Source organism: Biomphalaria glabrata, chromosome 5 (genome assembly GCF_947242115.1).
Source record: "Biomphalaria glabrata chromosome 5, xgBioGlab47.1, whole genome shotgun sequence".
Taxonomy (NCBI): Eukaryota; Metazoa; Mollusca; class Gastropoda; family Planorbidae; genus Biomphalaria; species Biomphalaria glabrata.
Genome location: NC_074715.1, coordinates 46,863,281 through 46,935,369, shown reverse-complemented (window position 1 = coordinate 46,935,369; position 72,089 = coordinate 46,863,281). Strand labels below are relative to the sequence as shown.

At 37.4% G+C, this 72,089-nt stretch overlaps 2 protein-coding genes across 3 annotated transcripts; one reads left to right on the top strand and one right to left on the bottom strand.

Annotated features, from left to right (window-relative positions):
* The first annotated feature begins 34,697 nt into the window (after positions 1–34,697).
* LOC129926420 (chromosome transmission fidelity protein 8 homolog) lies at positions 34,698–35,197 on the top strand. The gene has a single exon (XM_056030255.1). The coding sequence runs from the start codon at positions 34,729–34,731 to the stop codon at positions 35,035–35,037; it is 309 nt and encodes a 102-aa protein (XP_055886230.1). The 5' UTR covers positions 34,698–34,728; the 3' UTR covers positions 35,038–35,197.
* A 7,231-nt stretch (positions 35,198–42,428) lies between these two features.
* Positions 42,429–65,931, bottom strand: LOC106057480 (uncharacterized). Of its 2 annotated transcripts, none has more exons than XM_056031149.1 (9): positions 65,700–65,931; positions 59,516–59,639; positions 57,540–57,770; positions 55,978–56,091; positions 49,890–50,014; positions 48,582–48,670; positions 45,291–45,496; positions 43,642–43,797; positions 42,429–42,690 (listed from the first exon to the last, which is right to left on the bottom strand). In XM_056031149.1, exons 2-9 carry the CDS (start codon positions 59,603–59,605, stop codon positions 42,577–42,579), a joined length of 1,125 nt encoding a protein of 374 aa, XP_055887124.1. In that variant the 5' UTR covers positions 59,606–59,639; positions 65,700–65,931; the 3' UTR covers positions 42,429–42,576. The 2 variants fall into 2 exon arrangements, with proteins under 2 accessions (XP_055887124.1, XP_055887125.1); XM_056031150.1 differs by having other exon boundaries at positions 65,713–65,931.
* Between the last annotated feature and the right edge of the window lie 6,158 nt (positions 65,932–72,089).

The following is a 72,089-nucleotide window of genomic DNA, read 5'->3' as shown; positions in this document are numbered from 1 at the left end:
GTCTGTGTGTGTGTCTTCCTTTTTAATTGCATACTTGCTTTTGTAAATAGATCTAGAAAACGAAGTATGGAAAGGGAATTGTGGGTAATGATTTGCGTAGCTGGCTAGTCGTGGGATTTAGACAATGTTTACTAAACTTATATCAACTCATTCTGTCTGTCTGTCTAGTAAAATGTATGTGCACGTTATTTCTCCTCCACCCAATCTCGGATCAAGTTGATCTTCCGCACAATTATTTCTTTTACCTGACAACACAAGAATCAATTCAAAGAATTAACCAAATAGTTAATGAACTATTGTTAATTAATTATTTTGTTTGGTATCTTGAACAAGGGAAAGAAGTAGTACTGGACAGATGTGGTGGTATAAGGTGAATTAGTCTTGAAGAGTTCTACATCGGGAGATGAGCGATATGTTTTCAAGACTAGAGGAGGACGAGAACATTGGGCTCGTACGTAACTGCCCTGAAGAAATTGGCAAACAGATGCAATTTTGATAAACTAGAAGAGAGTCTGATTAGAGACCGAATTATCTTAGGGGTTAGAACTTCCACAAGGTTGTCATTGCCGGAAGTGGTAATGGATATAAGCACTCCACTACCTATAAAATGCTTCCTAATGGCTTGCGTCTCAAATAACCTCTGACAACCAGTCCAACCCCTGGCCCTCACGTGTGGCTCAGATATTGAGTCCGGCGGAACTGTTGTCACTAACAGGAGAAAGGGGCAAAGGCGAGTAACTGGCGCCTTAACCAGTAAGATTCGGGCAGGGAGAAGGAAAACTCTGAATTCAAACCTCTGTTGCATTGCAGCTATACCCAATCATGGGAAAGGCTTCGGGAGTCAACCCTGGGGAAAAATCAGGAGCTGGCGACCCTAAGGCAGTTTGCAGCACCCAGTGCTACACTCTGGTAGAACCTGCGACGCCACTGACCCCAAACTGTATCGGCACTGCCGTTCCTTTGGATACATCAGCTACGTGGAGAGGGGGAAACTAATGTGTGGGCGACATCGTTCGACCATATCTAACGACCAGGCATTCATCTTATTTCCATGAGATGATCCATAGTCACTTTGCGACTGAAAGAGGCCATATTATATTATTAGAAGTGAACAACTGAAAATGAAACTGTTGTAAGACGATAAACTAACTCTAGAGAAATGCATAGATGTGTTTGGGATATATGAAAGATCACAAAGACAAATAAATGATATTAGAGAAGGAAGACACGAACTTATGGACAAACCAACCATCGTACATTTTGCAATGGCGATCATGAATACATAAAGGAAAAATGCCCTGCCTGGGTCAAGCCTGGGTGTGTTTCTTAGTCCGTTCTGTTCTGGGCTGGAGTTGTATCGTCCAACGTCCACACATACAAAAGGGACTGCAAATTTTCTCGGAGTTAAGTATTGTACATGAGACATATAACACCTGATAATTGATTCCATCTATCTTCCATATTGATCCAATGCCGATATATTTAGATAAACCAATTTACGCATCACAAAAGAGCATAGAGAATTTTTGTTTGATACATATTAATATCTCAACGATGAAAAAGAACGCCAATATTATTAAAACTGTATCCTAATTTTGACAGACATCAATTTAATTATTCAAAAAAAAAAAGTCTGTAATAACAAACCAGTCGTTTGTTTTTTCGTTCGGGCATTGTCCAGAGCGGAAAGGGAGAGACGCAGTCATAGTCGCATAGCAACGGCTTCACTGAAGCCTTTCACCCTAAAGCGACGCAACTCTTAATACGTTTATAATGAGTTACCAACAGTTCTCTTCCCTTGTTATTTCGAGCAGCCTTTTTTTTTTTTTCCTAACGAGAAAACAGTGATAGAGAGCCGGTGCCAAGACATCTAACGAGTGCTGACGGCATTATAACTGGAAATTACAAGACTGAAAAATAATTTATGTAACTTTTCTTCTCCCGAATAAAAATTTATTTAAAAAAAAAATTCCCGAGAGTAGCTGGAAGTAGCTAGTAGCTGTCATCTTAAATTAGTGCTTCTGGTAGCACTCGGGAAAGTCACGTTTTCACAGTCTGCATTGGAGTGGCTTCACAAGTTTTTGTTACCTCTGCTGGTGATACAAGTTGAGCGTGTCATACTTTGTGTTGACTTCTCCTTGTATTTGATCAATGTTTGTTTGACGTCATGTCTTCACTGTTAATCTCACAGAATCAAAGAGAAAATGTAGCGCTAAAGCATGGTTATCAAAACTTAATTAACTTATCTATTAATTAATCTTGATTAAATTAGTTATTGTATTCCATTTTGACAAAGCTTTATATCAACTCACTCTGTCTGGTAAAAAGTTTGAATATATTTTTTCTCCCATTTTCCATTCTCTGATCATGTTGAAATTTTGCATAACTATTCATTGTACCTGACAAGACATGAATCAATAACACAATTAACTAATTAATTTATTAATTACTGGAGAATAATTATTTTAATTGACCTCAAAAAAAGGAAATAACTGCTACTTAATGAGGGATGTGGATATATATATATATATATATATATATATATATATATATATATATATATATATATGTGGATTTAAACCCCTTATTATGTTTTGACACATTTTTTCTCCAACTTTCCATTCTCGGATCAAGTTGAAAATTAGCATAATTATTCGTAGTCGATGACAATACAACAATCAATTCAAAAATTAACCAGTGTTATTTAATCATTTAGCAATAATTAATTTTGTTTTATATGGCTGAAAAGAAGCTAAACCCTGCTATTTTCAGATAAATGGCAGTAATTAGCGGTTATTGCTTTGTTTTATGCGTTTCGGTTGCTCCTTCAGAAATAAAGATTATCGGTTAAAGATCTGCAGACCTCCGTGACGCAACAGAAACAGGCAGAGTTCGAACTGAAGACACTCATGAAAGCAGTTGGGAGCGCATGCCCCCGAACTGGCATTCAGTATATCATAGTGTTCTTCTTCTCTAGTTCTACGTTCTTATTTGTCTGTCGGAGTTTTCAGAAGATAAGTCCTAGATCTGAGACATTGTCTGTCGGAGTGTTCAGAAGATAAGTCCTAGATCTGAGACATTGTCTGTCGGAGTGTTCAGACGATAAGTCCTAGATCTGAGACAAACTACGCAGTGATTTCCATGTCAGGCAGTTTTTCTTCGAAAGGGGTGTTTTGAGGCCAGTGTCTTGCAGGGCCGGTCATAACTATTGCAGAGCCCTATGCTAAACGAATTACGCGGGCCCCAAGCATAATGTCAAAATTAAGATTTAGTATTAGAAAATACATTTTGTTTTTGCAATAAATTTTTATTAAATGAAAGCTGACAATGCCTTTTTTTTTTTTAATCGCGCGTGGGATAGGCACATCAAAATGACAATTTTGTCAATTTTTCAGAAGATTTTTATTAGTTTTCAGGAGATTTTAAGAATTTCAGGAGATTTCAAGGACTTTTTCATATATTTTTCAATTTCAGGAGATTTCCATAAGGTCCTGGAAAATTAGGAGGCCGCGGAGACCCTGTTTTTATATATTAGTCATATATTAGTAATATTGGTTTAATTGAAACATTTACTCCTAGAGTTATCGCTGGGCCCATGAAAGTGCTGGGCCCATTGCGGCCACATAGGTTGCAGTGGCATAAGGCCGGCCCTGCACTCTTGAAGGACGTTGTCGTCATTCTCTGGTAACACTCCGCAATGGCAGATTTCACTTGTCCCAATTTTCAGTTTCTGAAGTATATGTTGTCTCATTCTGTTGTGTCCGGTTCTGAGGTGAAAAGATGTATAAGTTGGTCGTGTCCATAATATAATAATAATAATAGATTCAATTAATTTTTTGATTTTTTAGTTCCATGCTAAATGTGATAGGAACATGGACAACATTTTTTAGCTCTTTTCGATTTATCTTATAAAATAGAGACGTTACTTTAAAAAAAAGATTACGTCCCTTGGTTAATTTAGCATGCAATGACTATCATCTGCCAAGACATTGGTTTTCCTGGCTGACACAGGCAACCCATTCCATTCTCTAATAGCACTAGGGAAGAAGGTGTATTTGTACATAATTGTATAAATTTTTAATGAGACTTGAGAACCAGACAAATCATGACAGCCAAGCGAATCAGCGACTGTCTAGGCGTGCAGTAAAATGCCAACAATCATTGAGAAACACATTTGTAGATGAGGGCTATTAGAGATCCAGAATTCAAAAATTTGCGAGCATTCTGTTACTGCTGAGTTATAATGACCTCCAATTACGAAATGGGTGGAGAAAAAGGTCAACGTAATCCCTCGCCCTGTCAAATCTGAAGCTGGTCATTTGTGGTGGACACTAGCTTTGCCATTGAGCAGGCTTAGAGTCAGGATCATTTTGGCTGGCCAGCCGAGCAAGAAGTTTCAATCCCCCGAAACATACACGCGAGTGTCACAGAAGGTCTTAGTTGGTGCCCCTCCTTTTTTCCCCCTTCTAAATTGAAAACTAGTCTTATTGGGGTGTCATCGAAACGCGATTTTTTGGGGGGCATGTGGTCAGTTGGGTCAATTTGGCACACGCACAGGTCACGGACGACTTCACGCTTGGCTGACTTCGTGAGACAGGTAGGAATGATTTACTTTAAAGCTTAACTGTGACGTTGAGCTGTTTGTTATAGAATCCGTCAGATGACAGAAACATCATACCAGAATCTGCAATTTAACCTCTTTAGATTTGTTTAAAAATTAAGAACAGCATCTTTAAAGATTTTACAGTAGTTTGTTAATCTTTAGAAATAAAAAAAAAAGAAAAGAGAACGACCCGTATTCGTACTCGTGGCTCACGTCTACTTTGGCCGACGTGCTAACCACTCTGCTAGTAAGTTACTTATGACAAGAGAAGATTGCATTGTTTTGCTTCAATGTAGAGCGGTGACCTATCAAGAAGAAGAATTCAGCTTAAACCACCACTTCATTCAACTACAATTTCTATAATAACTTGTACAATCTTTTTACCAGACAGACAGACAGAGTGAGTTGATATAAGTTTTGTAAAAAAAAGGAAACAAAGATTACATAACTGTGATCCGCTTGAACTGTGAAAATCCCCACAATGTATGCAGAGCAAGACACAAAGAAATGAAGGCAGACTACATGAATAGCCATCAGAGTGACCAACTGAAGTCATGCACTTCTTTGAAAGAAAGTATCTGCTTTTCCATATTTGATATAGTAATAATCTTTTTAAGGAGTATCTGTACTTTATAATATACGGCTTATACGTTTTGATTTTTTAAATACAGTTTACAATTCTTTTTAAATGAATGAATATTATACAGAATAGTTCATTAGACCTATAGAGTAGCCACACGAAAAGTACCACCTTTTTCAAAACATGTTTTTTTTTCTTATAAGGTCTTTCGGCATGACTTTTTCTTAATTACCCCACACTACTAAGCCACCCATTAGTTACACTATAGCTGAAAATATAAAAAAAAAAATTATTAATGTTGGGATAGTAACCTATCAATACGAAATTGAAAGCTGAAAATAAAAGGTTTTGAAGACATCCATATGAAACCACCGTCATCTCGTACAAATACAATATATGCACGTAATATTCACTTAATACGTAATAAATGGAGTTCCTAATATGTCTTCCCTCTTAAACACTAGTTTGTTATTTGTGTAATACAAAATAGTCTACAAATATAATGAGGGTATCTGAAAACAGCGCGCTATAAAAGTATTTCGTTATTTTGAAACGTATACACTAAAACTAAGTTCGTATAAAAATTGTAAAAGAAATATGACATTTAAATCTATTCAATGAGCTTGTTAATAAATGGAAAATATATTTTATAATAATCCATTGACACTTTTACCATTGTGACCGTAGATGCAAATTTTTTTTACCAATGCGCGAATCTATGAATGAAGCTTGAGTTATTAATGAAGAAGTCCATGACCTTTTTAAAAAGTTACCTCCTCTGAAGTTTTTCATTGAAAAGTGGTGTAATATTTTGAAAAATCTGCTTGCATATATAATTTTAAAAATTTGATGGTTCACTTTCGAAAAAGAAAAAAAGTAGCCGTTGCATCAGAACTTTGAATGATCTAAAATATCATGATGTCTGATTTTCATTTTCTCTTCTAGTTTCTGAGATCTAAACGGGACGGACGGATGGACAGACGGACAGACAGGCCACACATAACTAATAGCGTCTTTTCCCCTTTCGGGGAGCCGCTAAAAAAACTCAGAAAAAAAAATATAGTTACATTTCTTATATTGAGTGCTGGGAGTTATACATATAAGTATTCTTGCAAGTGTCATTCGAGTATAAAGTGGAATGTTTCAGTGGGGATAGGAAAACCGAGACTTGGTTATGTTTACGTCTTTCACGACACAAGAGTACAAACATGAAGACCTAATATTCATTTCTCATAGAACGTCTGTGGTTTATAAGATTGGATTAAAACTTTTTCAGATTAGGTTGTCATTTTATCTGTCTATCTGTCATGTTTGTAATGTTATAACAGCGCCTTGAGCCTGCATTTTGTTTAACAGCATTTTATAAATAAAATTATTATTATTTTTTATAACAAGGGACAATATGTTTGTAAAATGTTTTATATGTTTCGGATGTTCCTTCAGAGTTGAAGATAGTTTACTTCCTAGTCCAAACCTCCCGCAGGACGACGGGGGATGGGAGCGGGCTGGGTTTGAACTCTCGACCGTCGATAAATCCGAACGACAGTGCAGCGATCAAACCGCACGACCAGGCAGCCATCACACTTAGTCCTTTAGGACTAATTTTTTGAATATTTGAAAGCAAAATTTGTAACATTTAAAAAATCTGATTGAGCTGAATAAATCACGTGATTTCTTTAAGCTAGAGAGCTAATTTTAAAAAGTCAAGAGAGGAAGGATGAAGAGTCAAGAACGGTAACTCTTCAGTTTATTGAGAAAACATGCTTTACAAAGATAGGAGACACTCTTTTAACAGCGAAATAATGTCAAGTCTGTTTTAACTCTTTCGGGTCGGCCTCTTCCTCGATTAAATATTGCTATGCAGAGAAACCCTCGCGACACTCCAAAACAATATAATGCCCCATCGAAGGCTAGTTGTGCCCCCTGATTTGAGAATGAGACGGTGGAGGTATTCAAGGGAGTTAATTCACCGTATCATTGTTTCCTTTTTCTATGTTTTGGAGGAACTCTTTTTGTGTGTGTGTGTCAACTACGTCCGTGCCTGGGTTATATTTCATCTTGCCACGGGGACATGTTTGATGAGGCTCCTCTAGCAGCGTTTTGTCCTGCCTGACAATCGTCAACCTCTCGCTTGGAAACATTTAGATTAGAGTCTTTCTGGCTTGGGACAATACCTGACTCGGTCCTCAATTGCCAGTGATCTTTACCGAGTAATGCCCTCTGAAGGTCGAGCAAACAGCTATTATGACGGCAGGGGGGCGGCCGGTTGTTTGAGGGGTCATACGGGTGCCACGCTAAGGGGAGCAAGGTCCAGTTGTTTTAAAAAAAACAAGATTTGGGGGCGATGGTGCCTACTTTTGAAGTTATTGCCATCTTTGGGCGTCTTGGGCTCAATCGTCTGCTAAGCTTAACAATTGTGTAAAAGAGAAAAAAAAATCTTTTTCCTCCACCCCGATTTTCGCACCTTTAGAAAAAAAAAATTCACGTGCCTCAGTGCTCACAGCTGGGAGTCTCGTGGCCCAGGGTTTGATGCTCCCCTCTGGGCGCAAGGTCTGAAGTTGTTGTCAAAAGAGAGGTTGAAACTAAGACGCATAGTCCAGGCTGTATAGAAAATAAAAGAACAGAATAAATAAATACCGTTTGGGCGTCTATATAGCTCTCTCTCTCTCTCTCTATGTGTGTGTGTGTGTGTAGAGCTACATATACAAACACTCACACGCACACAAGGGCGTAGCATTGATTGAATTGAAGAGGGGTGTAAGTGGGGGAAAAAAGGGGAAAGGAAATGATATCCCATGTCTGAAGATTACGTCTCTCATCACTTCCTACGATCTAGACTCACGAGAGTCAGAGGCGTTTCATTCGTCTTGTAGCTGGAGGGGCTCTATTAGGAAAGCCCCTTTGTTTACAATAGGCCGACATGATGAAAAGATTTTCTTTTGTTTTGTCTACCTACTTGTTGTCAGCTCCCTTTGTTCTAGCTGCACACAGAACAATTGTATGAATAGATGGCGCGCGAGAGGAGCGCGTTGTGGGCGAATAGTGGAGAACGCTCAAAATGTTGTGTTTGAATCGCGTTTACACGTCTCTGCCCATTGGCCTTCAAAAACTCTGACACTTCATAATACACCTGGGGGGAAGTCAACACCCAGAGCAGGTGTTAGTCTTTGGACTGAGTAAATATTGACTAAATACTATTGATTCTCTCCATACTTGCAGTTTTCGTATACGTTTGAAGATCTAGCAGTGTAAAAAGATGTTGGCAGGTGTCGATATGCTTCTGCTCTTATAGGGCCGGCTCTACCGTAAAGGTGCCAGAATGATCTTGTGTTATGCCCTTGAGAATAAAATGTTTGTAACTTGTTTCGGATGTTCCTTCAGAGTTGAAGATATCTACTTCCTAGTCCAGACCTCCCGCAGGTCGTCAGGGGGGGGGGGAGGTGCAGCGGGCAGGTTATGAATCCGGGACCATACGGTGCGCATACCGCACGACCAGGCGGCCATCTATCGTCACGAGCTCAAACACTGCTCTCTGCCATCCACTGCCGTCCTGCATGACTGTTAAGTGAGATTTCCATATTTTATTTTTTAACCAATCAGAGAACCAAAAAAATTCCCACTCGTTTTCGAAAAATGCAAATTTATTGTCACCTATATAAAACTTGGAGTCGCGGTGGCTGAGCGGTAAAGCGCTTGGCTTCCGAACCGGGGTCCCGGATTCGTATCATGGTGAAGATTGGGATTTTAAATTTCGGGATCTTTTAGCGCCCCTGAGTCCACCCAGCTCTAATGGATACATGACATTGGTTATTTAATTGGCACTAAGGAACATTCTAAATATTATTTTCATGCTTCTCTAAGGCTCTGACTCATTACAATATCAATATATATATATATATATATATATATATATATATATATATATATATATATATATATATATATATATATATATATATAATCGTATATATATATATATATATATATATATATATGTATATTTTATATATATATATATCTTACACTCCAATCACGTCAAATCCGGTGTACCACCGGATTGGCCTGGAACGCAAGGCCAAACATTATACCTACTTTTATAGTCCAAAGCGACAAATCAAAGACACAGCCAACCATTGACCATGAACCAGTAAGTCTGGGAATTCCCATTAAATTCAATAAATTCGACAATGCAGTCGACTCTCTAGTGTCGTTTTAAAGATGGTTTGAATTGATTACACATTTGCTCTATATTTAAACCTTCAAAGACGACGTTGCGCCAAATATCAACAAAGGCTCCCTTGTTTGATTATTTTCATTGGCTCAATTCTAAGCAACAAATACTATAATAAACACATAACTTTCGATGTGCGCGCCACATTATTATTGTTGCCGCAAGGCTGCCATCCCGCGAATGTAAGCAAATCCCGTTGTTTGACACCCAGGATACATTTGCTCTATGTAGTTGCATTGTTTGTTAGTTTAAGACAAACGATAGCCCAGATTCAGCAGTGCTGATGGGGAAAAGAAGCCAAATCTGACTTGGGCAAAGTTTTGATCTGGTAAATATTGCATTTTCTGCTTCACTTTGGCTTGAAACTAAATAAGAAGCCCCTGTTTTGTAAATATTGTTACTATATTGACATGCTCTAGTCTAAATATGATGATTTCTGATTCGATATATTTAATATATCACATCCCTAATGACAAGTGTCGAGTACAGAAATATATTTTTTTAAGCTTTCAGTGATGTTTGTTGAGTTAATAGATAAAAAAAAAACGTAGATAGAAAGAAATATAGAGAGGCAGCGAGTGAACGGAGAGAGGAAATAGATGCGACTCAAAAGAGGGATGGAAGAGATAGAGAGAGAAAGAGAAAAAGTGAATATTAGAAAAGTGGAAATGGGACATAAGTAAAAGCGAGATTGAGAGCTTAATAGACAGAAGAGACACTGAGAAAAGAGAGAGAGAAAGAAATATGGAAATTTAAAAACTAGATCTAGCAAAATATAAAAGTGAACGAAATATGACAAAAGAAAATAAAATAAAATAAGAATAATGGGTACTATGACCGATAATGAGAAAAGAAAGAAAACGAATAAAGGGAAAACATTTAACATGAAAAAAATGGTTTTCATAATTTGTTTTTTTTTTCGTTTCTCGCTTGTATTTAGCCCGAAGACATTTCTGCTAGAGCGGACAGCTCGTACATATATCGTTCCAAAAAGAGGGTAAGACAATATCAAGCACTTTATTACTCTCACGTGTTCAAATAGACAGGAGACACCCACCAGACCTTACCCTACTCTCCTGCTCACAGACCAAGCAGTCTGCACCGAATGTACGTACACCCCCGCACAAGTTGTGGTAAACGAAGAATCCGGCACAAGACAATGGAGATAAACACCACAACAGACGACCATCAATTTTATTTCATTGACATCTTCTTTTAATTGACATCATTTTTCTTCTGTAAATTGACATCAATTTATCTTTTGATTTACATTCATTGAAAAGCAATTTATTTTATTTTCATTTACATCAATGTATTTTAAATTAATATAAATTTTCCTTTAATTCACATTAATTAACGTTTAGTTAAAAGCAATATTTTCATTTCATTTCATTAATTTTCTTTTAATTCGCCTAAATTTTCTTTCAGTTTACTGTTTTTGTTACGTAGACATAGATTTTCTTTTCATTTAAATCAATTTTTACAATTTTAATCTAAATTCTCATCATTTTTTTTTTTATTTACATCAAATTGTTTGAATTGACTCGACAATGTATCAAAAAATTACCGCATTCTGGTAAGCAGAATTAAAGAGAATAATTCTAGCAATAGAATTAAGATGATACAAAAGGAGTGTAGGCATCACCTTACAAAGGCCCCATCACACACGGGGCGCTCAGAAACAGGATCACAATATCAATTGGACCCCCAACCATTAAAAAAAAATGTAAACTAAAAGAATGTCCGCAGTGCTCCCAAAGACCTTTCTACAAGGAACAGTACCAGGAAAAAGATGAAGAGACAGACGGAGAGAGCGATGGGAAGACAACATAAAACAAGCAAAATATAAAAAATACTATAGAAAAAAACCCAACTTATATTAATTGTATTAACTAGTTTGGATCAGTCATGTCATTACATTTGTTAAAGATCTAGTGAATCTAGTCAAACACTAATAAATTTATGCGATAAGATATTTTTTTACCAATTGTTTTTGTTTCGCGCAATGTCATGGTTTTAGCTTTCTCACTACGCTATGATCTCATCACTTGCCTGGACCAATGGGAAAGGGGTAGGAAGAGAGAAAAAATCAAAGCTTATCTAAAGTGGAAGAACTCTTTAAATTATATCTACCAATAATGTACAAGTTATTTCCTTTATTCGATATCAAGCATTATAATTAATTACCAAAAGACAGAGTGATTTGGTACAGTGGCGTAGCTGAGGTGGGGGGAGAATTTGAGAATCCTCCCTGGTTCCCCCCCCCCCACTTGAAGGGGGCACCAAAATGAGTGTTTTTACGTTAAGTATTGAATATTACGCAAAATGCAGGGGCCCCAAAAGCCGTCAAGCCCCCCCCCCCCCCGGGTTTCCCAATTGATGGCAAATTCCTATATATGCCCCTGATTCGATACAAGCTTTTGTAAATGTATAAAAAATATAGGCTAAGCATTGATAGACCTTTAGATCTATATTTGGAAGTCGAAGTTTAATTTATTAAACTCTTTAATCAATAAACCCTCACATTCGGAAATTCCCTTTAAAAGCGACAGTCCTTTCAAGATCGCGATAGTCCCTTCAAAACCGATGCTGGATCTTGGTCGAGATATAGTTCTCTAGCCAAATTATTTTTTTTTTTAAATTTGAAATATCATAACGTTTTCCCCCATGTCGCCAACGAGATAGTAATTCTTTTCTCAACGGTATACATTAATTGTTAAATTTCTATGAAAATCGTTAGAGCCATTCTTGAGATCAGCGTCCAGGTTCCTCCGCCCACCCTCCACCCTTCACAAAGTTCTGACTTGAAGAGAGGTATTGTAATAACATTAAATCTAATTCGTAACCTTCTTATGTATGCAAGTTTAACGATTTTCAAAATATATTAAGAAACTTAGTTCAAAAAGCTAAGAACACAAGTGATCCACAGAAGAACTATAGCCTTCGGTCCTGGTCTTTCAGAGAAACATTTTACCAACTCTTGGCCCAACCTTACTGGTACGGAACGTGAAGTATAACATGCCATTGGTCAAAGTATCTAGGTCAACTATTAAAGTATCTCAAAAGTTTTTTTTACACAAATTTGTCCAAATGAATATTAAAACTACATTCGTAATTATTCACTGACTTAAAGTAACAAATTAAATGAAAAGAATTGCGATTCTTAATGACAAAAAAAAAATTAAAAAAATATAAAAAAACGTTGAACGCAGGTCAAAATAGTCAAAATAAAAAGTGCGTGATGGGGAGATTGGGGTTGGTATATAGCGAATAGAAACTGATGACTAAAATCGAGGGCCAATAATTTCTGCTTTCATATTTCCCTGGAAATCCTTTCTGCAAATACTATCATGAAGGAACCTTGCGGCTTTAGGAGAGTGAAAGAGAGAATAAGAAAGAAAAGAGAGAAAAAAAAAGAGAGAAAATTCAAGGCATTTTTTGGGAGGGCTACAGAGACAACAGATACAAACCGCATTCAGATTTCCCCTGTTATTATATTCTCTTTCCTCACTCCCCCCCTCCACGCCACAGTACATACTGAAGAAAAGAATGGGCAAATAAAAAAGTACTAACGAAAAATGCAAGTCGTTTGATTAATTCACACACATGGTGCTGGTTGATCTCCCCTTAATCAACATCCTTCCATCTTTTTCTTTATTATTTCCCTTAGAATTTCTACAAATTTCTTAACTTTAGAAATTTTTTGGAAGACATCAACTAAAAAAAAAATCTAAAGCGAAGAATTACGGGCCCTGACCTTTCATCGTTCGCCGGCTGTAAGGGGCAACCACCTAGTGTGCCAATGAGTTTCCGTTCTATGGCTGCAAACGGTTAAAAAAGGGGCAAAACGTTGATTGGAAGAAGTGAAGAGAATTCTGGGATGGACATTGAAGAGGAAGGAGAAAGAGAACCGAAAGTGTGTCCAGTTGGTCCCTTGGGAGGCAAGACGTATCGGTGAGCAGGCGTCTAAGGTCAGCTGTTTCTCTCATTTGAAAGTCGGATGGAAAGTTGGTCCAATAGCGCCCCCAAACATTTGTAATAATAAAGACACGTCCCCCAGCGATTGTCCTACGTCATGTTTACCACGGATCATGACGTCTATAACCGGAAGTAAAGAGTGAAGGGAGAGAGGCAAAGAGCCGGTTGGGTTCTGGGACTTGTTAATTAACCCTTTCATTTGGCCAGTTGAGGCCGCGCGAGGGCAGAGTCATGAAAATTAATGAGAGGATCTCTTGGGACGCGAGGCGTTGCCGAGATTCTTTTCACCTTCTTTCCAAAAGACGTGGGTCTCCACCCCTCCCTCAGCACGAGACTGAGCGCAAGCTTGGGGAGACTTGAAGGGGCGGGTTTGGGGGAAGAGGGGGGTGGGCGCCAGGAGGCTATGGCTGTTGCGGAGGGTGCTGCCCATTAAACGTGGCAGTCAATTTGTAGATTGAGCCGGCGATTAGAATATTCTAGTGCTAAACAGTCTCGTTTTGAACTAATTGATGACTGTACTGTGAACTGGCGGTGTGATTTCTTTCCTGTTGGATTTATAGAAATAGCGGAGAGTGGGGCGGTCGATGGGTAGGCGTCTGGGGTGCAGGGTCGGATGTAGAAAATTGTATTTTGTTCTAATGAGAGTGATCCGGTGAAAACAAGAAAAGAAAATGCGGTAAAGTTAGCGCGGGAAATAAAGAAGGCCGACAAGCCACTTGGTTGTCTAATAGCAGAAGTGAAAGACGCTGGCATTTGGCGCGCGACTGTCTCCACTTGACGCTCCTGGGCAACTGTTTCAACAACCAGCGCGTTGTCTAACAGAAGGCAACACGGATGCCCGGTGTTTGAACACAACACGAGCTTGCTGTCGAGGGCGGCAAATTGTCTTATTAAAATGTTATATCGGAACAATGCTACACACGTTTTTTGTTGTCATCTTTGAAGTCAAAGCTGATTTGTTCAGTCTGAGTTATCTTTCTTTCACTGCTCCTCGAGAGCGTCACAAAATGGTTCTTCTCCCCCCCCCCCCAATTAGTTTGCCTCAGAACTGGAAATGCGGTAGTAAACTTTGGGAGGATAAAGACTTTTGTTTCCAAACGCAAACCTTCTTTCCAACATAATTTGTACAAAGCTTATTTCAACTCTTTCTGTCCTGTCTGGTACAATTTTTGTTCACGTTATTTCTCCCACTTCCCATTCTAGGATCAAACTCTACACAATTGTTCTATGTACCTAACAAAACATGAATCTATAAAAAGAATTAAGCGATTCATTACTGCCCTAATTAATAAATTACTGCCCTAAAGACATCTGGTCTGAAAGGGGAACTTCACTTTTATATATAATATATATAATTGGCTTAGAGGATTTAGAAGTAAACATATTCCATCCTGATCTAGAATCAAATTGGTATCTATGACTTAAGTCATCTAGATTGCAATTTATATTACACGTATAAGCCACATCTGTGACCACATCAAACAAGATATGCGTCAATGGGCTCTCTGTATGTCTCTATTTCACACACACTCACACACAAACACATATTCTAGAGTTAAAAAAATCGACCCCTATGAGAAAAGAATTTTATCCCATTTAACACAGCCACGTAACAATGCTGCAAGTGATATTGGTAGTCTAAATACAAATATTCACTCATTGTTATTATTGTTATTTAATAAATGTGTTTATGGTATGGCAGTTTTACTGTCCCCTGGAAGGTCATGCAATCTTCTAGGTAACGTGCACGCTCACGAAGATGTCTGCGGGTTCATACATCACCACACCATCGTCTGCTATTATTATTATTTTTATAATCGTTATTATTGAACAATGAAAACGTTATGTTAAAATAATCTTATAATTCTCAACAGCGAGATTTAAACCCAGTTCGCATGGTTGTGGATCAGTGTATCGGAATCACCGAAAAATGATAAGCAGTCACGTGTAACTATTGTTACGGTTTGTCCAAATGTTACTTCAAGTCTACTGTTACAGTAACAGCGTTAAAAACAACTGCTGTTGTTAGTATCGTCACTCTAAGAATTTTTTTGTTTTTCTTAACAAGAATCTTTTCAAAACTAAAAAAAATACGAAAGTAGTCTAAGCAATAATTGGCTGGCTCACCCAGCTCTCCACCACTCCCCTCCCCAGCACCTGATCGGCAACTTAGCATACACACACACATACACGCACGCACACACACACACACATACACACTTACACACTGTCGAACTTATTAGTTTGTAAGATCTACATTCTGGAATTCATGCGTTGACTCTCACTGTCTCCCCCTCGCCAGCCCCCATCCTTCCCCCCTCCCCCCACACACTTAAAGAACACGTGTAAGCGTCAATTTGTTGGTTACTTCAGTTTACATACGCCTCATGGATACATCGTAAATCGCCCGCGACGAACAGGGCAACTGCCGTCAGCTGCTCCCAACTGATCTCGACTCGACTTACTGGTTTAACGGATGTTTGAAAACTTTACGTCTACCCCCCCCCTTTTTTTTTTTAAATTTATATTTCTACTTCAAAATGTCATTCTTCCCTCTCCTCCTCTCTGCCAATTACGCCCCATCCTTATATACCTCCACCCCCTTTATATCTGGACTGAAAACCGCCCTCTTAATATCGTCTGCTAATTAGAAGTTCTCGTCTGCTCCAACAGGAAAGGATGCTGCACTGTCACGGGAAAATATTTTTTGAATCATTTGAATTCAAAGAGTACAGTTGAAACCAGGGGCGTAACTAGGGATTTGGGGGCCCGGGGGGATTGACCTCTTTGGGGGCCCCTTGCATTTTGACATTCGACATATGACATGAGATAATGTACGCAAAAAAATATAAGCCCCAAATCAAATTGGTTCAGTATATCAGTAAACTTAACAAAAAGTAATCATCAAGACTCTTTTAATGAATAATACCGTTGTTTATAAGTTAAATAATGCACAAGTGACAAATCTAAATTGATATCGCTTCACGTCGTGCATTCTGTGCAGCAAAGACATCTATAACATCAACTACATCGATACTTTCTAGTATTTGTGACTTCAATAACATTAAAACCATGATAAGCCTTTCTTGCGTCATTGTGCTCCTGAGATACTTTTTGATGAGCTTGAGCTTTGAGAATGATCTCTCACATGACGTAATGAAAGTGGCCTGAGTTAGCGGTATTCGGAGGAGGTTGCAAAGTCTGAGCACACGTAATTCCCATATGAAGCCTGTTTCCTCAATATGTCTATTGGTGATTGTATTACTGGTTTGTTGATGAAAAGTGCTCGTGCATCAATGACATCATTGAAAAAGCGATTTTCCATTTATTTCATCATACAAACAGGAAAAGTAGCACAGTTTGTCAAAAGCGTGTCTTCTAACAGGTGTCTTGGTTCAAGAAGAAACCCAAAGGTATCCATTTTCTTTCCAGCCTTTGGAATCTGCCCTTCATCTCCATATGAAATCTGTCCAGCACTTCTGTCGCAACACGTTTGAATTGCAGTTTTATTGACAGTCCTACATTAGAACTCAACTTCCCATCAAGTCTTTTCTTTCATATGGTTGTTTTGATTAAAGGGAATTTATAGTATTCACTACCTTCTTTTGCTTTTTCGATGGATTGGGTTTTTGTCAGTTTGTCATCATTTTGCAGAAAGCATGAAAGGGTACTAATTTCTTTAGCAGATTTCCGTATATGCAGTCCAGACTTTTGTAGTTTCTTCCGAACTATATTAATTGGGCACTGGAGCTTTGACCAGAATTCAAGATAGGCAAAAAATTCGTAATTTTCCACTGCATGAAGAAGATTCTGTGCTAATATTATATGGCATTACGTCATTGTTGGTTGGTTATGTTTTGTGCGCAAGCAAAAGGATTCAGAGTATACAAAAGTGGGAAAGATCCATATCTCGTTATGCTCGAGTATAGAAATACTCCGATAAGTGGACTGCCCTATTCACCATCACAACTGCTGACGAGTAGAAGACTCAGGGAATCATTCCAACTGATCCCAAACTATTGAAACCATCGGTAGCTGAAAATGCAGAGACATTGCTCAACGAACGACAGATGAAAAGCTAAGTGAAATACGATGCAAAAGCAAGAATACCTAAAGATTATTCTGTCGGAGAGTTCGTCTAGGTCAAACATGGCAGAAAGCAGTTGTCATAAAAAAAAATTCAGCACCCAGATCTTACATCATAAAGACAAACAATGGAATAACATGCAGAAGAAATCAACGCTTTTTAAATAAGAGTTTCGATGAAGACATCTCTGGGTACTATGATACCGATGGAGACATCTCTGGGTACTATGATACCGATGAAGACATCTCTGGGTACTATGATACCGATGAAGACAATGAACTGCAAACTGTTGCTACAAACGAAACAAACAGTTATAGACCAACGTCTAGAGAACTTGTTCAGTCAAGACAACCAGAAGTGGACGAATTGTTAAAGTTCCTAGTAGACAGTGCCGGTCGCAGTGGGCGCCGCGCTTTCATAGGCCCCGCGCTAATTCCAAGTGTACGTTATTAAATTAAACAATTATGACGTATATGAAATAACAGGGTTTTCGCGACCTCCTGATTTTTCAGGGCCTCCAGGAAATCTCATGAAAAGGCAAAATATACGATAAAGTCCTGAACTTTTTTTGAATTTATTCAAATCTCCGGAAGAATAAACGAAATTGACGTTTCGGGGTGCCAATAAATAAAAAGTGGCATTGCGAGCTTTCATTTGATACAAATTTATTGCAAAGACGAAAGTAGGCCTATTTTCTAATTCAAAAAATAATAATTTTGACATTATGCTTATCCCTACCCAGACTAGGCCCCGCGCGATCCGTTTCGCATAGGGCCCCGCAAATGCTAGGGCCGGCCCTGCTAGTAGATATCACTATTAAGAACTTTAAAAGGAAGGGTGTGATAATAACTTCAATAGGAAGACTTTATTCATATTATATGATATTACGTCATTATTTTTTGTTTATGTTTTGTGCGAAAGCAAAAGGATTAGATCATTAGATGTAAATAAAAAGAGAGAGTTTCCATTGGATTGAGGAAAGATGAATAAAGGGGTAATAACTCGAGTGTGAAGTTTAATTCTGAAATTATAGACGCCAAACCCGAATAATGGACATTTTTAACATTGTTAAGAATAACTTTTAGTTATACTCGATTCTGTAAATTTTGCTTCAAGGTTAATTAGTGTAGCCATATAATACTTGCCTTTTAGATCTATTATTAGTAAAGGTAACAAGATACCTGGAATTCGCTGTATATCATGCAGTTTTATTCGTGGCAACAAAGTTTAAAATGGATCAAAATATAGACCATCTTTAAAAACTGATCTCTGCGGCAAAAATATTTTGAAAATATCCAGGTTTAGTCTTTGTGATAAATTTAATCCATAAATGTTGATTTAAAAAAAGACACCCGTTGACACTATTTGTCTATCAAATATATTAATTTATGTATTTACAAATAAATTTCGGACACCCATTTGGGGGCCCCCCTAGGTGGGGGCCCGGGGGGATTTTAAAATTCTCCCCCCCCCCATCCCCCCCCCCCCCTTAGTTACGCCACTGGTTGAAACTTGAGATTGAAAATGGTCGTTAATATAAGTGTCACAAGTGGATACTGTGACCTGATTCGACCAGTTTCTAGAAGCCGAGGTCAAGTCATAGAAGACCAGAGTAAACACGTTAATTATAGAATCCAATCAGAGAAAGAGGTTAAGGAAAAAATAGCATACGTCAGTTTCTAGGTCACAGTTAATAAAATAATAAGAATAGAAGTTTCTATGGTTCTGGAAAGTACGGTTGAGAAAAGTATAAATTAGGGGAAAGTTAGTTAGTCGGGGTCCTCGCACTGTAACGACTTTTTTGATAGTAACGTTCTTATGTTTAAACGTTTGCGGGTCTAGTAGTTGAAGTTACATTAATTGAATTTGTACCATATGACTATGTTTATATCTAGTTCTATCAGTTAAATTTATAGTATTAGAAAGTTTCATTTTATGAAGATATTTAAGTCAAGTTGTTATTGAATAGACAATCCACTTACATGTGTAATTTAAAGAAGTTTAAAAAAGAAGATAGAAGAGAACACAGATGTTTCTTCAGTGTGTTATCAAGTCATTTATATAATCTCCGGCAGGACGATTCTGTATTAAAACGTAACACTAATATTAAAGGAAATACCCAGAAATAAATAAACAGAAATCTTCACAAAATATGCACTATTTTTTTTTTCGTCTTTAGCAGAGTTATTTTGTAGAAGCTTCTAGATACTAGCCTTCATTTATCACATACATCTGAGGGAGGAAAAGTAGTTGGAATTTAAATGTAGATTATGGTTCTGAAATGTATAAGGGTATACAATGTAGTGAAATCTAAAATGTTGATGAGTCTAAAATGTACAAAGGTCTAATAAATAGTTTGGTCTGATATGTAGATAATGTATAAAGTTCTCAAATGTAGAGAAGTCTTGCATGTTATATAGCAACCTTTTGTGCTGTGGAGCCCCCCTCTCCTTTTCAAAAGGGATAAAAAAAAAAATATTTCCGAATTTCGACTGGTCAGAAACTTTTTACATATTTTCTATAACATTTTTATTTCTACATCTTTTTTATTTTTTTTTTTGCATTGACTGCCGACAATAATTTAAGAATCTTACACAAGTCGTTAAGATGTATTTGTTTCTAGCGTACTCATAATGTATAATGCATATCCGGATTTACGACTGTGCATCAATCCAGGGCCTTACCATCCACAAACTAAAAAATGTACTTTTTAAAAAAAAAAGTAAAATATGCTTATTAAATTTGAAAAAAGAAAAGAAATGAAATAAAATTCTTCTAAATATAGCATACTTTTAAGACATAATTATTACTTTCAATAAGTGCAGCTTTATTCAATCTTTCGAAAAAGTGTCTGGGCAAAAAATCCTCCCAATGGGGACCTCCACTTACTTAAACCCGGCCCTGTGTATAAGGGTCTAAAGTCTAAAATATAGAGATGTTGATATGTAGATAGTTCTGGATTACATATAAGTCTAAGCAATGTAAATTTACCTGAAATGTTGACAGATCTTCATTTAGGGTAATGACTAAAATGATTGGTTTGAAATTGTCTAATCAGAGATAATACTTGTATAAGGTCTTATCTTATTCTTACCATGTGTTCCAACAGGAAATGATTTCTTAAAACGAAAATGTGATCTTTGAAGCCGCTTTATACAAAAGTAACTAACATTAACTTTATAACAGCTGGACCAACATCGGTTCTTAAATTTATAGCACGCAACGTACACCCAATATTTATATCCAGAAACACTAGACCTAGTAGACAATTAGTTCAAACTTAAGACCAGATCTAGGAAGCACGTGATCAATCTGGGATTGCATAATGATTGAAAGCAAGTATAAAGATGAACAGTAAGATATGAGTATAAGCGACATTCCTTATGTAATTATTTTTTTAGTTTCTCTGTCTACTCCATTATTATTTATTACATTACTAGAAAACATAAGACTAAGAGAATGTCCCGGTCCTCCAAGTAAACGTTATTCCGTAATTTTTCATGGTCATTTAGATTGCCTATTGGTTCACACACTTTTTAACTGGTTCAATGTAAGGTATACTAGCTGAGTTTACATTCCCAAGAAATCAACGAAAAAAACAGCAGTTCTCCATCGGTGCACCCGAAAAAAAAAAAGGTCTTTGGACTGTATCACTAGAGAATTTAAGTCACTGGTTGGCTAACAAAATTTCTTAAGACTCGGTCTTGCACTGCACGTCATTGTTTTACGTTTTCTATTAAGTGTTGTAATACGTTTTGTCAGCTTCTATTTCAACATCACACAGACAGGTTCATGGGTCTCTGTCCACACTGTACAGCAGGGGCGTAGAGTGGGGGTGGCAAGGGCACACGATGCCTCAGGCACTACCCTCAGGGGGGCGCCACACGCAGCCCATGATGTTCATGGACAATGGGAAGGGGGGGGGAATAATGTACCTTGCCCAGGAGCACATTTTGCTCACTACACCTCTGCTGTACAGCATTGTCAAGAAGTCGACATTACCAAGAAGTCGACTTTATTTAGCAATTTTATATTCACTTCCTCAACAAAAAATAGTTACAGTGAGTTTATGTAGTAATCGATAATCTGAAAATTTACAATAACTTCTGAAGCGAGTGAATGTTACACTTATTTGTAAACGACTTGAGCAGATATAGTTACTACTTACATAACTCCCAGTAACTCTGTACAATAAAGTTACAAATGTAACCAATTGGTTCTTTTATTGAAAGCCTGCGCGCTTCGCTCTCTGAGAAACACACTCTGAGTCAAATTTAAATTTAAAATGCCAAACTTTTCTTGGAAATATACTTCCAAAAGTAACTGTAAAGCCACTGGTCCAGAAGACAAATAGCTGGATTAAAGATTCCAGAATACGAACTGGGTAAATTTAGTAGTTGATTTATTTTCTTTATCACTAGACAACAGCCAAAAAAAAAAAAAACAAGGTCAAAGTGTCAGTTGTAGTCCACTCACACGTGACTTGGTAGCTACTGTTTTAACATTATAGGTCTTCTATTTTCCTGACCTATAGCATTTCTGTAAGTACTAGATGTGTGATTGAGCCCCTGACGGTAATAGTTTTATTGTTCTTCACTCGGTAAACAAAGAATCGGATAAAAAACATATACCGTAAAGGTGAGTAGTTAAAGAGATCAAACCATAAACAAAGTTATGTGAGAGTGAGTTCTAGACCCAACCACCCTCTCCCGTCCACATATCAGTCAGCGTCGGTACAGGTAAACATTGAGAAACAGGTGAAGGGAGGCGACGGGCGCTCGGAATGCAAGCATTTAAACGGAACCGATTTCTTGAATTATCCCAAAAATAAGAGAAACACGTCTTCGGGCAAATGGCTCCCGGGGCTGGTAGTGATTACGCAAGCAATTTACACAGTGGCGCCCCAGATGTGACGGGTAAAGGTTTGCTTCCTGGAGTTAGATCCGTGAACCTCACAATGGCGAATAACTGGAAACACATTGACGGCTGCTGTTGGCGTGATGTCTGCGAAGCACCTTGATGGGTGACGGGGATAGAGTCAAAGCTATCAAGAGAGAGAGAGAGAGAGAGAGAGATGTCCTATAGAAAGAAAGTAAAAGAAGGGGGATGGATAAAAACGAAGAGGGGGGGGGGTTAGTTTCTATGAATTATCTCAACCCTATACCGCCTCACAACAAGCATCCAACAACTAATACGTGAAAAAAGGTAAATGTGGCGCGCAGCGGGTAAAATCCTCCCGATAAACCGTGGGCGCACCTCTATTGTTTTGACATTCGTCGCCATAATGAACAAAAACAAGAACGGAAGGGAGTCGAGCGCCCTTCCAGCACATGACCGGGGGACGACAATGGCTCACGGAAGTGGTTTTGATTTCACCCACGTGAAAGTAGATGGTTTCCCTTCTGCTAGGGCCATTATCATATCTTTCTGCGCTCAACGCTGGCTGGAGAAATACTTTGGATGCCTTTCACCTTCCCAGCTCCCAACTTTCCACTTTCTGACTTGCTCTGCTTGCGTGTAATCTTGTCATTGGGATCCTCCTTGCTATCTCTAAATAAGTTTGAATTGATACAAAATGCTGGATTCACCTTTAGTGAAATCACTAAATTTAGAATGCCTTCAGTAGAGAAGACTTAAAAGTAAAGTAGCAATTATACATAAAACACTGAACCATAATCTTCAAATACAAAAACAAAATCTTATAAAACACTCAGAAAGACTCAGAAAGACACAAAGATAAAGGCACATTCCTCGTTCCATATGCTAGGACAAATTAGTACTAATGCTCCTTCTTCGCTAGTGCTATTAGAGCATGGAATGGGTTGCCTGAGCCAGCCAGGAAAACCAGTGACTTGGCAGAATTTAAGTCATTGGTTAATATGCATGACTGATGCGTAGGACGTAATCATCTTCTTTTTTTTGAAGTAACGTCTGTATTATATAAGATAAGATGAACTGCATGGTGTAGAGACGCACTTTAGGTGACTGATAGTGAACGCACAAATATGACGACAGCAATCCAAAGCGAGACTGTAGATTAGATCTAGATAAACAGACAGTTGAGGCTAGGCTTTCATAGAGGTAACAATGTTTATTATTGTGATTGAGATTATACTGTTCACGTTTTGAATTGAAGGTATATTCTTTATACGCCTGTTGATTGTTTTTATTGTGGAGTTGTAGCATCTGCACGTCACTGTGGCCACCAACTCACTAATAATACTGTAACGTCTCTCCTACTATCCAGGCTCACATTGCGAGGTAACGTGAAGGGAAGTCTTGAGTCTTAACACACTGGCTCTTTTATAGGGTCTCTACTGGCCTTCTAGAAACGCATGAAACGTCGATTGACCACTCGCTTGATCACTTTCGCCGTGACTTACGTGCGTCATATTTATGACACTGGTCCTTGCCGAACTGGCGTGTACTGTCACTGGTCACGGTTGACCGCTCGTCCTGCGCTGGACTGGGGCGATTTGGGTAGGCTAAAAACACACACAGCCTACGATCATCTGTGTCACCACCATGTTTATAACAATACTATGCGTACATCAACACGTAACCTATCTTATGATCAGTACGAATCATACAGACTCAGATAAGACATCTTCTCTACAGCGGTGGTTTCCAGATCAAGCAGCAATCCATATAGTACCTTTTTTTTAAAACAATGGACCTCATATACCAATCGTAAATAAACACATTTAGCCACATCATAATATTGATAAAACAATGAAAAATACGTATCACGTGACAGCCTTTATGGATTACATAATTTGTATAGAAGATATGGAAAATTACGTGGCTAAATGTTGTACAAACAATTACGATATAAAATAATTTGCTAACGTTTGAACTCGTTTTCAAAGATCGTAAAAATAAAAACCTGAACGTAGTAACGTAACAAAAAGAAAAAAATAATTCTGTTCACTTTTTAATTATTTTATAGCATTTGCTCGACTTAGAGAACAATGAGTCGGAGCAATAACTTCAGTACTTTCTAAACCTGGGTTTAAATCTTGGTCTTTTTTGTGTTTAAAGAATTGAATGAAAGGCTATATCATTTGATTCGGAGCAATAACTTCAATACTTTCTAAATCTGGGTTCAAATCTTGGTCAATTTTGTGTTTAAAACTTGAATGGGAAGGTTTGTGTGGAGACAAAGCCAAGAAACTATTTCAGAGCCAAGAAAGATGTCTGACATCTAGACCGAGAAGGCATCTAACACCCGATACGTCGGAAACGTTTGGGAGGAACCTCCCAGGGAGATGATGGAGCCGCCTCTGCATCCGGAGTAGGGCTTTAGCTTGAAGGTCAGCGTTCCTTTCAAATAAATATTATGTCGTAGGTCGTTCTTTGTGTTGTGTTGATGGGGGAACGTTGAAACTTTTTCTCTTTTGCAAAGACAATGGAAGGGAGAAGGTGTTGCGACCAGGAAGAGAGGGGATTTGTTTGAAAAGAGATGGGGGGAGGGAAACACTTGTGGAAGAGAGGTTACTGGTTTTCCAGCGTTAAAAGGCACCTTACTTCCTCTTTCTCTAAACACAGTGCTCGAGGGGCTTCGCCTCTTTACATCTCTAGACATACTGTAAAGTATTACGTAATGTTTGATTTAAAAAGAGTTTCAGTACTATAATGCCATTCGGACTATTCACTGTATATAAAGGAATTTTAACAAATGAAATGAAAGATTTTCTTATTAAAAGACCTATAGAGTTCTCTATGTCATTGTACTACGAAAAAAAAACCGAAAGGTCATTCTTTCAAACGTTGAAACGGATGTCATTTATTTTTTATTTATGACAGTATAACTAAATTTAGAATTTTTGAGATTGGATATAGAGTTAGCATTACGCGTACTCTTTCTTTTTAATAATAATATGTAAAACATATAATGGTTTAGTTCATATAACTTTCAGCACTTTAAAGCAATATTTTCAAACTACTAAAATAAAAATAGTAGATTTATCTTTCAGAACGAAATTTAATTCAAAGTACATATAATTAGCCTCGAGTTTCAATGCGTTTGATTGTCGTGTGGCAGATGCGTAGAACATTGGTACAGAGCTCAATACTCTGGTGCTTTTTTTTTCTTAAATAAAGTTTTTTATACTTATTTTAATTTAAAAATAACTACAAATAGCAATAGATTGTGGTTACCTATTTTATCTTTTTTTTTTTTAAACTTTTGTCTTATCATCCGTCCTTTAAAGTAAAATACTTTCAATACATTATTAAACTTTGCACAATGTTTTGAAGTAACCTTGTGACCTGATTACCTTAGCCACTTACGTAACATTCTTCAAAAGGGGCCTTCGAAGGGAAGTTTTACCAGATATGATTGGATGCCCATCATGTGACAAATAATTTATGGGCCGCATTTTATAGACATGCCTGGGCCGATTTTGACACCCAGTCCGCCCCTGGCCGAAAACATTGTGGAACCTTCAGACAGGACTTTTGGAGAAGAGCTCCCGGTCCAAGCCTGGTCGTTGGATAAAATCCTTTCTAATGGCCATGATGGCGCTTAGTGCCTCTATTCCCAACCAAATCTGAGTAGCCTTATTTCCTTTAGTTTATAGTACATGTTCTAGTCTCTGTATAGTAGATAGTATACCAAGGGACTTTACAGTTTGTATTACTGTTAAGATATGTTACACTACAACTCTGGAGATTTCATGAGACGATGTCTAAATCTTGAAGTTATGACATGTCCGAAAGTGATTCGAATAACCTCATTCGACTGTAATTCATTTCAGTATCGTTTAGATATCTTCTTTTTCCTTTAACTCTGGCACGAATTTTTTTTTCCTTTCTAAAGTAAATATAAAAAGAAAAGAAACAAAAAAAAAATGAAAAGATTCCCTGTCGTTCACTATGCAATAACAGTTTCATTTTCTATAACAAACTAATTTATTTTCCCTGGTATGGACCGCAGACTCTTTCAATGCGGACGCTTTCTAGGGGAAGAAGAAGATCAAACACTTGTCGTCTGGAATACCGTAACTCTCCACAATTCCCCGATCAATGACGTCATGCTGCCTCCCGACGACACAGAGTTACTGTTCTTGGTTTTATTTTTAACCGTCTCTGATTTTTTTTTTCCTTTTGGTACTCGATGGTACGGACTCCATGCTGGGGACACTGAAGGCCAACACTTCTAACAGACACAGCCTCCGGTCACACAGGACTATTTGTTGACCAACTGTTCTTGTCCAATGTGTGCATGTGAATGTGTATGTGTGTAAATATTATTTTGATTTCGTTCTGAAATAGTTCAATATTCAGTTTCTTTCTTCATTGCTTCCCTTTGAAGGAATGACCTGTGCGTATCAATACAAATTTAATTTTATATGAAATTAATTCTTTTCTGTTACTTTTCACTAAGGACAATGTTTTATTTCACGAAAACAGAGAAGCGGCATCAATTTTAAATCAATCAATCATTAAATTGTGTGTGTGTGTGTGTGTGAGTGTTACAGTTTAGCCATGTCACATAGTGACATTAATTGTACTTGTAGTTGTGTCCAGGCACAGTCATCGGGTTGACCAGCACACCGATATAGGCGTATTGTTTAAATTCAGAATTTGAATAAAACTTCAACATTCTCCTTTTTTAAAGAAAAAACCAACGTATTTTTCATCCACAAATCTACACAGATATCAACTTCTATATAGATGTATGCAGAAACACGAAATGAAATAGCGAGATCTTGAACAATTTTAACAAACTATAAATCGATCTCTTTCTCTCCCAAACTACACGTCTGTCTGTCACAGGTATTCAGCTTGCATCCCTCTATTTATAACCTCCACTGCCAAAGACTTCCTCGTGATTACATCAGAATCTATTCAGCTAGTTTTACAAACGAATTATCTGCCCCTTGTTTTACATCAGAAACATGCATATAGCCTCCATAGAATGCTATATCGTTTATAATTATTACAAAGCTAGTAAAGCGCTTGGCTTCCAAACCGGGGACCTGGGTTCGAATCCCGACTGGGATTTTTAATTTCCGGATTTTCGGGCGACTCTGTCCACCCAGCTCTAATGGGTACCTGACATTAGTTAGGGAAAGTAAAGGCGGTTGGTCGTTGTGCTGGCCACATGACACCCTTGTTAACCGTAGGCCACAGAAAAAGATGACCTTTACATCATCTGCCCTATAGACCACAAGGTCTGAAAGGGGAACTTTACTTTTTTTTTTACTTAGTATCAACTCTGTCTGTCTGGCAAAAAGTCTGTACACGTTGTTTCTCCCACACCCGATCTCGGATGAAGCTGAAACTTTGCACAATTATTTATTGACGTAGACTAGATATGAATCAATAAAAAAAAGTAACCAATTAGACAATTAATTACTGGTAATTCATTATTTGGTTTAATAGCAACAAGGGAAATTAATCCTTCAGTATTCTGAACTCTCTATCAGATATGGCTAAATTGCTTTGGCATAGTCTCCTTAAATAATGGCTAACACTATTTCACCCTCACGCATTCTCCGACCAAGTTTAAACAATTATTTACTGTACCTAAAAAATAACGTCCTGAATCAATAAACAAAAATACTCAATTAGTCAATTAATTTTCGATAATTGATTGTTTTATCTGATATCAAAAAAGGGAAATAACTTTGTAGTACATTAAGATATTACTATCGATATAGTTTTAAGGACGGAGTTCTTCCCCTTTAGATAAGCTTTGTTGTTTGTTAAAGGATTTTTATATAATGCTTGCTGTTCTTTAACTACCAGTTCAAAATAATACTTATATAATACTTATATAATACTTATAATTGTATAATACTCAGACATATAGATAGTTTATGAAGTGGGAAATGGACATTAGAAAAATCGTTAGGACTTATACTTAATTACATAATATACAACACAACACTCGGAACAGCATTAATTTGTTGTCCTATAGTATGGTTTCATTGAACAATCTATTAAACTGAAGTGTTTAAGGTAAAGTTGATGTTAGCGAAATGATGACTTCATCCATGATGCTTTCTTTCAGTTGCAACTAGGGCGATGGGGGGCAGGGCGTGGGGTGTTAACATGTTTAAGTGTTTGACCATCACGTGAGGGATAACCAAGGTCATGGCTGGCCTACGCCTCTGGGAGCGTGTCCACGTGTGTTTGATCTCTCACGTGGCAGTATGGGGTCCGTCAGTAAAGAAGCGAATGAAAACTTTGAGCAGGCTCTACAAAGGGTAATGTTGCAATGTTGGGGCTTGGGGGGTGGGGGTGTTAGGAGAGTGGGTTCAAGACTTATTATTATTATTGTTAATGTTAAGCAGACATTCTAAAAAAAAGAGTAAAAATCCCTACTGTACATAGTTCAGTGAAATCCAATCAAGTATATGAATGCTTCTCTATCAGGTTTATTAGAGTACAGCAGCGTGAGTCAGCCACACATACCGAGGTGGGTTCTTTAAAGTCAGCTATAACATAGTAAACACACATTTCAAAACCTGCATTTTTTTTTACAATCTAAAGCTTACTTATGTTAATAATTAACGATTAAATGCATATTTTTTTAATTGAGATGCTAGGGTATATTCATATAAATAATCTTTCTTTCCAGTTGCCATCAGAGCATTTAACAGAAGATATAGAAGTGTTTGAGTGTTTAACAAATTGATAAGGATAAAATTTGTACAAATGCTCCTTCTTCCCTAGTGCTATTAGAGCATAGAATGGGTTGCCTGAGCTATTTAGGTCATTGGTTCAGAATCTATTCAGCTAGTACAAACAAATTATCTGCGTAGGACGTAATCATCGTCTTTTTTGAAGTAACGTCTGTATTATATAAGATAAAATAAGAGAAAGATTAGAACAAGATAAGTGTACTTAGATGAAATCATTTATTATTTATTTTTAAAAAAAACGTAAATTATAAGATAGGATAACAAGCTTATGTATTATAACTGTTTTACATTATAAATTTGCATTGTATTTGGTCTTTGGTCGTAGGCTATATGATTTTTTTTTCATTTAGAATAACAACCCTTCAGTTAATTAATCTCAGTAATTTAGACAAAAATGGCGACTTCGTATTATTTTCTTGGAAATATTTATTAACATAATACCATATTACTCTTTATCTCTGGTTTTATATATCGCGAAACATATATTAAATATGTTTACAAACTCTGTCTTTCTCTATCTCTCTCTAGCTCACTGTTTCTCTCTCTCTCTCTCTCTGTCTGTTTGTGCGTGTGTGGAGGGTAGGTGGATGCCACTTCATTTGTGTGAAAATTACTCATACATTTAAATGAGAAGGTGTTCATTATTTCAGGTCATTCAAATTTTAGGTCCACATATTTGTTTGGTAACACTAAATAACCTACAGCTTATGTAAAGATTTTATTAACTCTTTATCTCCGTAACTATTTTCCACGTTCTGATAGAAATGTTCATTTTCCACATTTGTACATTCTACCCTATTATAATTAAACTTCAATAACATTTTTGTTTGTAATCAGAAAACGCTACTGTTGGTACAGAATTATAAAAGAATGCATGCTCTTTTCATATAACACATTTTAAAGTATATAAAATCAAAAATCAATTGAATTTAATCGGATCAAATCAACGATTACATCGTTAATTAGGAGAGAAAGAGTTAATAATATTTGCATCACTAGCTAAGCTATCTTTAGTTTCGTGGTGTTCTTATGCCTTTGGAGATAGACTCTTCTCTTTGCAACTTCTCATGGCCTCTCGTGAGGTCAACTCTTGATACACATTCACAGTCACAGGTTAGACATAAATCATCACAAGATTGTGCATCGTTTTCTAGCTCTTTCCGTCTTGTAGTGCGTACAACACATTTATTACAGATGAGATTTTTAGACAAAGAAACCTATTTCAATGCTGTCATGAACACCCATGTCGACAATTTGAACTCCTTCTCTCGACAAAGTAACTTTGGTCTTTGTTTATAGATGTTCCACTTTGAGTACAGCATAAACCAGTACAGCTCTAATTGGAGGGCTGATTCTCTGAATGACTAGATGAGCTTCATTTTTAAACCTTTTTTTTTTCTTGGCCTTTTCGGCTTGTAATCACTTCCTTCAGTTTATTTTCTTTGCAGGAAATATTGTTTCTCGGTTTATACATTTAGTTTCGCAGGCGGAGTGGGAAATAAATTATTTGTTCCCAGGGGCGTAACCTGGCAGTGGCCGGTAGAAAACGAGTGTAAAATTGTGGAATCGCTTAGTGTAGGGGCATCGTTCTTGTTTGGGCTGGGAGGTGTAAATAGCCTTGAAATCAACCTACCCTCTAAAATTGAGCTAACGACTCAAATGAGAAAAAAATAACACTTTAACCCCCCACACACACACACATATAATGACACCCCAGCCACTCTTTTAAGTTTCTTCTTCGTCTCTTCTTTAAAATCGTTGAACTTTTTTTTTTTTTGTTGCAATTTGTGTTTTAGCAACGGCTGATAGCGTTTCAATCACCGTGGCCGCGCGCCTGCAAAACAAATTACTCTTTGCAAACATTGCAATAGTTTGCACACACACTAACATATATACGAACAGACTTCTTATACATCCCGTTTGGCCCCCCACCACCCCATCTTCTCTCCCACCAGTTACCGATTTTTCGAGAACGGTCTCACAAATTTTAAACTCATCTAGGTCGTCTGCTGCATTGGGACGCCATGTTTTCTACATTCCACCCCACCCCCAACACACACACACCAAACACCCTTTCCTTTAGCGGCAGGAGAGCGGCATTCATGGCGAGACAACACTTGTACAAACAGCACTTCCGCTGCAGGGGACAGAGCCGATATCTTTCCCGGCTTTGCTATTCGTGTTAGAGGGCGCAGGGCTCATTTGTGAATGCGTTTGGCGGGAATCTTCTTTCCAAACGAGAAAGTGACCGTTGTCATACGTAAGGATTTCTAATATACACTCTTCTTTTTTTTTTATATATCCCTCATCCTCGCAGTAGGTCTTCAAACACGAAATAGAAAAGACGTAACTAGTTGTCTAACACTATGTGAGAAATAATTATTTTAAAAAAAGGGAGAGCATTAAGGAAGGTAAGAAAGAAACAGACGTTTAGAGAGTCTGGGTGTTTGTTTCTGATGAAAATAACACAGGCTTTAAGAAGAGTTAGATAGCGACAATGATTGCTTGCTGCAAGGGGGACGCGAACAAACATATGTAAGTAAGGAAATTCGCTTCGCTACTCCGCAAGAGGTAATTAAGAAAATCTAAATAGTTTCAATAATTTATATTGTATTCATCAGAATAGTTAGCAGCATTTGGTATTCACAAAACCGCCATTAGTAAAAATTTCTGATTCACTTGTAATCAGACATCCTAAATCTGGTGTAAATGATTAATATTTAATTTAATCCCATTATCAGCTAATATGCTTCATTGTTAGCGGCCAAAAAATTAGAGTAGTTTTATGCTATTCGGACACCCATAGGCCCAAATTTGAAAGTTTGACTTTGACAGCGCATTATTTTACAATGGTTTGACATAGAAAAGAAAATGAAGTATCAAAATCTTCTTTAGTTTAAGGAGAATAAGGATGACTACTTATATTTGTACCCCTAACCTATATTTGTTATTATATTTAAGGTCAAAGAGGCCGTGTGTTTTCATTTAATTCGGACAAATTTGACCCACATTATTTGATTCCGGACACTATAATTTATTTCGGACAGTCTCTATATTTAGGCATCTATAAACTCAGATTTTAAATCTATATTAACATTAACTAAATTTTAAGATCCCCAGGCATAGCCCCTCACATGAAATCACGAAGATGTTCTCAAATTGTGCATAAATATGAACACAAAAAATTTGAACACACTTATTCTACCAAAATAAGGTCACTGGGATACTGACTTATATTCCTACTTTAAGACTTATTTTATGTTTGCATGATTTGATGTGTTTTGAATGTTTGTGTGTTTTGTTTATTCATTTAATAAATTTCTAATACAGATGATCTTTTGTAGTATAGTACATGTTAGGATAGCCTTTCTTGCCTAACTGAATCCTCTATTCTCTCTCTATAAATCTAGATCTATCTAGTAGGTCTAGATCTAAGCATTTAACTTCATTCATTGTACCAAGCTCACTCCAAACATTTGCCCATTTATTCTCTATTAAAAGAAAACAATAACAAACGAACAAATATAGTATAAGATGATTTTTATTGATGTCCAAAACTGGCTGTCCGAAATCAATTTTGGTAAGAAAATCGTAATTTAATTCTGACACCCTATTCATTTATACATCATCATTATACGTAATTAATACATCAGCACCGAAAACAGAATAAATATTGCAGGGCTCATTAGTATAGACTTAGCCAATCAAAAAATATAGTCTTAACTCTAGGAAGAGGTAAAGTCATCCGGGTAGCATAGGAAAAAACAACAACCTGACTTACACATTTGAAATTCGTTTTTCTTACATAAAAAGACAGCTAAATGGAAGGAAATTGGGTCAGAATCATTGGAAAATAAACAAGCACATTATACAGCACGCTAGTTTTATAATAAATATTAAAATAATTATTTAATGACCACAAAAACAGTGAATGTCCGAATTCATGTAATGTCCGAATTAAAACAACGACTCTATAACTCTATATTAATGAACAGCTCCGAGAATATTCCAATGGACAGTGTATATGATCATGGACTATATACAATTTCTCGATAACCTTTGACTGCGTCACAGTGTTAAATGGTCTGGGCGTGGATACGTTAACATGTTTTGTCTTGAGTGTTATTGTAACTTAAAGTATTGCCCGAATAATAATAGATTATACATCCTCCGTTTGGGACCCCTCAACTCAAGAAAACATTAAGAAACTGGAACAAACACAAAATAGAGCAGTGAGATTCATAACAAACGAGTATTCACATTTGACTAGAGTAACACCTTTAGTAAAATCACTAAATTTAGAAAGCCTTCAGGACAGAAGACTCAAAAGTAAAGTAGCAATTATACATAAAACACTGAACCATAATCTTCAAATACAAAAACAAAATTTAATAAAATACTCTGAAAGACACAAAAATAAAGGCACATTCCTCATTCCATATGCTAGGACAAATTTGTACAAATACTCCTTCTTCCCTAGTGCTATTAGAGCATGGAATGGGTTGCCTGAGCTAGCCTGGAAAACCTGTGACTTGGCAGAATTTAAGTCATTGGTTAATATGCATGACTAAATGCATGACGCGTAGGACGTAATCATCTTCTTTTTTTTAGTAACGTCTGTATTATATAAGATAAGATAAGATAAGATAAGATTATAGGCTTGACAAGAATTAAGATAGTTACTTTTTAACCAGAAAGTACAAGACCCAAAAAGGCGACATCAGTGCAAACTATAATCAATTAAATAATATTAAATTTGTAGTGCAAACGTCTGCAGTATATCGTCTGACATGCATGAAGGGAGACCAGCCTTCACTAGGAGGACCAAGATGTAATTAGTTTAATAAAACTTTAACAATTTAAATTAAAAAATTAAATCATAGCTTTTATATAGCGCTACTTTCATGCTTATAGCATGCTCAGAGCGCTTTGGTCCAATCTCATTTGTGGACCAGTGGGGGCAAGGGGGTATCTGGGAGAGGGTTTTTCCGTGCTGCGTTTAGGCGCTCAGTAAACACAACTCTGCTCGAGTCGGGTGTCGAACCTCCAGCCCCCTTCATAGGTAGCCAAGCCAAGTCAAGTTCAAGCGTACTTAGCCTCTCGACCACGCATATAATTTGTTTATATAGGAAAGTGGGGTAGTATAAGATGCCTAAGTTGAAAATTCGGCTGTCAAATATAGGGTGTATTTTGTTTGTGAGTATAACTTCTTTTTTTTTTTTGGCAAATTTAATCGATCTTAAAAAATGGCTTAGTTGTCCTAGGCTTCAGGTAAGTAAGAACAGACTAACTTTTCATATCTTTTTGTCCACGGCAAGTGGAAGAGTTAATGATTGCGAGTGATCAGAACCAAGACATTTATATAGTAGAAATATTTTTTTAAATGTATTTATATTATATATTGATTAAATTATGCGTTCATAGACAACACCACATTTAAAATGAATAACATTGCTATGTATATTTACCGAATTTCAATTTCGTAATTAAATTAGCGGCTTTAGTCTCCTAAATTCATGACAGTCAGATATATAATATAGTACATTGTTAACTCAGCCGACTCAGGCCAGAGCTACCTCTGTTTCAACCCTCATAATGGTGCAAATAATAGTCCAGATACCTGCTAAAGGCAAGGAGTGTAAAGAATGGGCCATTGTAGAGCTTCAAGGTGACTTGGAAACAAGACATCCTGTTCCACTAAACCACAATTTTATTGGGGATTTACATTTTACCCATCAGGATGCCCCTGTCCTGATCATTGGTCATCACATATTACAAGGCAAAGTTATTTCTCTTGAAAAACCATTGGCAGTGCTTACCAAATGTTCAGAAGCCAATGACAGGATAATATCAGCAGAAGATACAAGTTCTCTGTCACATGCTGCTCATGGTTCAAGTTATTAAGTCAAGGCTATTATAAAAAGAAAAATATTATTTAAAACGAGACCTAAACCAATCATTGCTCATGTACCCAAAAAATTGTAATTCTGTTTGTATCTGTAGTGTTATTTAAGGACTGTCATAAAAATAAATATTTTTTTTACATAATGAAAAAAAAAAAAAAAAAAAAAAATAAGAAAAAAACAATGAAGTGTATAACTTGATCTAAAAACAGCACTAAGGAGTGTAAATGATATGTATGAAACCTTAATCAATATAACTGAATTTTAAAAAAAAATCTAACCATATGTTTAATGTGGACCAGAATTAGCGTTGCGTGTGTTTATCATTAATCCAGATTCCAAACATTTCATTTTTTTTTATTGCGTCTTCAGTTTGCAATTTTCGCTGACAGGCCATTCCGTTAATTTTTTGTTCGTTCTCGTTATAACTTTATTTATAACTTTATTCTTGCCAATATCTAAAAAAAAAAAAACAACATTGGGCTACACGACCCTCTTGGTGACCTGTAAGAATGGACACCCTGTCACGGCCCATTAACCGATAACCATAGCCAAGGCCTCGCCTTTCCCCAAGGTATAAACCCCATTATTTGTGACTGCTGTGTCAGGTGTGAAAGAACCTTCATCGTTTTGCATTCTCTGTAGGCAATCATTATCATCATGAACCCTGAACCCCATACCATCGGGAGTGTTATAAATTGTGTGTGTGTGTGTTTCCATGGTGACGGTGGGAAGAGGTTAGCGATTGGTTGTGAATGATGCAAGATAAACGGCATAGTCGTCAGCGGTCTTAGGGGCGACAGACGATTCCAGAACACCAGAGCAAAAGTTATTTCAAGTTTTATAAGCTAAGATATAATGCTCCTACGGTGGTTTAGTTGTCTACCAGCAGTTCGGTGCTACAAGTCAACGACCGCCAGCAACAAGCAGATCTTGACGCCGAAAGGAACCAGGCATCAAAAAAGCGACTTTGTGTCCGCCGTTAAATTTGTAAGCGTCGCTAACACAAACCTACAAACAAACACAGGCAAACCTGCTCATACCCACAGGCAAACCTGCTCACACCCACAGGCAAAGCAGATTACTATTTAATGCGTAACCATGACTACAATACTAGAAAAGTTAAAACAAAAGGCATTAGAATGAGTAAGAAAAGTCGGTTGGTCGCTTTTCTGGCCACGTGACACCCTCTCTAGTAGTTGGCCATAGAAACAGATGAGCTTTATTACATCAGCTGAACTTATACATCACAAGGTCTGAACAAGGTCTGAAATGGGTCTCTTTACTTGTATATCTTAAAAATAACATGGAAAGAAAGAGCGTGAAATACTGAGATCCTCGCGAGAACGGGCCTTACAGCATCTTTACGGTCCTAGGCAACACCGCCTGCGCTGGCTCGGACATGTTCGCCTGATGGAGGACAATCGCATCCCGAAAAGCATTCTGTTCGGGCAACTTGCGTCTGGCTCAAGAAAACTGGTCGCCCCCACCACCGTTACGTTAATGTGATAAAAAGGGATTTAAAATCAGTGCACATTGATACTGACCATTGGGAAGACATAGCCTTAGTCCGCACTAGTTGGAGAGAGACGGTGACCAAGAAAGCTATGGACAGCGAGAAAACATGGGCCTCAGCTGTTGAAAAAAAAAAAAGTTTTACACGGAAAATGGCCAGCTCCTCTACCACCAAAGCGAAAGCCACCTTGACATTCAATATATGTGGACGGCAGTGTCTCTCCAAAATAGGGCTCCACAGCCATATGAAAAAATGTTCGAGATGAACCATAGTCGTTCTACGACTGAAGGAGGCCATTGATATTTATTTTTAAAATATAAAACTCAACAAGAAATCTTCCTTTCATTTCCGGAGCTGTAGCACAATCCCTTATTCAGTTAACTTTGGTAAAGCTGATTCAGATATTATCAATAATAAGGAGTTCACTATAATTTTCTCTTCGGGGAGTCAAACTGCTATTTGTATTTCTACCCGTTGATCAAAGCTGGTAAAAAAAAAAGAGTGTTTTCACCCGATCCCTCTCCCCAATGCCTTTAGGGTTGTGGGCTCGTAGTTCGTCTGTGACCCGAGATGGTTGTCGAGAGCTTGAAATGATCCGGACGGATATAAAACCTGGAGAAACGATGTTCCAGAGTTAAGTGGCTCATCACTCCGGCCGGAAACTTGTTCTCCTTTAAACTTCGTTAGAACTTGGTGGAAAAACAGCGTGGCAATAAGAGTATGCAGTGATTGCCCTTGCTTTAATTACAACGGTTATAGCGCCCCATTCAAATTACATGAGCCTTGTTTTTTTTTGTTTTTTTGGCGCCCCTTAACAGAGAAGCGTCACTGAGAAGTGTTTAAGAGACGAACGACACATGTAGAAGGGGGGCCCTTACTGTGATACTGCGATGATGCAGCATCATTCAGATATTTCACGGGTGAACGCAAGCACAAAAGTGGGCCACTGTTCCCCGTTACCGGCATGTGAAAATCGTGTTTTCCGGGCGGATAAAATTCATTAGGGCGTGTCGACGATGACGAGCTCTGAGGATGGTATTGACAAAAAAAAAAAGGGGGGGGGGGAGGGGGAAGGGGGGCGCTAGTTGTTGGAATCGGTGGCGTGTTAGTCTCCCCTGTCTTCATTAGCCAGATCAAAGAAAGAACGTGGTGGGGAGCGACCGGGGGCGCCGGGGAAGAAAGCTAGTAACGAAACCAAACGGCAATTAGCTCATTCAGCGAGCAAAAATAATTTGGTGAACATGAGACGGGAGCAAGAGATTGTTTTCAATGGATGTGGAGGGGCGGGAGGCTGGAAGATACGCGATAGCCTGGACATGGAAGACATGTATCCGAAATAGCTGTTTTAAAGAACCAGCGAATATAATTTTTTTCATGGCCTTTGCTTACATTATTTAAAAAAACAAATAGGCAGATGATACAAAGTTCATCTCTTTCTATGGCCAACTGTAAACGAGAGTGTCTTAAATCTGTTATAAGTTATAAAATGGTTGAATTTAATAATATATACACCTAGATTTAGCGCAGGTCTTATGAAAGTGCGGGGCCCACTGCGATCGCATAGGTTGCAGTGGCCTAAGGCCGGCCCTGCAAAATAGCGGCGTACGCTACCCCGCCAGTCGACTAGTAGTGTATAAAGACGCTATAGAAAAGCAATTGTTTTATGTGTCAGTGATGTTATAGAAATACCATTAGAGTATTTGTAAGTGTGTTTGAATTTTGTAAACATCTTGGACGCAAAAGAATTGGACGTTTCTAACGTTCATTCAGACGTGATGATAATTTCGTGCTTGCAAAAAATCCTTAAGATTGATAGACGATGGCAAGGCTCGAACCCAAGACAATCGTAACGAAGTTACGAACGCTTACCACACAACCATCCAGTATTGAATCTTGAGTCAGTTGTTCTGGAATAAAAATATAGAGTAACGTAGGTCTGTAGCGAGTTTGTTTGTGTGCGTCTTTTGTGTTTGTGCGTGTGTGTGTGTGGCATCGTGCGTGTGTCACAGTGATATCTTGCAGATCCTCTACTCTAAACAGAGCCACTCCACTCTTCAGTGTGTCCAGTAACTGAACCCAACAAGTAGCCTTCCTATGAGTTTATTTGAGTTGGTCTCCAAAACATACATTTATATTAGCACTGTATGCCACGGGCTCCTCAACCTATGACACACAAACACTCGGGGCCCGTATCTAAATAATTGGTCTATCGCAAAAACACACTAAAAACATAGAAGGTAGTATCTATAATACGAAAGAAATGCAAGAATCCTTTCAATGTTTCAAATGGAACAGCGTTTGATATTAAACGTATATGCCGTTAAAGCGAATGCTGCGTGAAAGAGTGATGCGGTGCTAAAATAAATTCGTTTAGCATTTCTGCTGACATCTACCAGCAGGGGCGTATCGTGTATACTATAACAGGAGAGGCGCGATGGGGGATCGCTTGTATCAGATCTTGATGCTTATCTGAACAAGCACCACCGCGAGTGTTGGCTGGTGATACGATCACCAGGGCGTCCGGGCCCCCCGATCGAGGTCTGTGAGTGTTTCAACTGGTCTGACATTTCTGAACAAAATCTCAAATAAACGCGTGGAACGAAGAAACATTGTGGGAGTGAAGGGGGTGCCGGGGCGCCGGAGACTTTAGGGAGAGAGCCAGCAGTGACTGACAAAGGTTTGCTTAGAAGACCCAAGTTAAACAGGTAAAGAACATAAATAACAAAATATATCAGCTTCACCACGGGCCGGGGAGCAAGCGACCTTATCGAATAGGTGTACATTACTGGAGGAGTCACAGGGGACACATTTGCAGGGGCGTACTCTTAAGGGGTATTTTTTTCTGAGAAAAATATGGTCGATATAAGCTATCTATCTATCTATCTATCTATCTATCTATCTATCTATCTATCTATCTATCTATCTTTCTATCTATCTATCTATTTATCTATCTATCCATCTATTTATCTATCTATCTATCTATCTATCTATCTATTTATCTATCTATCTATCCATCTATTTATTTATATATCTATCTATCTATTTATCTATCTATCTATCTATCCATCTATTTATTTATATATCTATCTATCTATTTATCTCGTCCATCATGGTTCGATGATGACCATTTTCGTCATCCAAGGGGAGAGGGGGGGGGGGCTGAGGGCTTTGCACTGAGGTTTGTACTTCCTCATGTGACTGGTGAAACCTCTGTGAGCATCGAATGTTCGGCTGCACACTGGGCAGGTTACTCCAGCTGGAGCTTGTGTCCTGATTTTGTCCGATATTGAACTGCTTCTTTTGGCAGCTTCTAACTTCAGTTTCCTTCTCTGGTATAGCAAAAACGGAATGATGTAGTGACCTAGTTTAGTTAGAGAGTATGTTAGGTTTCTAGTTAAATATATTGTGCTTTGTTGTTTTACCGACAGTAAAAGTAGTGACGTAGTCAGACAGACGAATGACGTTGCAGAATAGACGTAGATGAAGAACAATATGGCGATAGTGTAGGGAAGGTTGATAGTGATAGACACACGGCTACGTAACGGCGTTTAAGTAGACGAGACATGTCATTTGTGGATTAATGCATCATTTAAAGTAGTATGAAGCATTGACTTCGTTTATCTTGTTAATTGTAATGTTCTTTGGCAAGGTTAGACTAAAAGGCAAGGTTAGACTAAAAGGCAAGGTTAGACTGAAATAGTATTGAATTGGAACAGCACACAAGATACAAGCCAGAACAATGATAACTCTATCACTGGCGTAATATTCATGGCGCAAAGTTCATTGCGACCTGGCCCATAACCTTTTGGAGCCCACGTGACCCTTTAAAATACAACTTTAACAAATGTTTGACTGTTAATTGTAATAATATATATGTTTGGAATTTAGATCAAGTATTGCTGGATAGGCATATTAATTAAATTGAGTGTAAAAAGTTCTGGAATGTCTTTTTGTTGATGTAGGCTACTGAGGCATACTGGATGAGGAGAGGCGGGTCTCTGAGTGGTAAGGCGCTAGGCTTCAGAACCGGGGGGTGCCGGGATTTTTAATTTTCGGGGATCTTTAGGGCGCCTCTGAGTCATCCAGCTCTAATAGGTACCTGACATTGGTTAGGAAAAGTAAAGGCGGTTGGTCAATGTGTTAGCCACATAACACCCTCGTTAACCGTGGGCCACAGAAACAGATGACATTTACAGTATCTGCCCCATAGATTGCAGGGTCGGAAAGGGAAGCTTTACTTTACATGCTGGATGACTCGATTTGGCTTTACCATTATGTTAATGAACCCGAGACATTGGATACGATTCTGAAGTATATTTCATGACTCAAAGTATTTGAATATGCAGACCTATCGCTATTATTTTTGTCTTTAGCTTAATATCACATAGTATTTGACTGTCAAGTTATTCAATCCATTCAATTTAAGGAGGCTCTAATGATTGGGTTTTAAAAAAACAACAACCGGTCACGTGGGGAGACATAGTTGTCGACTGGCTGTCCAAGGTGTATGAAAAATATGCTGGTTTCCAGTAAGCAAACGTGTTTATGAAAGTTCAGAGAAAGGGAAATAATAATAATAATAATAAAAAGGATCAGTCCGCCATCTGCTTAAATGGACAACGGATGTGGAAAGGTCGGAGGAGGTTAGAGAATTAGCTCCCCTATTTTCCAGACGAAAGAAAGCTGGACCGTGTGTTTGTCTTGGTCTGGTCAGGCTATATTAGATTGAACTGTTTGCTTTGGAAGCGTGGCACCAGGTAAAGAATACGGACACTAGAAAGCCAAACTGGCCTTGTGAGATGCAAATTAAAGAAAGATGGAGACGCGTTGGGCTTGAAGCAAAAACTTTTTTTTTTAATAAGCTGATACTGAAATGTCAAAGGTCAAACTGATATGAATTTTTTTTTTTTTTTTTTTTACTTTTGAGACTTTCAAGATAAATTTTGAACACTGTAATCTTTTCTTTGTTTAGTTTTAGACTGTTAGATCCTGTGTACATTCTTTGAGCAATAAAAATACAGTAACAAAGTCAAAGAAGATGAAGCGATATGAAGAAATACGGAGGGAAGAAAAATAACCAAAAAAAAAAACAACTTAAGAAAATATAAAGAGGAGGAAGGCGAGCGATTAAAAATGAAAACACAAACAAACGAATGTTCAAGAAGGTGTACTGAGTGAGTCGTTGCCAAATAATTGGATCCTTTCACTTTGTTCACATTGAAATTAAAATAGAAAGCGTTAGAAATTAGATTTTAACAGTGCTTAAAAAAAAAGAAAAGATGATCAAATACCATTTCAAATACAAAGCTTATCAAAATAATACCTGTCTTTGTAACCTTTATTTATTGGCACTGTCATCCTATAGTCATGTAGAACTAAATCTAAACTGCTAATTCAAAACTCTTAAGGTCCAGATCTATATATCTAGATGTATGTAATCTATATTAGATTTACGTAAAAATATACCTAAAGCTTAGATTATCTATCAATAAACTGACTATAACTTTAAATTTAATAGACCACTCATTTATCGGTAGACTACGGCTGACTATGAAATGTTTTTTTTTAGTCAAATTTATAGCATAGGGCCTATTTCTTTTTTTATTATTTTTTTTTACTTTGAAAAATTATAACGGTCAAACTACAAACTAAAGTTAACCCCGTGTAACCAACGAGATAGCCATTCTTTTCTCAGCGATATAAATCAACTATTCATTTTCTAGGAAAATCATTAGAGCATTTTTTGAGATCAGCTTCCATCCTCCACCAGATCCCATAAAGTTCTGACTTGAATAGAGGTATTCAGATGAAACAGATGATAATAATAAAATAATAACACAAAAATACAACAACATAGTATCTACCAAGAGACAACAAAAATTAAACATAATTTATTTCGTGTCTTATAGACATCAAAGTAAGAAGCAAGGTTTTTATATAGTCGGCGCACAGAAGACACTTTTACTACACGCAAAGAGACAGACGTCAATGTGGGGCAAATGTTCAACTTCTTGATGGAACTTCTTAAGGTACAGCACAGCTCATGCTAACATCCTGAAGTTCATTCATCTTTGAGTGGGTGTGGTCTTGTCGCCAAGGAGGTTGATACATTTCGCTGTACACTTTGAAGATGTAGATCTGGGAAGTAAAAAGGACATTAACAAGAAAAACAGTTTAAAATATTTTTAAAAAGGCAATAACTCTTGTATACATCTTATATAAGAGATAATTTTGCTCCTAATAACTTCAATGTTAGATTTTTAAAAACAAAGGAATTTTTTTAGCCCGCCCCCCCCCCCCCTTTTTCAAGTTTATTATATTTATTTTTATTTATTATTACTCTCATGATAATAAGTCACCTTCTTATTTTCGAAGATATCCCCATCTTTATTGACTATTAATTAAAAAAAAAACAATTATTAAATTATTAGTTAATTTAAACTTGAACAGAATTCAGATATTCCTATAGTTTGTGTATCAAACTCATGTAAAATTGAAAATAGCAGTAGGAGCTAAACTGCTATTTTGCAGTTGGCTGATCGTTTTATTAGCATAACACATTGATTTAAATATTAAACCTTCAGTGATATGTTTTATTTTGTTTAGAATATGCGTAGATGGTCCCTCTTTTAGAAGCATTTAATGAACCAAATTTTATCCTGACTAGTGGTTCTTTTATTTATGTGGGTATGTAATAATTTTGGGGTTAAAAAGTTACATAACAAAATACATAACACAGTCAATAAATATGTAACAAAACATAGCCTCTATATATGATACATAGCATAGTCACTATTTGATACATAACATAGTCACTATTTGATACATAACATAGTCACTATATGATACATAACATAGTCACTACTTATGTTACAAAACATGGACTCTATATATGATAAATAACATACTCTATATGATACATAACTTAATCTCTATATATGATACATAACATAGTGACATAGTCTCTATATGATACATAGCAAAATCTCTATATTTGACACATAACACAGTCCCTATATCTGCTGCCCTAGCCTGTTACTTGCGTAAGTCGTTGTAGCAATACGGGCACTGATCTTTAGCTTCACTCACCATGTCAGGCAATGACGTGGCCGTGGTCGCCCTCGCAGCCAGGGAGCGAAGTTTAGCAGTGGGAGGGTGAGCCCACCGAGGAGGTGGCGATTTCACGATGGAAACTCCGGCCTTCGTTTGGACCTTCTGTATCTCCTCCAGCAAGAGTTGACGGGCCTGTGAGTCACAAAACAAAAGTATTCATAGTATTATGAACTTAAAAAATATATATTAATCTTACTATAAAGCATGAGCGCTCTTAGGCTTAAATGTGGACACCGCACATTGACATAAGCAGTGCCTCCATTATTTGTATAGCTAACAAAACAGATCTGTTGGCTGAGTTGACTCTTATTTACAGATATTTAATTTAGTATTATTACACGTGTGTTTCTAAAAAAAAAACTAATTGCTGTGTGTATTGTTTTTAACAGGTAAGCTCATTACAAAGCTTATATCAACTCAGTCTGTCTGTCTATCTGAAAAAAGAGTTTGTACTTCTCCCATACCCAACCTTGACTCAATCTGGAATTATGCACAATTATTTCTTTTACATGACAACACAAAAATAAAAAAAAAATTAGTTACTATTGGTAATGCATTTTATTTTTGGTACCTCAAACAAGGGAAAGAATTTGTACTTGACTGAAGTGGTGGTATAAACTGAATTAGTCCCCTTTATAGATAATAGCCTGCGGCTTAGTGAACACAACATGAAAAAATAGGACAAGACTGACTAGACTATAGAAACATTAGATAACTAGACAATCTTCCATGTTGATAGGCTCTCCACAAGCAGAGTGGTTATCGTGTTGGCCTGCGAAGGCTTCAGCTATGAGCTCAAAATCATTTCACTTCTTTTTTTTTTTTTTTTTTTTATAAATGCTTTTTAATTGATAATCTATATCTATTAAAAATTACATGACTGATCCAAACTCATTGATAAAACTATGCTTAATATAAGCTTTGTTTTTTTTTTTAAAGTATATTTTTTATTTTCCCTGTTTTTGCTTCAAAACATTTTTTTTCAGGTTCATTATTAAAGATACCGGTATATGGATGTCCAGTTGGTCTAGCTCTATGTAGCTACTACCTTACAATGTTCTGTAACCAAAATAAAGCTTCTAGTAAACTAAACTGCCTAAGTACATCAATCTCAAATAATCACAACACATTTTTTTATTTCAAAATTAATATAGAGTAGTCCTTTATCCGGATGCCACTTATATCCGGAACGGCAAATATCCGGACTGCCTTTTTTTTTTTGTACAGATTGTTATCTTAGTGGTCTTGCAGATGTGCTGCGAAAGATCAGCGATTATTATTCTCAATAATGGTAGGCTATTACATATAACGCTTTTTTTTCCACTGTATATTTTACATGAATTTTAAGTTTACGTACGGCGCGATACCCCCAGATGAATTTTTCTAATATTATTGGTGAAATGGACAGTTTATAATATTCCTCATTCGGTTATCAGGACGATGGATTATCCAGAGAAGCCCCTTCCCAATCAATCCGGACAATCGGCGTATTGTCTTTAGACCAAGTACTTCCGTCAGATATAGTCTCATCAAACACCACGGCACCATACACGGCACTATACACGACACTATACACTGCACTATACACATAACACAAGGCTTTCATTATTGGTTCTTCAACATACCTCCATAGAGTTGATAACCAACTCACTTCTTGTGGCCGAACTGACATCGTGGTTAGCTATCTCTGGCAACTGGACGGTGCTGTCCACCGCTCTGTAAGTGATTGGTGTCCGGTATAGCCTGCAGATTGGAACCCACGGCTTCTGGTACATTGTGTTATCTCTCTCAAAAGCCAGAGAGGCCAAGGGACGCTGTATAACGGCAGGAGCTAAAGTCACATGAAAAAAAAAAAAAAGTAAATCTCATTTTGAGTCATCTAATGGGTGTAAAGTTTAACAAGTATTACAATCTATCGGTTAATAATGGTTTCAGTTAACCAGCACATAAACTAACTATCTTGAATGCCCGCCCTTCGAAATTCGGTCTCCTCATCACCTCTCCTCAAAATAGCTGGATAAACAGAGGGACATCCAGATCATTTGTTTTTATTGATTTTCTTTTTTTAATTTTAATCTGAACAGGGATCTGAACCAATAAGTCTTGTTTCCACAGCCAAGATGCTAACCTCCCCAAACACCAAACCCTTCAAGATATTAAATATTAATGAAGTAAATCAGATTCAAAGAACCCAAATAAGCTCAACTGTAACAACACGATGAGCTCAACTGTAACAACACGATGAGCTCAACTGTAACAACACGATGAGCTCAACTGTAACAACACGATGAGCTCAACTGTAACAATACGATGAGCTCAACTGTAACAACACGATGAGCTCAACTGTAACAACACGATGAGCTCAACTGTAACAACACGATAAGCTCAACATGTAACAACTGTGACAACTGTGGAAATGGTACTGTGGCCTCAGGTCAATGCAGAGTAAAACTACTCTAACACGATCACTAGATTTAAAAAACACAAGATTTTAAGTCTTGTCACAGGCTCGGTTGACATTGCCTGTTCACCTCGGGTCATGAAGGTGAAAGACACGTGAAACCTCTGAGATAGAGGAAGTAAGAATGACTATTTTTGGTCAGTTGCGGACAGTAGTAACCTGAAGTCAGTTGAGTAGAGTCGTCTCTGGGACTAGAGAAAGTACACGTATTTCTAATAGTTGTTTTCTGTACTTAGAGCTGGATACATATTATTGACGTGTATTGTTACCCGCTGTAATGCGGACGTATTTTAGTAGTGAAGTTGTATTCCGCTGTTATGCGGACGTAGTTATATTTCAAATGGGATATTTTGGTCTAACGACTGGAAGTGTTGTATAATGTATTTTTGAATAAACCTCATATTTGTCTGCTGAAGATCGATCCAAGTCTTTGAATAGTATTTACGTTCGTCACGTGTTAAGTGGACGAACGAACCCAGCATTCTTCCACATTACACACATTGATAACAAGCACGTCGTTTATATTTTGCTGACCAGTACAAGTGTAATATTTACATCTGTCAATCAACCAATAGTTCACAAGTCTTTATATGTTTGTTTCTATAAAGTGACACATGAACTAGAAAATGAAATTAATGTCAAATAATTACAGCCTCATCGTAATATATTGGTGTATTAACATTGTGTTCTATTGGTGTATCAACAGTATATTCTATTGGCGTATCAACATGGTATTCAATTGGTGTATCAACAGTGTATTGTATTGGTGTATCAACATGGTATTCAATTGGGGTATCAACAGTGTATTGTATTGGTGTATCAACAGTGTACTCTATTGGTGTATCAAGACTGTATTCTATTGGTTTATCAACAGTGTATTCTATCGGTGTAGCAACAGTGTACTCTATTGGTGTATCAAGACTGTATTCTATTGGTTTATCAACAGTGTATTCTATCGGTGTAGCAACAGTGTATTCTATTGTTGTATAAAGACTGTATTCTATTGGTTTATCAAAAGTGTATTCCATCGGTGTAGCAACAGTGTATTCTATTGGTTTAATCTTATATTTTTATTGATATTAAATCCCACACTGCATTTTATTTTGTATCAACCCTGTAGTCCTTTGGTGTATTCACACTCTATCCAACTATAGGTATTGACGCAAGTATTGATGGCCTCTATTGTCTTTGTTTGTAGCTTTAACTTCTCGCCTAGTTGCTCCTGAAACAGAAGGCGTCTTTCTACCCAATAACCCAGACCGAACCCACAAAGTGAAAACAAAAATCCTTTAAAAACATAGAATAGGGTTTTTAAAAAAAAAACAAAAACTGAAATAGCAGACGACACGCGACGATTGTTTTCTTAGTTGTTTTTTTTTTGTTGGGGGGAGAGGGGTGGTGGGGGGTGGGGGGGTTAACGCTCTAAGTATCCGCCCCCTTTAATGGGCTTCGTTTAAGTATGATACATCTGGAGTCTGCTAGTTAGCTCGAGATACAATACCTGGCCTTATGTCTCCATCTTTTTTATTCATCTATTATTAACTCTTTAAACACCCAAGTAACTGGAGCGTGTCGACCTTTTAGTTTTCCATTCTTAAAACGCGACAGCTATAAGAAAAAATAGTGCACTCGCACAGGGGAGATAATCACCTGAAATATACTCCATTGTTGACAGTTTAACATCTCTTCTTATAAGAACACCGCAGTTTAAGTAGAGGTGTGGAAGGGGGGGGGGGGCGGGATTTCCGAGAGAAAAGTTTATTTTTGTGAGTCTTTTCTTTACGGCTGCATGTAACAGCTGAGACGATTGTAGGGGACGAGATGATTGTGGGCGTAGTACTATGACTCATAGGATGCCTTCCAAGCAGTGGAGCTAATCCTGGAGTTATTAAAATATGATTTTATACTTCATATAATCCAGTATGTACATCATAGCCGAGAAATCCTGAATCGTTTTGTCCAGAAGTTATTTAAAAAGATCAAATCACTGCTGGATTATTTCGCCATTGTACTTTTGGATTTTCGGTATGAATGGATAACAAGCCGATTGGAAAATGATTGGGTTTTACCGATACAGGATTGGAGAGAGTAAATAAGTATTCACTCCCTTTTTATACGAGGTGTCTTGTGGCCAGCACAGTGACTAGACGCCTCAATAAAGTTGGCTGGAGTTAGTTGCGTCCTAAAACTCATAAGTAGGGATTCGAATTCGAGATCGCCGGTTTGACAACCAATCGTTTTACCCCTCAGCCACCTCTCCCTCAAATTAAAGTTCCACTTCCAGAACTTGCTATAGGGAGATGATGTAAAGGTCATCTGTTTCTCAGATTAGCACATTTAATTTTATTCAGTATGACTAAGAAAAAAAACAACTACCAATAAAGACATTACAACCACCTGGCCGTTAGAAATTCAGAAATTGAATACATAGGTCATGTGGACACGTGACTCTTACCGGAAGCTATCTGCCCACGGTCACTTCCTCTCTTTTGCCGAGCAGCTTTCTGTATCCATTCTTCGGCGCTGCGGTGAAATTCACCGTCTCTGAGGAGAGCGAAAATAATATTCTAGATGATTAAATTTAATATAGAAATGAGAGAATACATAATTTAAGGCTGAAAATGAGAAACAAGTAAGATGTTTTGACGCCGCCGTTTTGGCACTGGACGCTTTGACGCAACCTTTTTGACGCTGGATGTTTAGATGGTATTGTCTTAGACAAGTTCCATATGTTCATTTAGTAATGTTTTTTTTTAAAGACTGATATATGTGTAAGTTATCTAGCGTTTTTACTTTTTATTTAAAGATTATTTGCTTTCCCTGAGAGATTGGTCAAACTAAATCTGGGGTTATTTCCTTAGTCAGGGAGTTATGTTAATTAGAATTAGACATTAGAATTTGAGTCGTCGGAAATAGAGACAGTGAAATTATGAGGAAAGTAATAACCCATACCTTGAACCTTTAGAGTCCAGCTAGACATATATGTCTAGTCTTTTTCAAATGCTCCAAGAAAAGATTTAGAATTAAAATTAATATCGAAATAGTATTCAAAATCTAACAAATAAGTCACAAATTCGGGACTTTTTCATGTTTTAAAGAGATTAGGTTCGAAGAGTTGGATGGCTGCCTGGTCGTGCGGTTTGCACGTTGGACTGTCATTCAGATTTATCAATGGTCCCGGGTTCAAACCCTGCCCGCTCCCATCCCCCGTCGTCCTGCGGGAGGTTTGGACTAGGAAGTAATTATCTTCAACTCTGAAGGAACATCCGAAACATGTAAAACATTTTACAAACAATTAACAGTTTAATTTAAAAAAATACATTTTGCCTCTTTTTTTTTTTATTCCATTCCAATTTCCATCCGCTCCGCCCCTCTTTTTTTGTTCCACATCCAAATGGCTTGAAAAAAATATTTTGGAGTCTTGCAGTTAGGGTTGCGCATTGAATAGTTTTAACAAACGAAGAAGTCATGTGTTGTGTGTGTGTGTGTGTGCTGTGTGCATGTGTATGTGTTGTCTGCATGTGTGTGTGTGTGTGTGTGTGTGCTGTGTGCATGTGTGTGTGTGTATTTATAGTGAACATAATTATCCACGCTTACTAATTTAACGGCGGAAACAAAGTCACTTTTCTTTTTTTGGCTGGAGAGCTCCTACAGGCGGCTTATGATGGTGATGATGCTAACGATGATGATTTCCTATAGTGAATTCTAAACAATGAAAATTCTTACACCCATGAAAGAACAGTCACAAAGAATCGGTTTTCACCTTAAAGATGGCGAGGCCTTGGCTATGGTTATCAGGTAGTACGCAGAAGCAAAGTGTCCACTCTTACAGGCCACCAGGAAGGCTGTGTAGCCTAGTTTATTTCTTGAATCTGGATGTAGTCCAAACTGCCAAAATAGAAGAATTGCTTTTTAGAGATTGACAAGACTTGAAGTCATATCGAGAAAAATAAACAGTTTTTTAACGGAACGGCCTGTCAGCGAAAATTGATTACTGAAGGAGTGGAAAGTCGAAGGCGTGAAAGGGAGAGTCAAGAAATTGGTTAAGTGAAGAATTTAAAGCTAGATTAATACACTCTAAACAGTGCTTCCCAAACTTTAGGCCTAAGTGTACCCCTTTTATAATATTTTGTAACTCTGAGTAGCCCTCGTCAAATGTACTTGCATCGATGAGAAGAATGACATTGTTTGTGCTGAGATGTCATATTATAGAATTGGATTCCCTGATTGTTAAATATTGTTCAACTTCCAATAGTGTGTTTCTTTTTTTTTTCTACTTAATATCTACACGTGCTAAAAAAAAAGCAACTTCACATAAATATAAAGTTGGAAAAGTCAAGATGCATCTCAGAACAGTTAAACCCGGATACAGGTGTTGTATTTTGCAACCAGAATGGTGTTGCAGAAATCAAAACATCCCCATTTCTTTTTCCTGACCTTTGTCAAATTTATATAAAAAGTGTATAACGCAAGTTGTACGTTTGTAAAATATAGTCAATTAATATTAGAGAAAGTAAATTGAAACGTATTACTATTCTATTTTCATTTATCAAAACAACATAATTAATGTGTATTGTAAAAAAGCAGCATAGTTAATAAGGTGCTACGAGTGCCCCTCCAAAGTGTTCCCGTACCCCTATTCGTGAGACATTGCTGTAAGTGTAAATAATTAAGAGAGAGTTGGAGTCAAAATATTTATATTTTCAAATAATGTGACCAAATATGAACGCTAATTGGGCAACTATATTTGCTAAAGTTATTCACTCTAAATTTGGTGCAATTTATATTTGCATATTATTAATCAATTTATTATACTAATACATTTTAATAATATTTTTAAAGTAGCACAGATGAACTTTGATTATATTTTTATAAAATAAGAAAACTTTTTAGAAAACATATTTACAACATAGATTTAAATACATGAAGTAATATTTTCTTAAGGGCCTAGATTAATTACAAATATTATTGTTAATCACTGTAATGCTAATTGCTTCCCTTAGAGCTAGATACTGAAGATGATCTAGGCAGGATATCCGGCCTCTATGCTCATTATTTGGCGGTGATGAGTTTCACGAACTCGACAAGTTCTGTTTAATATCAATCTGCAGCTCATTATTGACCATCAAGTTCTACCTTACAACCTACATTAACAGGTCTAGCCACACAACTGCTCAACTCTCGTTCTGCGTTCCTGGCCTGACGTTACCCCCCGACAGGCTTGACCCATTCAACCAATAGACAGGTACAGGACAGGGACGTAACTTAAGGGTGACACTGATAATCCAAGACAAAAACACACACACCAAAATCCTTTCACAAAACTGGTCAAAGTAGACTCTGGTCGGATATCATTGCAGGTTAGGCAATATTGTTTTAGAACCAACTTTTGTTTTAGTTACTGTGTCTAGATCTCAACTAATTGAGACTGACCAGACATCTGTCTAGCGGTGAGGTGCAATCTCCAGAGAAGAGCTGAACACCTTCTGGCCTTTCTTTGTTCAGTTCCTTACATTGACTTCATAGATAGACACGCAACCACATTAAGTCAGCCGATTTGTTAAGTACCTTGTTAAGTCAACATACCTGACACTGCCTTAAGTTCACATGATATAATGAGTTTGCATACTTAGTTCTACAAATTAAAAACAAAGTTCCCCTCTCTCAGACCTTGCGATCTACAGAACTGATGACGGTTCTGTGGCCAGCGTAATGTCCAACAGCCTTTACTTCGTTCTAACCTTTTTTCAAATTGTTAGGGGTGGGTATGTAAGTTGTTTGGAGTTTCGTTGAGCCTACGAAAAATTGAGTCGAGGTTTGTATACGAAACTAAGAGAAATGGACAGTACCTATATTTCATAATCCAGTAACTAATTTGGACTTACATAAAAGTACACTATCGGCCACTTGTGGAATATATTTGTGAATATACACATTATTCATTATTTTGTAAATAAATATTATTCCTGCGTTACTTTCCCTGTAAACTTCAAATCCTGCACCCGCATTGAGTCTCTTGATTTTTTTAACCACTTACAGTCGAGATCCGGAATTCTATAGATTTCAAATTTAGGTGTCAGTGCAATGATTTATTTGTTGTCTGAAATAGTGACACATATTTCGCCATTGAAATTGAACTTCATAATCAGTGGGCTTATTCCAAAAAAAAAACAGAATTGGGGCGGACGCCCAAATCCCAGCTCTCGAAGGGGCCCCGCGTTTCAGTGAAGAGATCGTCCTTATGACTTTGTAAACTGAAATAACATGATCGGAATTAACCGAAACGGTCAGAATACGCATACCTCGTTTTTTTGTCTTGTTTTCAATTCTAGGTCCCTAAAAAAAAGAACGCCGATGTTCCATTAATCCTGAAGTGAATGCAGGCATTGTCTGTATAGGGCATGTCAATTTCATGAATCTCCAAGGTCCCCTCCACTCCCCTTGGAGTTTTCCTAACGCCGCCTCCACCAAAAATGTTTTAAGATAAGTTTTAGTGCAACTTCCTCTGCTTTCTAATAATTCTGTTAAGACGCTCAGACGTCTCGTTGATCTTGACTTTGACCTGTTCGTTCCGCCAAGCGTGATTCCATTGTCGACGCTGTACCAACACAGTTACAGTTCACAACCCTGCTATAACACCAATGGGAAATTTGAGAAAACTTTTTTTTTTAATTTGGAAATTCAGCAAACATCAGCGAAAAAGATCTTAGTGTTGAAGTCAGAAGACCACGCAGTATAAATGTTATTCCGCAATTTGAAGACCAGGACAAGGTCGTGTGGCGTGACACGGAGGCTGCGTAGTGGGTGCTGCGGTAGATCGTTGAGCTTCAGATGTTGCTTCTGTAGCATCATTGGACCAATCTTTATATGCCTAGCTATTCCATTCAGCTTGGTAAAGAATCAAAGAGCTGTGAACTGTTCAGTCTTGTTGTTTCAGCGGCACTGGTAGCTAAACGTTACTGTTGTTTTTATGTTGTCTGTTGGTCCGCTTTTGCGATTAAATCTCCTAAACTAAAGTCTGGAAACGTCTATAAAATAAATCGGATAGGCGAACAGAGAAAAGGGGCCGAAGCCACTGGTAGGCTTTCGAATTAATGAGCATATTTCATGTGTTAAAGAAGAAAAAAGTTTCTCGATGGGAGCTCGAACTCTGGCCTCACGAAAAGGGTAGGAGATCAATGGCTTAAGGAGCAGTGACAACAAAAAACAAAACAACCGGAGGAGATTATGTCTTAAGTTTATTAGCGAAATTCTTATAGAAGAGTTACTGAATAGCCTTTAACCCAATTTACATGCAGTGCGCCGCTGCTTGTAAAGATTTACTTCTACTAAATAACATGAGCAAAATTTTGTCTTTAAAAAAGGTTTACAGTTATGTGCATACAATATGTATTCTTTTGTTTAGTAAATATAACATAAACATATTTTTACTTATTTCTCTAATTCCCTAGTTATTACAATTAGCAGTCCATTCTAGATAATATTGTTCTAATAATAAGATGTAACAATGGTTTTCATATTTACATAAATTGAATTAAAAATAGAACGGGTTTTCAGGTTTTCAAGTTCATGAGATCTAAGCCTGACAAACGAACAACGGACAGACAGACCACACAAAACTAATAACGCCTTTTTCTCTTTTGGAGGTAATTAACAAATTATGTGCACAATTTAAAAGATAATATTTCAATGACAATCACGCCAATTAACAAAACAGTCGACCAATACATTTACGTTGGGGTTAAAATTTAACATAATGTTGAGTACTAACCCACAGGGGCCGCCTATAAGTTTGCGAGTCTCCATTCACTTGTTTTTCGTATAATTTTACAAGCCTTATTAAATCGGTGTTGATAATAAGCAATCTACTCTTATAAAAGTTTTTTTTTATCTTAAGTTTGTTCCGAGACTCTAATAGCTCTTCCGTGTTTTTAAGGCGATGTTAGTGCTGGAGAGGGAGGGGGGCGGGGGTTCAGCACCGTCAATTAGGCCGGCTCCCTACTGAACGAAACACTCATGCTTTACTCGTTTGTTTAAAGGAGTTGAAAAAGAAACCAGTTTCTTTACCATCACTCGTAATGTATCTTTTTTTTTTTGTTCCGATATTGTTTTAGCATGCGTCTCACCAGGGGCGTATCTGTTCCGGCTTTATGAGCGAGTCAATAAACATGGTCTGACGTCATGTTACCACCAGCAGTTGTCCGTGAGAGAAGTGCGTGTACGTGTGTGTGGGAAACCATGAGATGGCAACAGGGGGGGGGGAGGATGTGGAGTTAAATATTATGTGTGTGGCTTCTTCGGCCCAATTAGCGGGCCCCTCGTAGCAGTCACGGGAGACTGCGCCCCTGATACATTCGACATCTGTAGTGCTGATCTAAATGACGTGACTGTATACTGTTGTGTGGTCGTTTCCAAATGTGTGTATTTGTTTAAATAATAAGGTTTGGAAAGAAACTGAATCTTTACATGTTTACATTTCTCCATAGAAACCAAAGTTGCCATAGAGCGGGGAAAAAGGGGGGGGGGGTAATAGCGATGGAGATTTTTAAGGTTACTCTGGAAATGTAATATTATGACAAAGATCAAGTCTTTCCGATAGATGAGCTATATATGTTTACCGTTTTAAAATGTATATATTCTCAAATCGTAGTATAACTCATTGTTTAAACTCAATAGTTTAACTCATCCGTTTAATTAAGCCAGAATTTGAAAACAAAAAAAAATTCGATCAAATATTTTAGCATTTTTACCAAACTTTTGGATACTTTAATGTAACATGATGAAAGAATGGTCTTAGAGATATCATGGATCTAGAGGTGGAGAGTAGTCTTATTACATTTGCCCTTATCTAAAAAAAAGTAAATTTCTCCTTTCAGACTTTACGTTCTAAAGGGCGGATGATGTAAAGGTCATCTGTTTCTGTGGTCCACGGTTAACGAGGGTGTCATGTGACCAGCACAACGACCAACCGCCTTTGCTTTTCCTCAACTAATGTCAGTTACCCTTTTGAGCTGGGTGGACTGAGAGGCGCCCAAAGATCCCGAAATTTAAAAATTCCACTCTTCACCAGGATTCGAACCCAGCACCTCTCAGCCAAAGCGCCTCCTTACTGACACAGCTACCATCTCTTGAAGAACTAGTTCATATACAAAACATAGGAAATCCTTCAATACAATTTGCACCCATCAGTTACATCTGGTCTGGACGACGCTGTCGACTCCTCTCCATTTAGGCTAGAAAAAGTGTGGGTGTTACATGGTCACCGAAAAGTACAAATGAGCCCAAGTCATTAAGCACTGGTCAAAAACAGCACCCTATTTTTCCTTGGCGCAGTCTGCAAAAGAGGCTTTTAAAGAGCTCACAAGCTCAGCAGCAAAAAGCTGGCTAGAAGAAGGAGAAGATAAGCGCTGGTTGTGTGTGTGTGTGTTTTAATGTTGTTTGTGTTTGCCTCTTCACCTTCACCTATCTCCTAGTCTGTTGGACACAAGATTTGTCCACCGGCTTTCTCCTTTCTTCTCCATCTTGGATAGAGCCTCTTTCAATGGCAGGCCCGTCCATTCTTTTATGTTGTCATCCCTTCGCTTTCTTAGTCTGCCTCTTCTTCTTTTTCCTCGTACTGTTCCCTGGAGGAAGGTCTTTGCGAGCCCCGAGGAGCTTGTAATATGAGCATAGACTTTAAGTTACCGTTGTTTGTTTTTTTCCACTAATTAGCAGGTCATCGTGGGGCTCATATTGAGATGGAAAATTGTAGTCAACCAGAATTTCTATTTGTTTGGACCAATTCAATAATCGTATCTAACTTAGAAAAGATAACAGAATACAAAGAATACAAAAAAAAAAAAAACACCGACCCTGTGAAAAGCTTTAGCCAAAGCTCGGACAATCAAAGGGTTGCCACAGGCTGCGGCGTGGTGTAGGCTGGTGTTACCATCACTGTCCGGCTCTGTCAAGTTCAACGCATCCTCCTATATATGGGAAAAGATTTAAATTAGTTCATAATAAGAAATTTATATACTGTAAAAAAAAAAGTTTAATTTTGATGTTCTACACATGTACATGGCCCAATGTTTTGTTAAGGTGATTTTTAAAATATATATGGACGAACAAACACATTATTATGTAAATGAGCTGATATTCATTCTCTGGCACTATGAGGATGAGATTTGTTAGAGCGATACAAAACTCATATGGTCCCTTTAAATGGTTCCTTTAAATGTGTCCATTGAGCAATTTTCTGGTGATTCTGCAGTTTTATAGCAATGCTGCCCTATGACAGGTAACAAGAATCTTTTCTAGAGTTGTTTAGGACCTCGAAGGTGTCTGCGAGGTTAGTCGTCACTACTTCCTATACTGAAAGTCCGTAACAAGCATGTCAGTATCAACACACCGTTCTTCAAGGCGCCGCTTTTTTTATGGCGGAGAACTGCATGGCTGGTGTGATACAAAGAAGGAATATGACTCTATACATGAGAGAGCTTTTTTCGGTGTTCTCGGCCCTTGGCCTCGACTATAACCCAAGCGTCTTGAAATATGAGCCGTTGGGATGTATACATTTAGATTTGCTTACATTTGTCTCCCAAATGACAGTTTTGACAGCTATATGTAGGAAAACTTCCATAGAACAAGAATTCCAATAATCTTAGACTCGACTTCTAGGACAAGACCAAGATATGACCACAGGGTCTATGTTTTTTTCTATTTAGTCTATAGTCACTTCATTTTACAGATTATTTTTTTTCTTATTTTTTTCAATTTTATTTTTATGTTGTGAGATTGTGGTATTGCGATATCAAGGACAATTGCGATTTTCCTTTTTGGTAATAAATAGTACATCTCGGCTTTTTCAGTCAAAAAAGGTCTATAGTATAGTAGGTATTTGGTTTCTTACGGGTACCGTGCACTCTTTCAGGTCATGTGTCAAAGTGAGGTGTTATGAATACATTTCGTAACTTACATAAATGGTGATCTAGGTAGCTGAACATTCTGCCATTACGTGTTTGAAACATTGTTTAATTTGTCTTTTTTATTAGGAGATCTTTCCTTAACCTCTCTAAAATCAAAATGTAAACAAAAATTACTCTGATTAGAAAGTTTCCAATTATAACAATTTCTGGGTGGTATAAGCGAAAGGTCTTGGAAATTTAATTTCACGTAGTTCAATTGTGCTCAAAATGTAAAATATGGATTATGAACTATTTAACTTAACAATATTTCATTATTCTCTACACCAGGATACACCAAAGAAAAACTTGCTATTTATGGAGCCGCCTTCGTGTAAGTCCACATTAAGATATTTTTAATGTTTCAGTCTGTTAATCTGCTATGCTTTTTGCATTGTTTCTTTTACAGAAATTGTTATTGCATTTTTGAACTACAATTATGCACCAGGTATAATATCAAAAATAGGGCATACTTTTAAAATGAGCTTCACAATGTGTTCTCTGGCGTTCATGCAAGCGTAGCTCATCGCCGTGCGTCCCATTCCATCTTTTAAGTTGGCGTCCGCCCCTGCTTTGATCAGCACGTCTGCCATCCTGTAACCAAGGACAGAGTTGTCGATCATGCAGGACAGCATCAGTGGAGTTCGACCATGGACGTCTTTTGTGTCCACCTTGGCGCGATGTTTGTCCACGAGAAGTCGAACCTGAAGAAATGTAGGGGAATTTCATCATCATTAAAACGTTAATCAGAAGATAAAACCTATAGATGACTGAGTAGATGACAGGGTAGATGGCAGAACAGATGAAAGATAAGCGTTACATTTTTGTGTAAAAGATAGGTAGGTCCAATTAAAGGTAGGTCCAATTAAAGATAGGTAAGCCCAATTAAAGGTAGGTCCAATTAAAGATAGTTAGGCCCAATTAAAGGTAGGTCCAATTAAAGATAGGTAGGCCCAATAAAAGGTAGGTCCAATTAAAGGTAGGTCCAATTAAAGATATGTAGGCCCAATTAAAGGTAGGTCCAATTAAAGATAGGTAGTCCCAGTAAAAGGTAGGCCCAATTAAAGGTAGGTCCAATTAAAGGTAGGCCCAATTAAAGGTAGGCCCAATTAAAGGTAGATCCAATTAAAGATAGGTAGGCCCAATAAAAGGTAGGCCCAATTAAAGATAGGTAGACCCAATAAAAGGTAGGCCCAATTAAAGGTAGGCCAAATTAAAGATAGGTAGGCCCAATTAAAGGTAGGCCCAATTAAAGATAAGTAGGCCCAATTAAAGACAGGTAGGCCCAATAAAAGGTAGGCCGAATTAAAGATAGGTAAGCCCAATAAAAGGTAGGCCCAATTTAAGATAGGTAGGCCCAATTAAAGATAGTTAGGTCCAATAAAAGGTAGGCCCAATTAAAGGTAGGTCCAATTAAAGGTAGATCCAATTAAAGATAGGTAGGCCCAATAAAAGGTAGGCCCAATTAAAGATAGGTAGCCCCAATTAAAGATAGGTAGGCCCAATAAAAGGTAGATCCAATTAAAGATAGGTAGGCCCAATTAAAGGTAGGTCCAATTAAAGGTAGATCCAATTAAAGATAGGTAGGCCCAATTAAAGGTAGATCCAATTAAAGATAGGTAGGCCCAATAAAAGGTAGGCCCAATTAAAGATAGGTAGGCCCAATTAAAGATAGGTAGGCCCAATAAAAGGTAGGCCCAATAAAAGGTAGGCCCAATAAAAGGTAGGCCCAATAAAAGGCAGGCCCAATAAAAGGTAGGTCCAATAAAAGGTAGGCCCAATAAAAGGTAGGTCCAATAAAAGGTAGGCCCAATAAAAGGTAGGCCCAATAATGTAAAGTACAAAAAGTAAAGTTGGCCCTTTCAGACCTTGCTATGAGGGCAGATGATGCCAAGCTCGACTGCTTCTATGTCCGACGGTTAACGAGAGTGTCATGTGGCCAGCACAAATCCAACCGCCCTTACTTTACCTGATGTGCCGATTAGAGTTTGAAGTCCTAAAAATTACCGAAGGCCAAAATCTCAGTCTTCACCGAGACCATCCGTTACAGAAGGCCTGAACACTGACCTGCAACGTCACAGCCTGTGGGCAATTTAGAGCAATAGCTCATAGCCACGTCCCTCAGACCTGTGACTGCCCACAGATTCTGACGTTGCAGGTCAGTGTTCAGGCCGTCTATAACTATTGGTCTAGGTCTTCACACTGGGATTTGAACCCAAAAGTTCGAACATTTGGAGGCTCATAGGAAACTTTTTTATGCATGCCTATAAGTATCTTCACCCTCGGGACCTCTAGGTTTAGAAGCCAAGCGCTTTACCATATAGCCTTCATGCCCGATTATAGAGACGACATTTGTATCAAGTGGGAAAATACGGCATTAAGTGCCCCTAACGTGTTGGACGTTAGTTGACAAGGAAATGGTTGAGTTTCATGGGCCAAACACTTCTACCTGTTGGAGTCGTTCATCTAGCACTGCCTGGTGAAGTGACGTCTTGATAAGTCTTTTACTTGGAGGAGGGGGGAGAGCTATCTTCTCCATTGTCTCTGGATGAGTTCTCGTCTGTTGAGAAAATCTGTAATAGGGAAAATCTTTTTCAGAAAGTCTTAAGAGCGATTAACATTTAAAAAAAAAAAAAAAAAAAATGTCGTTCATGAAAATATATTAGCATCTTTTTACTTGAAAAAAAAAATGAGCACATAGAATAAATGTTTCATTATTAGAATATTGGATTGTGGGAATGTTTGACTGTAAAAATATTTGATTTCAGAAATGTATGATTGTGAGAATGTTGCATTGTGGGAATATTTCATTGTTTTATCAAAAGAAGTACACACAAAAAAAACTAGGCCATTGTTCGTTAGGATTTTGTTATGTATAAATATGTATTCACTTATTTCGCTGCTTTGCTTTTGAAAATAAACTAATATTGATCCAAAAAAATATTGCTGCTATGCTATGTGCCTGTAAAAGTATAACTTTAAATGTAATCAAGAATGTTTACAAAGATGTGTCTTGTTCAAACCTCAATAGTAGCATAACACTCCCACACACATTGCATTGTGTACACACGCACACACACTTTCACTCTGACTAAATACACACACCGAATAGTGTGCACCGTAACCCTTCTTTCTATCAGAGCTGAGTTTATCTTAAGGTGACTATTGCCTGAGCCCATTTATTTCTCTCAATAGCTCAATGCAATGAAAGTGTTTGGGAATTTAAAAAAAAAAAAAGAAATACTATTTGGTGAGTGACTTAAAATGAAAGTAGAACGGGCAGTATCGAATACACTTTACAGAGACAGCAAAATGCAAGATATGTACATTAGTGTGATATATGAATGACTAACTTAGAAGAAGAAGATTAACATATTTAAAAACCAACTGATTGACTCCCCAACAATAAAATGCCATAAGAGTGATAAAGTTGTAAAGTTAGTTAGGATCGGATTTAACTTTAGGCAATACAAACTATAGACTAGGGCCTCCAGGAAATATTTTGCACTTAAAAAGAACCCTAAAGCATGCCTTATCTCCCAATATATTAGGGCCTTTTCAATTCTAAATCCTACACTGATATTCGTAAAATGCCCGTAGGTAGATTCTCCTTAACTTAAAAAAAAAAATCTATTATCTGCTAATAGCTGCAAATTACTCAAATGTTAAAGTTTGTAAAAAAAAAATTGTTTGGATTGGGCATTGTCTTGGGGACTGCATCGATCCCTTGATTACATGTAATGTTTGCGACACTTTAGTATGCTCAATTACTTTGTATAAAGCTTATGAAAAGTCTGTCTGTCTGGTACACATTTGGAACACGTCATTTCTGCCACTTCCTACTCTCGGATCAAGTTGAAACTTTGTACAATTCATTGTTACTAACGAAACACGTATCAATAAAAAAAAATCAAACAAATAGTTAATCAAATAGTGGTAATTAATTAAAATGTAATCGATAGCGAAAAGGGAAATAAATCTGACAGTATTGAGAGATATAGCTGTAAATGTGAAGTTTTTTTCCTTAGATAAACTTCTTGTTTTTTTTTAAAGTATTTTTTATATAATTGCTTTTGTTTTTCTAAAAACACGCTACATATATAGGCCTCAACGTTACAGTCCGTCATGAGAAGAATATATTGCTTTTGATTCTGTCAGTGTAAGAGATAGATAGATAGATAGATAGATAGATAGATAGATAGATAGATAGATAGATAGATAGATAGATAGAGAGAGAGAGAGAGAGAGAGAGAGAGACAGATACAGAGACAGACAGACAGACAAACAGACAGAGAGAGAAGTGAATTTTTATTAAAGATTACATATCCTTTGTAAGAGAGACCAATTCTAACTATTTATTTACATATTACACTCATAGATGTGTTATACATGTAATTTCATCATTATCTTAGTATATATATAGTTCGTCCATCGTGGTTCGATGATGACCATTTTGTCATCCAGGGGGCTGATGGCTTTGCACTGGGATTCTATGCTTCCTCATGTGGCTGGTGAGACCTACGTGAGCCCGGAATGTTCGGCTGTACACTGGGCAGTATATAACACTTATAACGAACTCTGATATTTCCTAAATTGTTCACTCTCTATACTGTAATTGTACATTCATAGATGCAGCGATACTGATATGCGATTCTACTGCAGAGTTTAAGCGCTTGAAATAAAAATGCATTTTAAAAACGGATTATTTTTTTATTTTTTTTTTACATAAAGAGCTTCTGGGATCAAATTGTCTCCCGGGACACGCTGCAATAACGAAAAACGTTTTTTACTGAGCACAATTAGAAAAACATTGTCAATGGCCGACAAAAGAATGTTAAATCAATCCGTTAAAAGCTGATTATTGCACACGCGTGAGCCAAAAAAAAAAATTCTGAGCCTCTTCGATCTTACTCATCTCTCACACTCCATTCCCAACACATCGCCCCCTCACTTTGCATCGTGAAGTTGTGTTAGGAATACGATAAGAATTTTTTTTACCAAGGGAGACAGACAGACAGACAGACAGACAGACAGATAGATAGATAGATAGATAGATAGATAGATAGACAGACACACAGACAGACAGACAGACAGACAGACAGACAGATAGATAGATAGATAGATAGATAGATAGATAGATAGATAGATAGATAGATAGATAGACAGACAGACAGACAGACAGACAGACAGACAGATAGATAGATAGATAGATAGACAGACAGACAGACAGACAGACAGACAGACAGACAGACAGACAGACAGACAGATAGATAGATAGATAGATAGATAGATAGATAGACAAATAGATAGATAGATAGATAGATAGATAGATAGATAGATAGATAGATAGATAGATAGATAGATAGACAGACAGACAGACAGACAGACAGATAGATAGATAGATAGATAGATAGACAGACAGACAGACAGACAGACAGACAGACAGACAGACAGACAGACAGACAGACAGACAGACAGACAGATAGATAGATAGATAGATAGATAGACAGACAGACAGACAGACAGACAGACAGACAGACAGACAGACAGACAGACAGATAGATAGATAGATAGATAGACAGACAGACAGACAGACAGACAGACAGACAGACAGATAGATAGATAGATAGATAGATAGATAGATAGATAGATAGATAGATAGATAGATAGATAGATAGATAGATAGACAAATAGATAGATAGATAGATAGATAGATAGATAGATAGATAGACAGACAGACAGACAGACAGACAGACAGACAGACAGACAGACAGACAGATAGATAGATAGACAGACAGACAGACAGACAGACAGACAGACAGACAGACAGACAGACAGACAGATAGATAGATAGATAGATAGATAGATAGACAGACAGACAGACAGACAGACAGACAGACAGACAGATAGATAGATAGATAGATAGATAGATAGATAGATAGATAGATAGATAGATGTAATCGAAGACATTTGCCATTATTATCATTATAGTGGAACTTTATGCAAAACATCAGAAAATGTCGATGAAAACTTTGAAAGAAATTTTAAAATAAATAGACACTGTAAACAATGTCGAAGACGCTCTTTTCAGAGATGACTGTTGCCAACTAAAGAATCCCACTTACTTGGTGCTACAAGAGGAACAATTAGAGACTAGCTTCTAAAGTGCTATAGTGTGCACTAATATACTAAAGTACTTTTCTTAACATTCAAAGTTCATCAATGCTTTCTTCTTTGTAAAATTGCATTTTATATATCGTTCTATCTTATCATTGTTCTATCTTATCATTGCTCTGTCTTATAAATTACTTATTACTTACTTTGAATTGTTAAATTTTTATAGAGTATTTTATTTTGTCTTCTTCACCAATTTTATCAATAATATGATACTATAAATAGATCGATACGATCTTAATATAGATAATGTCACTATAATAATAACACCTTTTTAATGACAATCCAGATTGTGTGTATTCGTTTCATTTAATTAACTTTCTGGTACAATAAACAGTATTACATGTTTCGGATGTTCCTTCAGATTTTAAAGATAATTACATACTACGGGAGACGGCAGCGGGCGGGGGTTCGATCTCGGGACTATCTAGACCACCGAACAACAGTCCAGAGCGTATAACTGAATGCAATATGGATTTTTTCAAAGTATCCAGATTATCTTTTATTCAAAGGTTTTTGTCAGTTTTTGCATATGTCCAGAAACTTACTGAGAGATACAAACATACTTTTCGACAAAAATAAACAAAGTCACTGTAGATTGTACACAAAACTAAATGCAAGTCCATTGTCCTAGACTATGAGGTGTTGTATTTCCCAACAACCAAAAATAAATAAAACCGCAAGTTTGTGAACAATTAAACGAAATTTTACCGGACCAAAGAATTTTTTGTGAGGCTTAGCACACACACACACACACACACACATTCCGAAAAAAAAAAGTTTTGTGGTTAGGGATTGGGGCGAGGGTGAATAAAACCACCAATGTCGATACTTTAGGGCTTAAAGGGGGCTACAATCTGGGAGCAACAAAGCCGTTGGTGATCAGTGTTGCAGAAGTTGTACTAAGAGTTCCTGTATTGAAGATGTTTGGAATGGTGCGGGATGATCTTGAGAGGATGTTTCTGTGGCGCAGGAGAGAAAAAAAAATGTCCTTATTTGATTATCTCTTTGTTTATAGCTTTTAAAATAAGAGGCTTTTAGAATAAAACGGTCTCCATTAGAAATTGTTTTGATCTACTTAATGGTTGCACATTTTAAGAAAAGTTTTAAGAGGCTGCACCATCGACGAAAAATTGACCATTAATGTTTGATGCTATCACAAGCTTGCTATACGAAATAGTCAAAAGTAAAAAAAAAAGTTGTTTAAGTTGCAGACGAGAAAAAATAAAATTACTTGATAACCGTAAGTTTTTAAAAATGCAAGGAAGTGCACGAGAGTTGTTCCTCCAGGAGCCAATCGGAATAGTGATCCAAACAAATAGAGCTCTCAATTAAATGATTTGTAAGAAAATGTTGAGTAACCAATGTTTGTTTTTTTCGATTCAATATAAAATAATTAAGAAGAATAATTTAAAGAATCCTTTTTTTTAAATGAACAAAGCCTATCTAGGGGATTGAACTCCGCACTTTCAGCTATATCGCTCAATAATGTGGAAAGTATTTCCATTATTTGACATCAAACGAAATAATTAATTAACAATAACTAATTGACTGATTGGTTAATTTTAATCGATTCATTATTTGTTAGATACAATAAATGTTTTAGGTTTCAACTTGATCTAAGAATTGATGTGAATTAATAAATTTCTTTATGTGATTCGGCAGCTAAAGGTAACTCGCGAGAATATGAAAAATACTTATGGTCATATTTTTAAAAATTCTGCCCAACTTATATGCATACTAAATAGATTTTTGTGTAAATGTAGTAGTTAGTATGACAGAAATTCCTTAACTTTGAAATATATATGTAAAAAAAAATTTTGGACCAATAAATATGTTACAAATTTGGTAGATTGTATTTTGGGTAATACAGGAGCCTTCCCTCATCCATGTTTATAACTATTAATAGTGAATAGTTGTAAAAGTGGTGTATTTTTATGAAAAATCTTCTTGCATAGGTACTTTTTAAAATTAGATGGCTCACTTTCGGAAAAAAAAGAAAGTAGCCGTTGCTTCAGAACTTTGACTGATCTAAAATATCATGTTGTCCGATTTTCATTTTCTTCTAGTTTCTGGGATCTGGGCGGGACGGACGGACGGACGGACCGGCCGCATAAGGCTAATAGCATCTTTTCCCCTTTCGGGGGCCACTTAAAAAACATAGTCTCTGGCAAGCTTGACGCCAACACCACGTGATATGTACAATTTACGGATATCCCTACATTATTTCATTACACTGCACCAGAGCAATTGGTATAGTGCTTCATATTAATTCTTGATTTTGATGTAACATTCTGGTTGTGGGGTTGGTTATAAAGAAGTATAACCCCATATGTCGAAGTCGTCATTATATATCTGTAAGTAAAGGGTATATTTATTATTTTATTTTTTATAATTATAGATTGTAAGTAGGAACAAGTTTTTAAAATTTACATATTAGATGATTAGTAAAAACTTACTGGTATCTTGTACCTGAGAAAATATATTTATTAAATCCAGCGACTAAGTCACAGTGACTCACATCTCAACACATGTATGTAGGTATGTATTAATCAACTTAATCTCCGAGGTTTATTTCATCCTAGCTCTTGATGACGCGGTCGACCAAAAGTTTTCCAACTTAATAGTTAAGTCCCCTCGCCCACTTCTGCTCCCTCTGAGTCAATAAGTTATCAAAACGTTGTGACAAAAACCAGGGACGACCAGTCAATAATCACATATGTCACGGTTCACTTCAGACTTCTTCTGTAGTCTGTCATGCCTGGGTGACTCTAGTTCAGTTGGAAGCTCATTGATAAGACATTTCAGCCGGAAACACAAAAAGTATAATAGGGTCACGGCAGGTAACGGAGGGAGGGGGCAGTAATGAAGCAACAGCTTGTTGCCAAATTATTATTGTTCGTAAAGGGGAAAAACCTTTCAAGATCAGAAAAAAAAAAGAAGATCGATACAGGACTATGATCAATACTAGGTAAAGAACAATCTTAAAATATCTTTTTTCTGACATTAAGAACATTAACAAATAAGACTCTTAGCTTGTATGCACGTTTAAGCCAATTGTATCTTCCTTGCATCGAAGTCGTTTAATTATCTGTTGTAATTGGTTGTCCAGACCAACTCGCGAGGCCCTTCCATCGTGCGACTACTAAATAATGCAAGTCAAATAGTCAACATGCAGGGCAGGTGGGATGTAGGCCGCTGACCAAGTGTGATAAAGGCCCCTGCTCAAGTGTGATATAGGCTTCTGATCAAGTGTGATATAGGCTTCTGATCAAGTGTGATTTAGGCTTCTGATCAAGTGTGATTTAGGCTTCTGAGCAAGTGTGATATAGGCCTCTGACCAAGTGTGATTTAGGTCGCTGATCATGCGTGATATAGGCGCTGATCATGTGTGATATAGGCCGCTGATAAAGTGTGATTTAGGCCGCTGACCAAGTGTGATAAGGGCTGATGATTCACATTTAAAACCCTTTTTGATAGATTTCAAGAGTTTTGCTTTGGTTTTAAGGAGTATTTTTAAAACTTGGTTCATTAAAGATAAATTATTGGTGTAAAGAGGCACTAACAAAACCTTCTTATCTCGAGACGTCTAATGTTCTAAATATAACATGCATGCTTGTATTTACGTTTGCTATTGTTTACTTATATTCTAAAGTTCCGTAATAATGACGTGAAATTTAATTTAAACATATTTTTATTTCTCTATGTATTTGTAATGCTGTTTTTAGTATCTACAAGACTAAGACAGCAGTTTTAAAGACACACTAGTTAATAGCTGTAAAAAGAATTGGCACTAGTAACCCTAATGGCCGCAAACAAAAAAAAAACACTTAGAATTAAAAGGAATGGATCAGGGTTGAAGGGTCAGTTGGAGTTCAAAGGTGATCCTGCTAGCATGTAAATCACACATTAAAGACAATATCTACAGCCCCTCAATGTTTAACACGCACACATTAGAGCCAAGAACGTGTCGATATTTGGACTTGAATCAAAGGAACAGCACAATGGGGAATCGATCTCTTTCCAATCAATTAAGAACAAGACGCGTGCAGCATTAAAACGTATGGAAAGGGGGCGGCCTAATGGGGGGATAGAGCACATGGGAAGTGGGGTGGGGTTGAGAACGGGATCGTCTCTGGGGAAGAGGAGCTGAGACTAAAGGGAGAAAAAAAGGGAGGGTAGATTACTTTGAGGCAATTACTCCTGGCTACTTGGCCTGGATGAAGGGGGGATAATTAGTCTGTGTTATGGGTTGTGGCCCATGTCTTTTATCACCGCTTTTAATATTTCCTCACACATTTAGAGTCGACAATTAAAAGGTTATAATGATTAAGGGAACAGTCGACCAAAAGAATACCAACTTACAACTGAGCCATGTAGAGCCAAAGTAGCTACATGGATGTCCGAACTATTCAGACGAAAATTGGCTTGATGTTATAAGTTATGCCACACTGGACATTAGTGTCAAGCGATAAGAGAACTCAAATTTCTTTAGAATTTGGGAAACAAGAGGGTGGTGAAACATTATACATACAGAGTAAGGTTCCTCTTTCAGAGCTTGTGATCTATGGGGCAGATGATGTAAAGGTCATCTTTTTTCTGCGGCCTACGGTTTACGAGGGTGTCATGTGGCCTTTATTTTTTTCCCTACTAATATCAGATACCCATTAGAGCTTGGTCCAAGGATCCCGAATTAAAAAATCCCAGTCTTCACCAGGATTCGAACCAGGGTTCCCAGGTTCAGAAGTTAAGCGCTTTACGACTCAGCCTCTGTTTCGTTGATGGTATCATAAGTATGACACGAAATGGCCTTTTTTTTTTTTTAAATCGTTTTTTGGGGGATTATAATTTAGTTTGTACGGGTAAAAAAAAAATAGCATGGATATTATTTATGTGTGCGTACTTAGAAAAAAAAATTAAAAACTCTTGTTATTTCATTCATAATTAAGGAAGGGATTATGTAGCTTGTCTGTCTAAATAAATTGGAATGAGATTCTTTTAATATTTAAATGTACTTGAATTACTTCCCCTAAATTTTACGAATCAAATTCCATTGTGTGTAAAATTAAGAACTACTTCGGTGTAGCTCGCCTACCTCCAGTCAGACAGCCAGTCAAAATTAATCTATCCCCCTTCTATCACTGTATTCAAGTCTTACAAGCAGACGTCGAATTGTTAACCCTGATAGTAATAAAGCAGTCGATTAACCCTTAAATCCCTTATGACAGATCCATTACAAAGATCGATGTCACTGCTGGCTTCCCCGACAGATTGCATTAAAACTTTTCGCCTAATTATTTTTGGACAATATAACAGATATTTATATTTAGTAAAAGGGGCAATATATTTAAGGTACTATCATATATAAATCTTTAAATATCGACAATTAGAATTTTCATACATTTTAAACCAATCTTGAACATTTTTAAGGGGAGACTACTTGAGGAATGCGATACCTCACGAGTGCCAGTTTTAAAGTTTGACTCGATAATGTCTGTGTTAGCAATATGTTGTTATTTTGACAGCCAGGTAAGGACAACACCACTCAATCAAATCTCGCGTTACAATGTCTGCTCTCGCGCTTGACGTCACTATGTTTAACTTTGTGTCCTGATTTCTCATTGGCTGTAAGGGTGAAGCAATATTCATTGCACACAGCACAATGTAAGCCACTGCCTAAAGACAATGCACTTCAACTACCAACTGACTCACAATTTTATTGTCTTGAACTGTATACTGACATTCCTTTTCCTCTAATACTTCAACTCCAACTTATCTCACAATTTAACTCCAACTTACCTCACAATTTAACTGCAAATTACCTCACAATTTAACTGCAAATTACCTCAACAATTTAACTCCAAATTACCGCACAACTAACTTCAACTTACCCATACTTTAATTCCAACTTACCTCACAATTTAAATCCAACTTACCCACATTTTAACTGCAAATTACCTCACAATTTAACTCCAACTTACCTCACAATTTAACTGCAAATTACCTCACAATTTAACTGCAAATTACCTCAACAATTTAACTCCAAATTACCGCACAACTAACTTCAACTTACCCATACTTTAACTCCAACTTACCTCACAATTTAAATCCAACTTACCCACATTTTAACTCCAACTTACCTCACAATTTAACTCCAACTTACCTCACAATTTAACTGCAAATTACCTCACAATTTAACTCCAACTTACCCCATACTTTAACTCCAACTTACCTCACAATTTAACTCCAACTTACCTTACACTTTGACTCAACCTTACCTCACAATTTAACCCCATCTAATCTTACTTCATTGTCCAATCATAACTCACATTTAGGGAAGAGGAAGTCGATTGGTGAACTGCTGGGATTTTATTTTCGTAATTTGAGATTGGGATAAATTTTCATGCAGCTTTAAATGTGTACCTAGCCTCGGGTAAAGTTAATGAAGTTGCTTGTTGTGCTGGTCTGACAGCCAGGGCCGGACTTAGACATAATAAAGCCCTAAGCTTTTTGAGTTATGGGGCCCCTTTTTTTCTTTGCTCTTTCTTCAAAAAGATAGACAATATTCCTGGAACGTTTTTTTTTTGTGGGCCCCCAGGCACGTGAAGCCCATAAACATTAGATTATGTTGCCTGTAGGTAAATCTAGAAACGCAATCTGCCTTTCCAAGACATGTTATGGGGATAATCCGCTGCCGAAGACAAACGCAGACGGCGAAAAGAAAATCTGAATCGACCACCTGCGGATAATGGTTATGCATGCCATGGATGTGGCAAAATATGTAGGTCACAGCTGGGGCTGCGCAGCCACGGGAAATACTGCACTCCTCACTAATCTTCGGACTTGATGACAAGATTATTATTATTATTATTATTATTATGGGGATAATTTCATTGCTTCAAATTGTTCCACATTAGTGGCAATGTCTTCGAATCTGATGATTAAAGTAAAACGTACATTAGCGCGTCTAGTTCTAACTGCAATAATAATAATAACATATCTAAGAAGATTCTCGTTGCATGTCAGAGGGCGGTACTGCTGCACAGCTGCCGCATCACCAGAAAATTTCTCAGTGAACACTGTTAAAGGGACTACAAGTTTCTCTCTAACGAAGCTCGACCCTGGCAGTGCCAGAGAATGAATATTAGTTCGTTTTTTTCATATAAAAACCATAATAAGACATTGTCTTCGAGTCCAAAGATTCAAGAGGACTGCAGTATTTTCCGTGGCTACGCAGCCCCAGCTGCGACCTACATACTTTACCACACCCAACGCACTTACCGAGATAAAAAAAAAGTGGTGTTTTGCTAAACCAACAGATTTTTAGCTAAAAAAAAAATTTGAAGTTTTACTTACTTCCCCCTCCCTAGTCCCTACTCCCTGATCCCTCCTCTATCCCTCTGCCTCTCTGGACTGCTATCCTCTCTTTTATCCCTCCTCGGTTTTTCCTTTCTTTCTTCCGCTTGAATGAACATCATTTAAACAAAATAAAATTATGACGAGAATGACGCCGAGAAATGTAACCAGCGATAAGATTAACGAAGCGAAAAATTGAAAAATTCATAAAACGAATTACTGACGTCACAACCTTCTAATAAAGTCTTAAAGAAGGGAGAAAAAAATGTTCACGTTTCACTCAATGAAGTTAGCTCACGGAGCTGAGTGTGAGTTTTTAAAGAAAAATGAGACATGTGGAATTATCATGTTTTTGAAAAGATTCATTACACGAAAAACATGTATTCTAGCTGGAGCAAACAGAAATGTAAATTTTTTGTCTAAATGTGTTTTTCTAACTTCAATCAACTAGCAGTAAATCTTGTCCCGGCCTTAAATTGATTGTCTCATCCTCTCGCTCTCGCCTCGCGTAATGCGGCACTAATTAACCGTAGCGCCATCCAAAGGCCCACGTCATTCATTCGTCTTCATCAGGTTTGTGAGAAACAACTTATCTTCAAAGGTTAGCTCCCCCGGTTATTATTTGTTATTCCCCTTTCTTTTGGTACGGTCGCTTGCTTGCGGGGGAAATTATCTCTATTTGTTTTACGTTCCAAGTATGCGTTCTTAATTTATTTTTTTTTAAAGTTAAGGGGGGGGGGGGGGAGGGATGGAGGAACAGATGAGGGGATGTTGGGGGGGGGGGCGAAAGATCAATGATATATTTATATATTCTTTATTTTCTCCTGTTCCTGTCAACTTTGTTTAACTGAAGGAGTGATTTGAAAGATGGAATGTAGTGATCTGTCTTCAGGAGGCCCCTGTAATGGAGGATGTGATAAAGAATTTAGGAAATGGAATGAGCCATGTCTAATTTTGACAAATAATTTAGCACTTATCTAGTTTCTTGAGGGCTTCGGGGGGGGGGGGGGGGGAGAATGGGAATCCGGGTTTCCGTGGACTAGAGATATACAGCGTAAGTAAACATGTAGAGTCAGGAACAGAACGGCTTGGACCAGTGTCTGAAGCTAAGCGGGTGTTGGGGCGTTGCCACTTTTTCCCATGTGTCAGCGAACGGTTCCCCTGAAAAAGGATGTCGTGTCTCACATTCGGGACGTTCCTGGGGGTGTTGACCAGTGCATACCTGGTCAGACATTGGAGCGCTTCCTAATGGTCGCTGATGTTATTCCTTCAGGAGTTTTAATGGCAGAAACTGATGTTGACACAACGCATTCATTCCTTTCTGTCAAGGTTTGAACGTAAATGTCCGAGCTTGTCTTTCTATCTTTCTCTCTCTCTCTCTTTCTCTGTCTGTTTCTATTTCTCTCTCTCTCTCTCTCTCTCTCTTTCTCTCTGTTTCTAGTTCTTTCTCTCTTTCTCTCTCTGTTTCTAGTTCTCTCTCTCTCTTTCTCTCT

Bases quoted from the DNA above. Each gene is read 5' to 3' on its own strand.
- LOC106057480 (XM_056031149.1), bottom strand. From the start codon at position 59,605: ATGGAGAAGATAGCTCTCCCCCCTCCTCCAAGTAAAAGACTTATCAAG. The intron at 56,092-57,539 runs GTATGCCCTATT...TCCCATATATAG, and splicing joins TTGTGAAGCTCATTTTAAAA to GAGGATGCGTTGAACTTGAC. The intron at 43,798-45,290 runs GTATGTTGAAGA...TGTGACTCACAG, and splicing joins TGGTTATCAACTCTATGGAG to GCCCGTCAACTCTTGCTGGA.
- LOC129926420 (XM_056030255.1), top strand. From the start codon at position 34,729: ATGGTGCAAATAATAGTCCAGATACCTGCTAAAGGCAAGGAGTGTAAA.